Source organism: Lathyrus oleraceus, chromosome 7 (genome assembly GCF_024323335.1).
Source record: "Lathyrus oleraceus cultivar Zhongwan6 chromosome 7, CAAS_Psat_ZW6_1.0, whole genome shotgun sequence".
In the NCBI taxonomy this organism is placed as follows: Eukaryota; Viridiplantae; Streptophyta; class Magnoliopsida; order Fabales; family Fabaceae; genus Lathyrus; species Lathyrus oleraceus.
Genome location: NC_066585.1, coordinates 131,830,792 through 131,902,880, shown reverse-complemented (window position 1 = coordinate 131,902,880; position 72,089 = coordinate 131,830,792). Strand labels below are relative to the sequence as shown.

Here is a 72,089-nt window from a genome sequence, read left to right as displayed (position 1 = left end):
TAGATAGATAGATAGATAGATAGATAGATAGATAGATAGATAGATAGATAGATAGATAGATAGATAGATAGATAGATAGATAGATAGATAGATAGATAGATAGATAGATAGATAGATAGATAGATAGATAGATAGATAGATAGATAGATAGATAGATAGATAGATAGATAGATAGATAGATAGATAGATAGATAGATAGATAGGTAGATAGATAGATAGATAGATAGATAGATAGATAGATAGATAGATAGATAGATAGATAGATAGATAGATAGATAGATAGATAGATAGATAGATAGATAGATAGATAGATAGATAGATAGATAGATAGATAGATAGATAGATAGATAGATAGATAGATAGAGAAAGAGAGTATGCAGGGATTTGTTCAGGTAATTCCTCAATCAACCTCGCTATGGGTACGTCTACCCTCAATTCGAATTCGATTTGAGATATTAATGTAATAAATCTTACTTAGCAAATGTATCAATACACGAGATGAGAAATCAAATCCCACAAACCCTAAGTTTGTTCTTGACTCTAGCACCTCCAAAAACATTGATCAAAGATTGATCAAGTCACCAACAAGGTTGCTTCAATTCACATGTTGTTGTTACTTCCATGCACGGCCTCCTTATCTCAAGGCTTTCACCCGACTGAATTAATCCCAAGCACACACTTGTTGAACCCAAGATTCATCAACATGATCCACTATTTCACGCTATTCACTTGACGACATACCTAGTCTCAAGGCTTTCACTTGATCAGATCCGAATTGTACAATCTTGTCCAAAACCTTCAAACAATAAAGATCTTGAAGGAAAACCCCACCTCGATTTTCTTATTTGAATCCCTCAAAGATCGCAACCCAATATTCTCGGTATAACAAACCTAATTGGACTTTATCAATCCTAATCCAAATGGCACCCAATCAAAAAATTATTATGTGTAGTGTGATTGTGTGTATGCATAGATTGAATTGAAGATTATGAGATGTTTTTAAATCTTGGATTCATGTAGGTTTTACTCACTCTAGAAACCTTACTGGAGAATGATGCATGTATGGAGTATATATAAGCATGGGTGACTTAGGGCAAAAGAAAATGCAAAGGAGGATAGAAAAATATGAAATTTTGAAGAAAAATATCGGATAGGTCGACCTATACATGTTATGTGTCGACATGTTCGATGTATATCTCGATCTGTCCAAGGTCATGTGTCGACCTATGACAGTTATGTGCTCCCTATGTGTCGACTTGAAGACTCGGCACATGAAATAGAGGCCACATGCTTTAATACAATAACATACGTGTCGACCAATAAACTTCATGTGTCGACCTATAGCTCGAAAAAAAATTCTATAGGTCGACCTGTAGTTCTATGTGTCGACCTATAGCCATAAAAAATTTCCATAGGTCGGCCTATAGTTCTATGTGTCGACCTGTACTGCTATTTTTCATAAAATTGATTTTTCATGCATGTTTGATGCATGAGACCTTTCCCACATTGTTTCCAAATACTTTTATGCTTCCTAATGCTAAGATGCACATATAGCTTCATAGGATACTATCCAATATACATTTATGCTAAAGTATTCTAGTTTTGACATCATACAAAACACATCTAACGGAAGTTATACTCACACGTGTATCTTTTCTTTTTCCCTTAACTACTTTATTTTAATAACATCCATTAATATCGATATGGGATAATAATGATTGTATGCCACATAAGTTAGACTTTGCTTATAGATATTTTATGTATAAGCATAGGTCTATGGTGTATCAATCTTATTAAATTATCATGAAGACAATTATGTCATGAATGAACATCTACATGAAGAGTTTTTAAAATTGTTTTACTTAAGGCGACTTTAGTTGTCTTGTGATTGTCGTGCATTATAAGCAATCAAGCACTTAGTAACATCATATATTATTTCACTTGGTTTAATTCATTGAGATGATTCCAGGCTCTTTTGTTTTCTATTTTGCTTTCACACTTCTTAAAATCTCATATTTCATTTATGGGACCTAAAATGTTTTTGAAATTTCCTAAAAGGGAAAGGATATATTCAATCCCCCCCCCCCCATCTATACCTATTTATGTCCATATTCTCACCTAATAGTAAATACTTTCATGTCATAAAAAATGAATATAACAATGGAGAGATGAACCAAACTACAGATAAAAATTAAACTGGGACTAACAACAATAATCATGTCTTATCTCACTAAATGGGGTCGCTTACACAGATCATCTTCTGACATAATGTTATATTTAGGAGTATACTTTTATCTAAATTGTTAATCTCTATATCTTTATTAATAAATAATCTTATAGTTTTCTAGATCTTCCTCTACATCTAGTTGTTTTAATCATCTCCATCTGATCTACTCTCCTTACCACATAATTTAGATGTTTTCTCTCTACATGTTCAAACTGCCTAAGTATATTTTTCACAATCTTTTACATGACATGTGTTATCCCAACACTCTTTCTAATATTTTCATGTCTAGTCTTACCACACATCTTACACAACATCCTCATCTTTTCTACACTTACTTTATTCTCGTGTTGATTCTTAACCGCTTAATAATCTGTCTCGTACAACATCGTAAGTCTTAACGCAGTCCGACAAAACTTTCTCTTCATTGTGATTAGTACCTTTGTGACACATAAAACCCCTGAAGCCCTCATACATTTTAGACACCAGCTTGAATTTGATGGTTTACATAATCTTATATTTCTCCCTCGTTTTGTATTGAAGGCCTAAGATATTTAAATTACATGACTTTTGTATGATATGGTCTCCGACTTTCACCTTTAAGATAGAAACTCTTCTTCTTTTTCTAAACTTTCTTTCAATATACTTCGTCTTATTTGTTCTTAGGTGAAAGCCATGGGTTTTTAAAGCTCATCTTCAAGTCTCCAACATCTCATTTAAATCCTCCTTCGACTCTCCAAGTAGAACAATGTCATCTGCAAAAAAACATGCATCTCGGTGTTAGCTCTTGGATGTGTTCCTTTAGTACATCCAAAATTAAAGTAAAAATGTCGAGGCTTAGCGTTGAACCATGATGCAAACCTATTATAATAGGGAAATTGTTTGTCTCACCATCAGGTGTCTACACTAGTCAATACCCTTTCATACATATCTTGGATAGCTTGAATTATTTAATTCTAACCTCACTACTATAGAAAACCCATTTCACAGCGGTTGGAAAAAGGATACCATCACGGTTGACCAACTGTTGTGAGGCAGGGTGTGGTTGTAAGTATGTTGTTTTCCACCACAAGTGTGTGACCGTTGTGATAAACTAGGTAGCACGCTATATATCACAACAGTTAGAATAAACAACAGTTGTGAAATATGTATAAAGGTCATGGATTGGAAACTCAATGATTATATGGTATCTAATTAATTGGTGTGCTACCTATTACAACAGTTATTATTTGTAGTTGTGGTGAAATACTTTGTTTATTTTATTTTATTTTATTTTCCATATATTAAAAACATGTATTTTTTTGTACCTGTAATTTATTCATATGTTACCTAAATATTTATTACATCAAAGTCAAAAATATTATTTACAAACAAATATGTATATACCATTGTCATATATTACAAACATCAAATTAAGCCAAAATCATATATTTACAAACATCAAAGTCAAAATCATATATTATCACTCTTTCCCTTTTCAAGTAGCGCATTGAAAATAAAAGTCCAACGTTTACGTATGTCGTTTAAGTCATCGGGGGATAAAGGTGTCCTGTCATTATACTTCTACAAAAAAAAAGTGAAGAAAATTCAATATCACATGATTTGAAATATAATAGCGAACTTAAGATAAAAACATGTTATTGTAATATATATATATATATATATATATATATATATATATATATATATATATATATATATATATATATATATATATATATATAATCCCAAGAATCAACAATGTCGGCGGAGACAATGTTTAACATGTTTTCATTACATAATACCCACACTCATATCCCTCTGTTTGTCTCCTCGTCTACAAATTTAAACATTTCATGAATATATAATCACACTGGCATATAACTATATATATAAATGAATTTCACAAGTAATCCACTCACCTTGGACGTACAAAATGTGAGCTTTTTTCTAGAATTATTCATAATAAAGTGTCACTCCACAACCCTGTATATTGAAAATGATTTAAAAAAATTACACGCTAAACTAATTACAAAATCAAATAAAATATTATTAAAAGTCTCATAAACATAAAGTTACCTGGTAATAATTGGTTTCATCTTAGGTTCAAGTGGATGTTGTAAGGAACACAATGTAGTTATCATATCCGTCTGAAGAGATATGATTATCGATTGAAAATGTTTATTGAATAAATAAATGGCATATATAATTAGTATTTGGTTAAACATGGAAACTAACTATATATAATAGAGAAACCACATTTTTAAAATTACTCACTTATAGAGAAATGGTGTTAAGTAACCGTCTTTTTTCCCATCTAACAATGATGTTATGTAATCTTCAATCTTTTTTTTTTGAATTATTTGTAAATTGAATACCAACTAGACCCAAGAATCTATAAATATCCTATTTATTTAATTATATATAAACACAGTGAATGTACCTAAATGGTTAAACAAAATTCAAAAAATAAGTGAGGAATTCAAAAAGTAAGTATCCGATGAATGTACAAAACCATAATGAGATATTCAATTCTATATACTTACATGCACCAAACCTGTAGTAACCCTATGTCCAGCCACCGATTTCCAATGACCATATCATTTATATCTTTAGAATCGATATAGAAACACTTTAACTCTCGATCATGTTCTAGCTCTAGAGAAATTAGGTATTTGTTATCGAAAAGGTGACATAAGATTTTGGTATATGATTATTTAGAAGAAGCCAATAACTTGTTATGGATCTCATTATCGGTAAGGGTGGTTGAACACATTCCTTTTGTACTTGCACCACATACAACAGTTTTTATAGGCAATTGATCATCATTCTCTTCATGTGTACAATGTGGGACGGTTCCACTGAATCTCTGTATTTCAGATTTCAACACAATATATATCATATATTTCAGATATCAGCACATGGAAGAGTATAAAACACATGAATACAAAACAAAATATATATCATATAGTTCAAATATCACAATATTCTCACATACCATAAATAACTATTCTATCTATTTCTTGTGAGTTTCCCGCTTTACTGCTAACGCGTCTTGAAAAATCTTTCTTTTGACTCTCTAACTTCCTCTGAAATTCTTCAATCGTTTCTTTTTGCACCTATCAGGTGTTTTTTCTATATGTACCGAACCACACTCTCAGTTTAATGTCATCTCGAACACCACGGACACACCCACCATTTTCCTTTCTTCCTATTACTTCTACTAATATATCATGTTGTGGTTCTGGAACAAAGAAACCTTCATGGGCCGACATAACCAAAGAATCTTATACAACATGATAAGATATACATTGTTAATTACTAAATCAATTTAAATAACACTTAACACACGCACAACAAATCCAACTTACAATCTTCTCAGTGACTAATCTTGAGGCATATGAAGTGTAGTCTCCATTTGGTCTTTGTCGATACCTCTTCCACTTATCATGTCATGATGGTGGAGATAGGTTGTGATTACAACTCATGGAGTCATCATCTCCTAGTTGTTATATTTTTTCAACAATCCTTTTTTCTCATGTTTCAGGTATCCCCCACGAGATAATCTATGGGGATATTTGTTTGTGCTTTGTTCAGCTGTCTTGCTTCACTTTTAACCTATTTTAAACATAGTAAAAATATTAACTTTCAAGGTTGTATCTATAAAGCATAAGCATAAAATTATCAGATGTAATTAGTACTAACCAGGAACTCCTTAGAACAACGAGACTTGACAAACTTTTTGCAAACCTTCTTGTCAAGAAAATTATATCCACAGAAGCGCGAGATTAGGCTTAGATTTCCTAATGTAGTCACTTGTGAGTCATGACTTAAAGCCTTTCCAACACGTACCAGCATAAGTGATCCACTTTTTTTCAACTTAGGATCATTGGAAAACTCAAACGTCGACTACACAGTTACATCAATAAGTATGTATTAGTAATTATATAAAGTAATATCAAATCGATGAAAATTAAAATTAATACCTTGACATTTGTCCATATGTTATCTTTCACCTTTTATGGTACTTATTTCCAATCATTTATCAATATGTTGACTTTTCTATGTCCAAGGAACACAATATAACTCTTAAAAAGCGAAGTATCAGGACCATCAAGTATCGCATAAACCGCACTAAACTCGATCGAATATTTGACACCCGACTCGTGGACTTTTGCTAATTGTGTCATCATTTTAGCACCTCTTTGTTTTTTTCCGCTAATAGATTGAGAAACATTTGTACAAGTTTCATTTGTATAAGTAGTTTTTTCACTACTAGATGAAGAATAAGTTATCTATCAAGACATGAAACAATCAACAATAATGGCATCATCAAGACAATGGCATTAACAACAACAAATACATAAACAAATCATCAACAACAATGGCATCATCAACACAATGACATTAACAACAAAAAATACATAAACAACAATGGCATCACCAACACAATGGCATCATCAAAATAATGACAGCATCAACAACAAATTCATCATCAACGACAATGTCATCAACAACACAATGGCATCATCAACAACAACGACATCATCAACACAAGGCATCATCAACATAATGGCATATTAACAACAATGACATCATCAATAAAAATGGCATCATCAACACAACGACATTAATAACAACAAATACATAAATAATAATGGCACCATCAATACACTGGCATTATTAAAAAATGACATCATCAACAACAAATACATCATCAACAACAGTGGCATCATCAACAAAATGGAATCAATAACAATGACATATCAACAACAAAAGCATCATCAACAAAAATGGCATCATCACCACAATGGAATCATCAACTACAATGGCATCATCAACATAATAGCATCAACAAAATAAACACAAACACAATGGAAAATGAAGTTTACTAAAGATAAAACCATGCATGGGAAAAACATTTACGTACTGGAAACGTGATGAATAAGTAAAAAAATTGTCAGAATCTTTTCTTCCTCCTCGAAGGTACGCAAGCCTAGAACGACGAAGTTGGTGTTGTCATCCTCCTCGGCGGTATGTGAGCCTATAACAACGAAGTTGGATGAAGTTGTTGCTTGAAAATGGCATTGTTTCGTTATGGTTGAAAATGATGTTGTTTCGTTAGGGTTGAAAATGGTGTTGTTTCGTCAGGGTTGAAAATGACGTTGTTTTGCCAGGGTTGGAAATAAACAAATGCAACTGAAGAGACAAGTTAGCTAGTTGTGTTTCCTTTAAGTGAATAAGTCATTTCATCACGGTTGTTTAAAACAACTGTTGTGATATATGACTAACTTAATATAAATTTATTAAAAAAAAGTGTTAGATTTTAAGCATTTAAAATTTAAAAAAAAATTGAAAAATATATCACAACAGTTAGTTTAAAAAATCATGATGATATATGTTTTACGTTAATATAATTATATAAAAAAACATCGGGTTTTAAGTATTTAAAAATAAAATAAAAATGAAAAATATATCACAACGGTTAGTGTAAACAACCGCAATGATATCACTTTCTTTTTTTATCTAAAAATATATAAAAATAAAAGGCGCAACTAAGATAATGAAAAAATCACGAATTTGTTGGCGCTGAGAATCAAACCCAGGAAATGTATAAGATATCACCACAGTTGTTCTAAACAACCGTAATAATAATTTTACAATTTTTAGTTAAAAAATAAAACAATTTATTGACGCCTGAATTTAGAGATATCACCATGGTGCTTCAAATGGCCGTGGTGACGTTGGCGTTGTTGTATATAATTTTTGTAGTAGTGCCTTTTTTCTTTTTTAGGGTTTTCCATAAAATATCTCAAGGAACTCTATCATACGCCTCTTCTAACTGAATAAAAATTAAGTGCAAGTCTTGTTGGTCAATCTGATCTTATGTCATCACACTTCGTAGTAGATAGATTGCTTCTAAGTGACTTGAGTCTCTTTTTCTAGTCTCCGTTCAATCACTTGTTCAAATAACTTCATGTTATGAATCATAATTTTAATCCCCATATAATTTGCACAATTTTGTATATCCATTTTGTACTTATAGGTTGGAACTAAAGTATTTCTTCTCCATTCATCCAATATTTTATTTGACCTCATAATTTTTTTAAAGATCTTGATGATTCACACAATGCTTATATGTCCAAGAATTTTTCACACTTCAATAGGTATGTTGTTTGGCCTAACTACATTACTGCTACTCATCATTTTCAATGCTTCGTTTACCTCTTGTTTCTGAATCTAATGGTAGTAATTATAATTTCGATCCTTTTCTCTTATGTCGAGCTTGTTAGAATCCAGCGAAATATTATAAACTTCATTAAATAAATTTTAGAAATACGTCTTCTATCTATCCTTTATACTTTTTTTTTATTTTGAACCAAAATTTTACCTCTTTCATCTTTAACACACTTCACTTTATTCAAATCTCTTGTCCTGGTTTATCTCCCCTTATCAAGCCTATATGTAGATTTTTCTCCATCCTTGGTTCTTAAAGACAATAATCTGTCAAAAGCTTGAGTTCTTGCTTCACTCAATTCTTTTTTGGTCTCGTTCTTAGCTTTCTTATATTTTTTCTAAGTTTCAGAATTTTTACACTTAAACCATTCTTTGGAGCAATCCTTTTTTACTCTAAATTTACTCTTAACACTTTTATTCCATCACCACAATTCTTTATCCCTAGGTTCAGGCCATCTTGATTCTCCCAACGTCTCTTTATCCATTTTTCTAATCTCTTAAATCATTTTATTCCACGTATCATTTGCAGTTTCTTGTGGTTGTCCAAACCTTTCCTCCAAGATCTTGTGTTAGAAACTTCTTTGATTTTCACCCTTCAAATGTCATCATTTGATCTATATTGTTACCATGTGACTTCTTCTCTTTGTTCACCTCTTGATTCTTACATCAATAATCAATATTCTATATTGAATATTTAAGCTCTCTCCCGAAATAACTTTACGGTTCAAGCAAATCTTTTTATATGACTTCCTAATACCAAAGCTTATCTAAGAATATGCCACTCACTCTTAATTTTAAAATTGAAAAATTAAAATTATTTTTTAAAAATAGATGATCTAAAAGTGCATGTAATTATATTTTATTCTTATATAACTTTATTTCGTGGGACACAAAAAGTTTGTATAACTACATTTTTCTATAGTCACCCATATTTTTATTTTTGTTCATTATCAATATGTACAAAATAGGTGAAAAGATAATGCCCGCATAGGATTTATATAGAGTGGCATCAAGATCGTCTTTGAGGGTGTACAAAGTGTGTTATAGCACATGGCCATAATTTTCTCAAGATTAAATTATAGGTAAATAGGGTCTCATAAAATATTTGTCGGATTAAATCGTGATTAAGTAAGATTTTATCTGTTTTTTCATGGTTAAATTGTAGCTAACATACACGGGACCTCCAAAAACATGAGACGGCTTTGAGTGCTACCATTTTGTAGGGATGAATTAAGACAAATTCTAATTCTATCATGGTATTACGAGTCTATTGATTCGGTCCATCCACCATTTATATATTGCGCACCAAGCCCAAAAAATGTTGGGCACAAGGGAATGTATTGGAAAAATCAAGTCTCACATATCGATAATTAGGACCGCCCATCGTTGATATTCATGCACCACACCCATTAGTGTTGAGCGTGAGGGGGTGTATTGGAAAAATCTTAAATTCCACATTGGTTAAAGATAATGCCCACAAATAATTTATATAAAGTGACACTCCTCTCTCTACAAATTGATTTTGTATAAATGAGTTAGACAAATTCTAATTCTATATGAAAGAATCTCATTGTAGATGCTTTAAATTATTTAAGTTTTTAATCAGTGAAATGTTAGTTAAAATTAAGACGACGAAACTTGTTTTTTTTTACATTTGAAGAATTTAGAATTAATTGGAAATGTACAAAATTGATTTGGAGTGTATCTTTGATTTTTCAATAATAAAATTTGATTTGGAGTCAATTAATTTTGTAAAATCAATTTTGATTAAAAATTAATTGAAAATAAAATAATTTATATTTAAAAATAATTATGCTAAGAAGAGAAGAGAGGAGACGTAAGACAAACACAAATTTTTGTTTCTTTGAAGATTCAAACATAAACTCAACTTTGTAACTTTTAAATTAAAAAACATTTTTTATTAAAATTTAATGTTCATATATTTCTGTAAATGAAACGAAACACAAATAATTTATAATATTTATTATGGCAAAAAACAAACATCCTGGAAGGCGAAGAAGAGAAGAGAGGAGACGTAAGACAAAAAAAAGTTGGAAGAAATGTAATGAAGCATTAGTGTCGTGGTGGGGCCCATGATGGGAGATAGAATAAATAGAGTTGAATGACGTGGGGTCCACTCCATTGTGATGAATAAAGAGTGTCAGAAAGTTTGCCATTTTAAGGTAAACACTGTCTGCATCAACCATTATAGCACGTGGACCTTTTTCAATTTTAAACAACTCACTACTGCCCTCATAGAATCATTATCACTTCTCTTATACAACTTAATAACTTTTTAAATGTCATTTTTTAATTTTTACAAATATCAAAAAAATTAATAATTTTTTTTATTTTTTAAGTAATTATTCTCCTCTTATCTATACTATTTTTAACTATTTATTTTATTTTTTATTTTTCTTTAATAATTATTTTGAGGTTAATTTGGTTATTTTTCAATTCATGATATTTTGTGGATGACCTTTTCTATAACACAACATTTGATGTGGATGATGGTCTGTGTAAATATGGTAACTGCCTAAATGCCTATTTTGACATTTCTACTTCAAAGCAGTGCGCTTGCAATCAACAAACAACAACTATGTCAAAATTTTAATTATTTTAAACATATAACTGGATATTTCAATTTATTTTTTCTTAAATCAATTTCATTAGCTATATTAAGTTAACAATATTGATAAATTGTGTTTTAAGAACACAAGTTAGAAAATTCAAATATAAATAATATAATATTTTAATTCTTAAAAAATCAAATGTATAATTTAAAAAATATATATATTTAATTCTTTAATATATGTTTTAGGAGAATAAATTAACATTAAATTTATGTGAATATGTTAATATGGTTTATAGGTTATGGTACATTAATGTTTAATAAATAAATTGTTTTCAAACGTGATATTTTAAAGTTGCATTGGTACAAAGAACTCTTTCCATAATTCAAAAAAAAAGTTTATACAGTATATTACTAGTATTAGTATTATAGTGTGTGTATGATATTTTTTTATAAAAAAGTCAAACAAAAATGTATATACATTAAATCATCAAAATAAAAATATTATTAAATATGTCATTATATCAATTAAGTAAGTGATAAGGATAACATACTAAATTCATAGTTTAGTCTAATAAAGTTTAATATAGACTCATTTATTTTTCAAAACTAATTATTCCTTTTTCCCTCACATCAGCAGTCACTTTTCTTTTTACTTATGTTATTGTTTGGGCTTTTATTCTTTTTGGTCTTAGGAATATTGGAAACTTTTATTCCATACACATACCCATCATTTATTTTCATACACTACATTATTTTATTTTATTTTACTATCTCATATAAATAATATTTATTAAAATTTTAAAAATTAAAAAGATTGATTATTGAAACTTTTATACAAGACCTTTTGGTAAATAAAATAAAAATAAAAATTGTTAAAAAATTAACTACCAAAACTCTTTTTCAAAAAATTTTGATATAAAAAAAAGTTAATTTAAAAATCGATTACTGGAACTCTTTTGTAAAGTCTTCCGTTACACAACATAAAAGTTAAAAATATTTAAAAATGAATATCGAAACTCTTTTGTAAAATCTATGCAAAATAAAGTTAAAAAATATAAAATTATCGGATTTTTTTTGCAAAATCTTCCGATATATAAAATAAAAATTAAAAAATATTTTAAAAAACTAATTACCGAAACTCTTTTCTAAAATCTTCCGATATACAAATAAAAATTAAAAAATATTTTAAAAATAACTATCGATTTTTTTTCAAAATCTTCCAATATACAAATTAAAAGTTAAAAAATATTTAAAAATTTATTACCATAACTCTTTTGTAAAGTCTTCCGCTACATAAAATAAAAGTTAATATTAAAAACTAACTAACATAACTTTCTTGTAAAATCTTCAAATATACAAAATAAAAGTAAAAAAATGTTAAAAAATTAATTATCGAAACTCTTTTACAAAATCTTCCATAACACAAAATAAAAGGTAAAAGATGTTTTTTTTAAATGATAAATAGTTAAAAATATATAGGACAAAATTGGTAATTTTTTTATAAAATATAAGAGTATAGGAGCGGTATGAGTTAAAATTTTCTGAACATTATCGTTGTGAAAATTTTACCTTGTACCCCTACGATTAATCCCATACCCCTACAAAAATTTAAAAATTCTCATTTTACCCTTAATTGGTTTTAACCAATTTACCATTTCATTTTTACCATTCAGTTGAAAATTCCAAAAATTACACTTTCACACCCCTCGCACCGGAACACTTGCAAAAAGACTTCCGGTATGTATTTTTCCAAACCGGAAGACTTTTGGGAAGACTTCCGGAACACAAAAAAAAACAAACCGGAACACTTAAGGAAAGAGTTCCGGTTCACATAAAAAAATTTCAAAAAAATTTGCATACCGGAACTCTTTGGAGAAGAGTTCCGGTTTGCTTTTTTTGTGTACCGGAAGTCTTTCTTTAAGTCTTCCGGTACGTGTTTTTTTTTTTTTTTTTTTTTTTTTTTTTTTTACAGAAATGGAAAATCTTCCCAAAATATGTGTAGATACTACTGATGCGTTTATGACGACGGAAAGATTTGGTACACGAGAAGAGGTTATCAGATGGATTAAAGAGGTTGGAATCGACAATAAAGTAACTGTTATTATCAGTCGTTCAGATACTGAAACGGGGAAGAGAGGGAGAAGTAACAAAATAATATTTGGCTGTGATAAAGGTGGGAAACACAAGATTAGTGATAGTGGTACCCAAAGTGCGTCCAAGAAATGTGGATGTCCATTTAAAATCAGGTCGACTCCGGCGAAAGATGGATCTGGTTGGAAGATTGATGTAAAATGTGGGTTACATAATCATGGTTTACCTGATAGATTAGAAGGTCATTCGTTTATTGGTAGGTTGACCACAGATGAGAAGCAACATGTCGCTGATTTGGCAAAGAGACATGTAGCACCTAGAAACATTTTGCTTTCCTTGCAAGACAAGTTTCCTGAGAATGTCACTCGTATTACGCAAGTATACAAGCATAAGAGTGTGATAGAAAAAGAGATAAGAGGTCCAAGGAGTGAGATACAACATCTGTTTAAGCTTATTGAGGATGCAGGATATGTGTATTGGAGTAGAAAAAAGGATGACTCGGAAGTGGTGAGAGAGATATTTTGGGCACATCCTGATTCAGTGAAGTTGTTGAATATATTTCCGATTGTGTTAGTTATGGATAGCACCTACAAGACAAACAAATATAGACAACCTTTGTTTGAAATTGTTGGCATGACATCGACTGAGTTGACTTTTGCTGTTGGATTTGCATATATGGAGTCTGAGCAAACAGAGAATTTTTGCTGGGTATTGGAGAAATTAAAAGAGTTGTTTGTGAAGAAAGACATGTGTCCACAAGTGATTTTGACAGATAGAGATCTTGCTTTGATGAAAGCAATTGAAGTTGTGTTTCCCAACTCGATTAATTTGCTATGTAGATTTCACATTAACAAAAACGTTGGTGCCAAATGCAAACAACATGTGGTGAATGACCTGCAAAAGACGATAGACACATTATGGATGGAAGTTGTCTGGGCTAGTGATGAGGTTGAGTATGGTCAGCGGTTGCATCAACTTGAGCAAGCATGTGTTGATTATAGTGGATTTATTAATTATGTGAAAGACACATGGTTGACTCCACATAGGCATAGATTTGTTGGAGCATGGATTAATCGAGTCCTACATTTGGGTAACACAACGACTAATCGGTACGTCTTATATTTCGATTAATCGAGTCCTACATTTGGATTTATTAATTATGGGAAGCCATGAATAACAACTTGAGGTTACAACTTGGAAACATTAGAGCTTCATTTCAAAAGAGTTTTTACGAAGTTGAGAACGCGCACGTAAGTCCCTTTTATGGTTATTTGCGTGGTTCCGTATCTCGAGCTGCTTTGAGACGTATTGCTGAAGAGTTATTGAGAGTTGATTATGTTGGAACTAACAGGCAAATATGTGGTTGTACTCTTAGAACATCTTATGGGTTACCTTGTGCTTGTGAGTTAGGAAGATACAGAGTAGGTGGTATACCGATACCCATTGATGCTGTTCATGTTCATTGGAGGAAACTAACTATGGAAGTTGAGTTAGAGAAAGGTGAAGATGATGGATCAGAGGTGGATATGACAGCTGCAATGGATGAGTTGTGGAGACGATTTAGGTCATTAGATGTTGTTGGGAAAAGGGCATTAAGGAGTAGGGTATGTGAACTAGCATACCCAACAATGACAACATTGTGTCCACCACCTGAGAAAATAAAAACCAAAGGAGGAGTGAAGAAGAAAGGGAAAAAACCAGCAGATTATGATGTTTATAGGGACCCTTCGTATCATGAGTATGTTGATAAGGCATCTCAATCTTCACAAAGGCAATCTCAACCATCACAGACTTCGAAGAAGATCAAATTATCAAAGAAGCAACCACAATTCATTGTTCAATTTCCTAATCATATTAGGTCATACATTGAAGATGTAGTTAATGTTGAATCAGATGGTAATTGTGGATTTAGAGTCATTGCATCATTGCATGGATATGGTGAGGATGGTTGGTCAATGGTTCGCAGAGAGTTGGGGTTGGAATTAATAGACAAGGATAGGTCAACTTTGTATGACAAGTTATTTTCTAATCGGTTGTCAGCTGTGAGAGAATCTTTGATGATAGAATCGTTTGGTTCACAGCCACCTGAAAAATGGATGAGTCTACCAGATATGGGTTACTTGATAGCCAATTGTTATAATGTTGTACTTGTCTGTTTAGGCAATCCGTGCATCACTTTCTTTCCGATGACAAGTTCACATTCACCAAATGTCTCTATTTATTGCATTGGTTTTGTTAACCAGAATCATTGGGTTCAGGTATGTATTTTTATGTCTAAATATTTTAATTATTCCAGTTAATATTTTATGTTATATGACTTAATCTTTTAATTATTTTACTTTATCAGGTTAACATGAAAGAGGGGTTTCCATTGCCACCGGTCACATTAGATTGGAAGAAATTTCGTTCTCATATAGCAACTACTTGGATGCTAGGATTTGCAGGACGTATGCAACATTGGCAATTACTTACACCTGTATTAGCATGATTATGTAATCAAAACATAAATATGTAATCAAAACATGAAATCTATATTATTATGTCTATTATATTCAAAGCTTAATACATATAATCAATGTGAACGAGAAATATGCAAAGCTTCAAATAAATCAGAAAACTGTGGATCTTCCTCTTCAGCATTAACCTGTCTCAGATAGCGACGAATCAATGTAGATACACGAGCCCAATCAGGATCAGATGGCCCGGCGTCATATACAGGAACGGGTACCTCTCTAGGAGCGTCACGATGGGGAGGGACCAACCGTGGATGGGAAACACGATAATACCACTCCAGATAACCGTCTACTACCTCAGATGGAGTGGTGGCCACGGAAGATGAACCGATCACATCGACAACACTCTGATGGTAACTGATCCAATCAACATCAATATCCGTCGCCATCATACAATCCAGAGGTGGGGATGGAACATACTGTCTATACCCGAACTGACGTAAACATCTATCAGGCAAGTATGGAACAACTGTTTCACCCCACTTCAAACAGCCCCTGTAAAGACATATCTCATCAAATACACGCCATGCTCTATGATCCTCAAATGGTCGCCAGATGACGTCGGTAGGTGTCAGCTCGTCCAAAATAGGTCGTAAATCATCGACCTTCAGGACTCCCTGTCTATATGACCATCTCATCGCTCGGGGAAGACCACAGTTTCCAGCAGGATTCCAATTCTCCCCTCTTTTTCCAACAGTTGGAAAATACTCGTGAATCCAACACTGTTACAAAATAAAAACATAATAAATAAAACAAATTAAGTTACAATATTTTATAAAATGAATCCAACACTTAATTAACAAAATTAAATTATATACCTGTAGGAGAGTAGGATATCCACCTAGCTGTTTGCAACTGTACATGGACGCATCTCCAAGATATCGGTAGAGGGTAACTAGTGCAGCTGCTCCCCAACTATATCCTGAACATCCATCCAAGTCCCTAAACAGGAGGAGGTATCGTGCCTCTACAAGTGTAAAGGTCTTATCAGCAAATATGGTGGAACCCACCAACATCAATAGATATGCTCTAGTCGCATATGCCCAGCTGGAAGCAGCCCTATGATGTACGAATATATCATATAACCACTCCAACTTGTAATACGACCCCCTGCAGCTCCGAACATGTGACTGTGCCTGACTCTGTGACACTCCTAGGTAGTCCACAGCAAGTTCAACAGCTAGCTCTTCAGTCACATCCTGAGGACTCCAAAAGATACCCCTAATGGGCAAGTGAAGTAGACATGCGACATCATCTAAAGTAATGCTCATTTCACCAAACGGCATGTGAAATGAAGATGTCTCTAGATGCCATCTTTCCACAAATGCAGAGACAAGATTTGTGTCTATCTTGTTCAGACTCGTTCTCTGCAGTGAAGCTAAACCGGATCTAGATACCCAACTCTCCATCTGTGGTGGAAGAGCCAATGGAACCCTAGAATTCAACTTCAGTCCATGTCCGGCAACCTTCAACTCTTTCTTTGGTCCTCTTTCCTAAAAACAATTAAAACACATATTAGAAAACAAATTATAAAATATTCAACTATTATTCATTTTCAAATATAGTCCGTTTACTTACCTCACCGAACCATATATGTCGAGCAACATGATGCTCGTACTTCACCAAAAGCGATGTATCGTACGGCCCTCCTGGATATCCAGTCGGCTCAGCTGCAACTGCAGATGAAGATGCACCCCGATCTAACGTGCGGACTGGAATCCGGCCATCTGCACCTCTTCTTCGAACCACTGCAAAAATAATGTAAAAAAAAATAATTAAAAAAAAAAAAAAAAAAAAAAAAAAAATTACGTACCGGAACACTTCAAAGAAGAGTTCCGGTACACATCATCCAAACCGGAAGACTTGAAGAAAGTGTTCTGGTATATAAGTATACAAACCGGAAGACTTTCTAGAAGACTTCCGGTTCAGTGTCCAAAAAAACAACAAACCGGAACACTTAAGAGAAGTGTTCCGGTATACAATTTTCAAACCGGAAGACTTACTCTTAAGTGTTCCGGTATACAATGCAAAAACGCCAAAAAATTTTCTTCTCCGGAAGTCTTCAACGAAAATGGTAAAAAAAATTTGAAACGGAAAATATACCCTATTTATATGAGGGTATTTTGGTCAAAAAAATTTAAATGTAGGGGTATGGGTACAATTGTAGGGGTATAGGGTAAAATTTTCTATCTTTGTATAAGTAAAGTTTTAAAATCCTTCAAATCTCATATGGGTCAAAATTGAAATTAAGCCCGATTCATTTATTTTCTTTTTTTAACAAATAAATTGTGGGTCTCACTTTAAGAGTGAACCCACCTTACTTACGAATCTCTTCGTCACGACTTAAATACGTTGCTCCATCGTGTACATCTTCTTTTTTCAACTAATCATCCATGTCACGTATCTTATATCCAATGATACTACGCCACAATGTGTTTTGACCAAGAATGAAACTTAGGATTTTTATCAAGATAAATTGCACTTTAGCTATCACAAAAAACACAAATTTTTCTTACTCAACACCCGATTCTTATACGAATTTTTTCATCCACAAAAATTCTTTAGATGCTTTAGTTGATGCAATATTCTCAGTTTCAATGTATATAAGCAACACACTCTTGTAACACTAATTTCCAAGACATTAATTCTTCTACAAAAGTTATCATGTAACTAGGTTTTTTAGAATTAATATCACTAGCCATATTTACATTCATGTATCCCTATAACACAAGTTCATTTGTCCTTAAAACATAAGCACGCTCTAGAATTACCTCAGAGATATATGGAATCCACATCACTACATGTCAATGATCTTTACCAGGATTAGAGAGAAAATAATTAACAATACTAACGACATAAACTTTTAATTGTGGATGGATAAGGAACATTGTTCATAATTAAATTTGAAATGACAAGCAAGTTAAGTACTCACAAGTTTTTAATTTTTCATAGTGAACCTCTCCGACACCTTCTCAATATAATTGTGTTGAGACAACCACAATTTATCATTCTTTTGTCCCGAGAAATTTTTATGTCAAGGATTTGTGCAAGACTAAAGTCCTTTATTGCAAAGGACTTCATTAAATATTTCTTTAACCTTTGAATTTTCTTAGACTCATGACCAACAATTAACATGTCATCAACATATAACAAGAGAATAATAAAATTAACATTAGAGAATTTCTTCACAAACACACAATGATCATCAGTAATTTTATCATAATTGTTTCCTTTCATAAAAGAATTAAACTTTTTTTACAATTGTCGTGGAGCTTGCTTGCGACCATACAAACTTCTCTTCAATCTACCAACAAGTTTTTCTTTACCATTGACTTTGAAGCCCTCGGGTTACTCCAAATAGATCTCTTCCTCCAAATAATCATGAAGGAATGCACTTTTCATGTTAAGATGTTTAACCTCTAAATTCAAGCTAATTGTTAATTCAAACACAACTCGAATAAAAGTCATCTTCACCATAGGTGACAAAATTTATTCAAAGTCAATACCCTTTAACTGATTAAAACCTGTAATAACCAATCTTGCTTTCTTTGTTTGGATTTATTCTCTTTAGACTTTATCTTGTATTTTTTTTCTTGAGTATTCTTCTTACCTTAGGAAATTCACCAACTCAAATGTGTGATTCTCATGCAAGGAATTTATCTCTTCTTGCATAGACTTCAACAATTTGTCATTATCAATTGAAATTGTCTCTTGGTAGTACTCTGGATCTCCATTATCAGAGATCATCGCCTACTCATGTGGAGGATATCTCCGACAAACTTGACGTTTTATAGTAGATCTTCTTAATTCAGGTTCAACTGGTTCCTCGGATGGAATATCTTCAACAAGTTCATCATGATAAGATTCGTAATCATTAGTTACGTTCTCAACATCTACTTGTATATCTCCCTTATTGAGAAATTTTCTAATATAAAATTTAGGAACAACATCTATGTGGCTTCTAGCATCAAATTTTGACTTTTCGACTTTATCAAAATTTTCAATAGTTTGGTCTCCAAGAAATATCATATCACAACTTTTGATTATTTTCTTGTCAACAAATCTATAACCAAACTCTTCATTATCATAACCTACAAACACATATTATTTAGATCTTTTATCAAGCTTGAACATCTCATTTGTTGATATATGAACAAAAACCCTTCAGCTAAACACTCTCAAGTAACCATAATAGACATCTTTTCATGTCCATACTTTGTTTGGAACATCACCATCAAGTGAAACATAATAAGAATATTGATCAAATTCACTACATATGTCAATGTTTCCCTCCAAAAGGCTTTTGATAACTTTTCATGGAGAGCATACACCTGATTTTGTCATTAATTGTATGATTCATTCTCTCTACAACTCCATTATGTTGAAGAGTCTTCAAAATAATCTTCTAAAATTTGATTCCTTCCTTTTTCTCTTTCAACACTTACGTGAAAGTGCTTGAAAACATCCAGTACCTAGTCACTATATTTCAAAACAAAAGTTTGCATGTTTCTATAATGTTCGTCAATGAAAGTATATAAAATATTATGAGTCATCTAAAGATTTACCATCCATCATGCAAATAGTAGTTTGAACTAAATCTAGAATATTTGACCTCTTATGAGGAATATTATTCTAAAAAGAAACTCTATTTTGTTTACCAGAAAAACAATTAGTGCAGGTTTTTATAGGAGTGTTTATTACCGAAAGAAAAAATTTATTTATAATAATGTTGAGTCCTTTATCACTCAAGTGACCAAAGCATGTATGCCATAAATCATTAGATGCATCCTCAAATCCATTCACTTCCTCCTTACATAGCTTTACAAATATTCTGTAAAGAGTTGTAGGAGTTTGCTCTTTTGATATCACTAGTGACTTTTTTGCGATCTTACATAAGTCACCACTATCAAAGTAAGTGTGATAATCTTCAATATCCAACACTTAGACTGAAATCAAGTTGAGACGAATATCAAGAACATGTCTCGTATCTTTAGTGAAAGCTTGTATCCAACACCAGTTTTCAACTCAAACATCTCATACACCAACAATTTCACAAACCCCCTTATTTCTCATTATTATCGTTCCAAAAACACCAACAGTATAAGATAAGAATAAATCCCTCGTAAGATTAACATGGTACGAGGTACTTGAATTAATAATCCAAGTTGAATTTTGGCATGTAAGATTTACATAATTATAATCATAGATAATGTAGACATCACCCTTATGTGCAATTGTTGTTGTGTCTTTATCATTTTTCTTCTCTTTGTCTTCATTTCTTTTCCTTAAATATTTTTTTTGAGAAACCTACAATTTATTGTAGAATATAATTACTTTTATAGTTCTTGACTTGCCACTTTTCCACAATTGTAGCATATAATTACTTTTATAGTTCTTAACTTGCTTCTTGATTTTCTGTAATTCTCAGATTTGTCAACTTATGAAAAATTCTAGTTTTGCTTCTCCCTTGTGACTATGTAACTAGAGCTTCAGATTGATTTGAAGTAATAGACAAACCATACTATTTTCTTCTAAGTTCTTCATTGAGCATGATATATTTAACTACTGACCTTACAAGTTTTCATTTGGAGTTGAATTAGTAAGTGTCACAAGAAGAACTTCTCAATTATCTGACAAGGAACTAAGAAATAATAAGGCTTGCAGCTGATCATCCAAATGAATATCAATGGTTGTCAGTTGATTCACAGTATTATGAAACACACTCATATATTTTGTCATTGAGTCATTATCCTTGTATTTCATATTAACCAACTTTTGTATCAAATATGATTTATTTTTGCACATTCTTTCACTCATTCAATTCTTTTAATTTATTTCACATTTTATGTGCATCAGTTTCATATTCAACATGTGGATATATACTAAAGTCCAATCACTTCTGAATGATTATAGAAATTGTCTTTTGATTCATCTTTTTCTATTTGACATTAGACTTATCGATCCGTTTATCTTTTCTCTCACAATAAAATAATACAAATCTTTGATGTATAACCTATTTTATGAGAATATTCAAAAATATATAATTAATAGAGTTGAATTTAATCACATTGAACTCTTAATTTTTTTCTTCTTTTAAAATGAAAAAAAAACAAAAAAAAAAACAAATTTTGAATAGAAATTTATTTAGAAACAACCAAAAAGAATTCTAAACATCATTATTGAGATTGTGAGTTCAAACAATCAAAATATAAATAATAATAATAATAATAATTCATGACCATATCACTAATCACTACTAAGAAAAACTAAAATTCCTTAAAAATATTTAGAGAGTGCAAATGTGAATTCTCTCTAAATAAAAATTAGAGAAAGATTTTATGTTTAGGGTCACTAATTTGCGCAGTTGATTTTAATGTTTCTAGTAGTGGATTGTTCCTTCCTTAATCATGTACTCCTTAAAAGTGAAATTGTGTATGAATCTTCAAATAGAACAAATACAAGCTAATATAATTGAGTGTAAGCTTTCACGCACTTGTCTAACCTTAATATTCTTTATAGTTGTTCAAACTAATAAGAAAAATGTTGTAAGAAGTAGTTTGATTTTTGTTTGTCCATTAACAAGTGTGAAAACAAGAATAAAATTGTTAAGGGTACTTATGTTATTCTTTTATAAAAATTCAACCACCTCACATGGGAAAATCAGAATTCGAAAAGCGACTGCATGTTGTCCCCACTTGACTCAGTTCCATTATTATTATGTTAATGTTAACAGATCACTGCCCCTACAAATTAAAATGATTAAACTTTAGTACTAAACTTGTATTTGGTTTCCATAGTTAGAAGATTTATTTTGGATATAATTCCTGCAGCTCAATACTCACAAATTAGTACTTTGATTTTATAATTATGTTTCTTAATCACGGATGTGAAATGCGAGGGATTCAACCAATTTTGCAACTATTGCACTCTTGAATTTTAATTATCAGTAATTATATAGATTAATCTCTCAATTTGATGAGGACTATAATATACGGTAAACGTTCTCATTTTAAATTGATGCATGTTTAAGGTTGAGTTTGAGGTTCCGACTTCTGATCAAGAAGAATGATCATTTTTCATCTCATCCAACTCATATCATTCAAATACTCTTGATTATCTGCATTCACATAATTAAGAATGCTAACTTTTCAATCAAGATTACATAATTTGATAAAATATATAAACTTTTATTTAATAACTTAAAATTCAAATGCTCGATGTATCGGGTGGTGTTGAGGCCATTTTGCAGAGTGTTAACAGGGTGTTGACCAAGCGACACATAGATGGTTCTTTGACTATGTTCACTATAGATTTCTCGAATGCTTTTAACATAGTAAATCGATCAGCCATATTGCGTGAGGTGGAGAAAAGATGTCCATCTATATCTTTATGGATTGAGTTTCTTTATGCCCAAGCAGCAAGGTTGTACCTTAGGGATGGACATATTATGTCAGCAATTAGAGTGCAACAAGGTGACTCGTTAGGGTCGCTCCTTTTGCCCATGTGTTACACACATTCATTCATCAGGTTAGAGACAATTCTAAACTTTTTATTCATGTCTGATATCTTGATGATGGAACTATTATATGAGATTCATAGGAGGTGACTAAAGTCATTGACATCATTCGGGAGACAGGTCCAGGATTAGGTCTTGAATTGAATATTCGTAAGACTGTGATCTTTAATTTGACTTTCATGTGATGGTAGTAAATTTCATGAGGATTCGTTCTCGTCGGATATTTGAAGGTCAGAATGAAGTAAACTTTTGTGGCATATAGGACCCAAATTTGGGTGTTACAGGATCATATATGGAGAGACAGTGGTGTATAAGGTATGGACCCGGATTTCAACAAAGTTTTGAATGGTCTTAGTGTTGCAATTCTAGATTTTGACCTAGTAGTTTTACTAGCAACAACATTGTCCCTCCTAAAGCACCACATGTTTTGGCGAGTGACCATTTTAGTAAAACTGTTAAGGACGTGGATGTAAAGTTTGATATGGCCACAAGACAGAAAGCAATTTTTGGTTGTTTCCAAGCCACACATGCTCATGACTTTCTCCTTCCTATTCATATGGATGGGTTAGGCCAACATATGTCATTAGTGGAATACCATACTCTCCTGAGATATCCCTTATGATTCCTTTATTTTCTATTGATGAGGTTTGTCATGTTTGTCGTAAGGTGTGTTTGGATACATTTAGAGAACATGTGATTCATTGTACAAACCTTTCAAGCTTCAAATGATGACATGACCTTGTTAGGGATGTCATGTTTGATATATTTTGGCGGGTCGGAGTATCTATAAGAAAGAGACGCTTGTGAATTTTTTTATTGACCCACATGATGGGGAGATCCACACTTAGGTTAGCAAATGTTCTAGTGTACGGGTGGATAAGGAGGAAACATGTTTGTGTGGACTTGACTTGAGTTTCTCCACTGGTGTGAGTGAAGACTGGTGGTTTTACTGTGGTACAGACAGCTCTCAAAGTTGCTTCAAGTAAAGTGGTCAAACATGAGAAAACGTGTTTCAACAATCAACATGTTTTCATACCATTTGTCTTTAACACTTTTGATTTTCTGGCACCAAAAAAAATTGGTATTTTATAGAGAGTTTGAATACTTATGAATAGCAATGTCATATCTTCTAGACCTATAAATATAATTTTTAAGAGGATTATTTTTATCATTCAAAAAAAAAAATAACGACACATGTTTGTCTTTTATTTCTATATAAATTTTATTATATTAAGAAAACAATTATAGGCTAAAACCCTTCGATTTGGGACAAATCAAATCGACCTAAAATCTGTGTGGGGTCTAAGATTTGATAGAAAGAAAAAATGGATCATGGAAATGAAAAAGTGTTTGGAAAAATTTGAATTTAAACTGTTAGTGGGGGCTCATATCATATGATGTCATCTTCAGAAGGCAAGTACTAGAGTTGAGTGAGATGATAAATCATATGAAGTGGGACAATCATTTTGGGAGTAGTTTAAGGTTAAAGTGTTAAACAAATTTGTTCAATTTCAAGGGATGAAATTAACATTAGAAAATACTGAATGACACAAACAATGAATGTTGAATTGTCTATATCAACCAGTATGTGACAAACATAGTGAGCTGGTATAACAAAACTAAAACATGGACAATTTATGTCCCTATAATTTTTACCCCATGCATCCATAATATGACTGAAATGGTTCTAGTTTTCTCATGAGATGGTTGAAAACTATGATGAGGTGGCAACATTATTGTGAAGGCATGATGATGGAGAATGGAGGCTCATTACATGGCACATGCATGCGATAAATGAATGTCACTCTCTGATTCCCCGTAATTGGGAACAAACTAAGGGTTCAAAACCCCATACATAAAGAATTTGGTTTGCAACAAGGAAAAAGAGTCACAATAATGCATCATAAAAGCATCATGGTCCTAACTCTACTGCTACTGCTACAAACATACTGGGCCTATGAATTTATACAACTGGTCACATTTTGACCTTGTGTTGGAATATTCTTTTATTATTATCTTATTTTTATATAACTTGTTTTTTATATTTTTACACGTATTGGAATTTATAGTAGTAGTATTAAGTATTCACGTATTTTATTTTATCTTTATAAATCGTGTTTGACATTTTCACACGTATTTTTTAATTATTGTTGTATGAAAAAAATTACAAAAGATTTTATAAAATTATTCATAGTATAAAAAAGATAAATTTAAAGAATTGATGGAATAGAGTATATTAAGAAAATATATAATAATTCATTAATATTATAAAATAATTTATAATTTAATATAATTATATTCAAAGTGATTTATACTAAAACAAAATGGGAGCAATGTTAAGGAGAGACTCAGCTAAGTGAAAGCTTATGAAGTTTTTATCAATTTTTTCAATACTAAAAATTTGTTTAAATAGTCTTTTAATCATGGTAAGTTGTCGAACTTTTGATTTTTTTTTTCATATCTTTTTTTTAGAAATTAATAACAATCTCGTGCATATACACTGGATACGTTTTTTGATTGGATATAATTTTGGACGCGCATTTGTTTGTAGAATGTCATAAAAATATAAAATTGAAAAAAAAAACTTAATAATAATAATAAATTTAAATTAAAATAGTAATAAATATAAAATACAAAATATTACAAACAATGTTATGAATAATATGATTAAAAATAAAATCTATTGAGATCTGCCTTAGATAAATTAATCTTTTAGTTTTTTTACAAATAAGGCAATTATTTTATAAGAGAGAATAAAAAAATTTAAAATATATACTTAATATTTTTTAATAATCATTTTCACATGTTTAGATAAAAATGACTGATAAATTTTCATTATTCAATATTTGGATCAATAGTTACATTTATTCCATTTCATATAATTTCTACTATACGAGAAAACAAAATTTATTAAAATTGTATTGACTCACTACATATTTGATAAGTAATTTTATTTTTTTCCGTTTCATATAATTTCTACGATATGAGAAAACAAAATTTATTAAAATTTTATTGACTCGCTACATATTTGAATGAGTTATTTTATTTTCTCCGTATTATATTATTTTGTACGGCATAATTGTACACACGTTATTTTATAAAAACATTTGTAGACATATTTTAAAAAATTGTAAAATATGCTTAATTAATTTATAAGTGTCGCATTTTTTTTAATTTGAATTACAAATACAATTTTTTTAAAATATAAAAATATTTCGATAAACCATATCTTTTTTCCCGCATATAAATATTATGTTTTATCAATAATATGTTTTTACCTATATAAAAAAAAATAACATTTTAAAATATAAAAAAATCCTCTTAAAACAAAAATAATTATTGATTAAAATAAAATAGATATTTTATCATACTGATTAGTAAAAAAATTATAATTGTAACATATCAATAAGATTAATAATTATATTAATAATCTATTTATAAATAAACTACTACTTAAACTTTTAAATCATTTTGATCTCCTGCTTCACATATTCTGAAACTACTACTTAAAATTTTAGAGTAAATTATTTTAATCTCTTACTTGTCATATCCAACTTTACGTGCAATCATAAAAACTGATCTTCTGGTATAAAAGATAAATTGATTAGAAATTCTAATTGAGTGATGATATTAATCTGCGAAAAAGATGATTAAGCGAACTGTTTCATTAAACTATAAAAGATTTAGAAAAGATGACTACTGTGGAGCTTAACTAACCTCCTAGATTGCAGAAACTATTTCCTAGATGTTCGTCCAAAACAGATGAGCATGATATTAGGCCCTTTAACACTCATCAAACTTCAAGTTATAGGGATATATTAGATATTTGAAATGACATTTAATGCATATATAAATATGGATGAGATTAATTATTATGCATTGTCAGTGTAAAAAGTTTTACATTATCAATATATCACAATCATCTGTTTGTATTACTTTTTAAATGGTTAAAATAAAAGTCAATTATTTTAAATAAATCAATGATTGTGATTAATTGACAATGTAAAAATTCTTTACACTGTCAGTGTATATCAATTAAATTCAATATGGATATAAAATAATAATTCTGATAAATTTCCTATTTATAAGTTAAAATTAATTTAGTATGTCAATTTCATTTTTTTAAAATCTCATTCAACTTCTTTGTGAATGCCCATAATTTATAATAATATTTTTGCATCTGAAAATCCATACACTTTTATTGAATAAACTCGCATTTTTAAAAGAATATCTACAAAATTTTAATGGCTTTTTTCCGACAATAATTAATATATATATATATATATATATATATATATATATATATATATATATATATATATATATATATATATATATATATATATATATATATATATATATATATATATATATATATATATATATATATATATATATATATATATGAATCCTCAAAACTAAATAAGTAGCAATTCCAAAGTCAGTTAACCTCGAAACTAAATAAGTAGCGATTTCATTATGTCAGAATCTAGTAGACTTTATGAATCAACGGTGCTAGACTTTACTCAAATGTTGTTCTCCTCTTTCATTGGTTCTATCTTTTCTTTAACCTGTGAATATATCTTCCTTTTCCTTTTATTCACCATGATAAACTCATTTTTCAAATATATTATTTGTCACACATGCTTAATCTAAACATTGAAACCTACATTTAAGAGATATGGTGTAAAATTTATATTGAATTTATAATGATAAATGACTTTACCTTCTAACATCGAACCTTTGACCTTTAAAAATAAAAGATAGAATACATATTTGCATTCATTAGAATTTTAACGATTTTCCGTATGTTGCAATCACCTGAGAGAAGTTAACTTATCGACATACATGATAATGGATATCAACGAATTCCCGTCTACTGCAATCATAACATTCTTTCCGTATAAAAGTTTGGATTCAATCTGCAGTGTTGATATCGACGAATCATTTATGTATCAAATTTGACTTTAAAAGTTACCATATATATCAAACTACATGCACACATTTCCAAACATCACCATTGGGAGGAGGTATGTCATAGTTACATCGTCACTCGTGGACTTGCTCTTTCTTGTATTTGTATGTTGTTTCATGTTTATTGAGATCATGTAGTTCTCCATACATGAAAGGACGACAATTATTTATGAATACACCAATAATACAGATATGTATTATTCTTAGCCTTGTATACAAAATTATGAATGTAGAATGATGTGAAAACATCACCAAGAAATATTTGCTACTAATATGAGCCATATTTGTGGCCAAGAGAATTGTGACATGACCATTGTCAGACCCTCAAATTTACCCTACCTCAACATCACCTTCTTAAGCCCTAATTCATGAGCATACATGCCATACATGTCATCTCATATGCATCTATACTTAATGATCCTCAATAATCCACAAACCAAGGCACGGGGCTCATCTGTGAAGCCTCAAGACCCTCTGGTCATGTTAGGGTGTGCCCAAGCCACCTTAATCCTGATTTATACCCTCAAGCATCCAACAAAGTTTGGAGGATCACTCAAGTCATCTCACTCACTCTCCAAACCCAATTTGGATGGTGAGTCCCCTTTGAAGATGCATCAAGATTCATCTGGTCACCCAAGGATCCTAACCATAGGTCTTGACCCTTATTTGGCTTTCATAAGTCATGATTCACCATGGATCTTGACCATGTCATTGAGGACCCCTAAAAATCCAAAGTTTTTTCATGCCTCAAACCTTTGAAACATCTCAATATGACCCTTGCGTCACCAAACCCTAATTTCCCTGACTATGGTTCCTGATGAAACTTGTGGTACAAGAAAACCTAATTTCACCATCCTTTGATCATTGGTCTTGCTTCATTTTGATCATCCAATCACCCCACCACTCATTCAACATCAATTCATGTCAATTATGACCATAATTCATCATTCAAACACTTATCTAATTCATGTTACAAGTACTTGATTTGGTCATGGTTTTTGAACTTTCAAGGCATCTGATTCACCAATGAATTTGACCTAATATCACTCCATAAATTTCCAAGACTCATTTCCCATCATGATATGATCATATGAGCTTAAAACATCCACCATTGTGCTTTGAAAATCAAGAATTCACAAAATCACATTTTTAGGTCATGTTGGTTGGTCACATTTTTGCAAGAATGACCTATGGAAAGTTCCAAAGACCGTAACTTTCTCATTTCACAAGATTTTAAAGATCTTATTCGATCCAAATGTCCTAAATAAGTTCCTCTTCAACTTTGTTTCAAGGTCCAAGACCTAATTCATTGAGCAAAGACCTCAATTTTTGCATTGGCCAAGCTGGTCCAACATGCCTACTATGCCCTAAAACATGACCAAGACCACTACTTTACCACATTGCCATTTACAAACCATAATTCTTTTTGACCTGGTTCTTTTTTCATTTAATCAAGGACATGGCTAGGTACATTTGGCACAAGTTTTGGACAAAATGTATGAGCCAAATTTATTTGGCCTTGGTTCAAAGTTGTTGACTTGCCATAATACACCAACCAGACCACAACCAGTCAGATTTGGCATTTTAATTTACCAAGCTCCCAAACCATTATAATCTAATTCCTTTTGATCTCTAACATGTTACACAACATTGCAAGTCCCAAATGAAAGTCAACTTGGATGCCAAAAACTCACAAATTGCAAAACCTGATCCCATGTACAAATTCTAAAATTTCCCAATTTGGTTAAAAGATAAATCCATAGTAGGTCATCTTTTGCCTTTGTCTGTTCCTAATCAATGTTAAGGACTAAAACCAACTGATCTGGAGTGCAAGCAAGGTCAGATTGTTCCATGTGTCTCCAAGTTCATCCACTTTCATTTTATGAAGAAACCTCACTCATTATTTCACCTATCCATCTTAACACCTTCCATATAAATAGGGGAAGGTTTCCCCTTTATTTTCCAAGCTTCCCTAGCCAAAAACACTTTACTGCAAATTGATTCAAACATCCAAAAATAGAGATACATTTTCTAAGTTCTGAAGTTTTTCAACTTGAACTAAGTACCCAGAATCCATCCTTGAACTTCACTCAAACATTCCCAAGTCCTAACTCATCTTCCCTGCACCTCACCTAAGTTGTGCCAAGTCATCAGAACTCCACCCTGAGATTGATTCCGATCAAGTATTTCCACTCACTCTCATCATCAAAATGAGTTGCCATTCGATTCGAAATTCATCACTGATCATTAACCCCAAACTTTGAGCTTTGATTAACCAATATTCACCATTTAAATTTAAACTAGGTCAAAGTTTTTCATTTGGTTTGTGCATAAATACTCCATATTCAGAGCCAATCAATGGCTCATGAGTGTGGAGGTTGATTCATTATTGTGTTTTCAAGATATTTCCATGCTTAAATCTGGTTAAAAACACTTATTTTTTAGTTTAGATTTTTGAAGTTCCAAGGTTAAAGACCACTCTGAGTCATTACCTCGCGCATATTTTGAATTCAAACATTTTTGTTGTCATGTCCTGATTGGTTGTTTCGCGCGCGCTTGCATTTTTATGTGTTGTTTTATTATTTTATATCATCAACGTGATCCTTTGACACAAGTGAGCGCTTGGCCCAGTGAAATCCATGACCCCAAGGTCAGGGGTTTAACCCCCAACGTGTGCATCTATATTTTTTTTTCTTCACTTTCATTTTATTTATTTTTAGCCCTGTTTTTATTCTAACTTTATTTTATTTTTTTACACCACTTATTTTATTTATTCTGAAAATATTTTCAACATGAACCCTTATTATTTTTGCCTCTAGTATTTATTCATGCCTTGTTTCATGTCATTTGGACATTTTTCCATGGAATTATAAGGTCTTGAATCTTATGGCTAATGAAGTCTATATTTGTCATGATGTTGCATTGTTTAGGGTCGCTTGAACCTTCCAAGTATCAAACCTACTAATGGATGATCAAGTGTTCATCCATGGTACTTTGAAGCATGGATATGTTTCCCTTGCATCAACCAATTTGGGTCATTTGACTTGTAGATGAATTCTTGCTTATACATATACTAACTTGTTTATTTCATCTGATACATGTCATTTATTTTGGTTTATACTAACTCACTAACTCTTATGTTAACTTGTCCATATTGTACACTAACCCTTACTATCTTGTTCATATTATACTTTGATCTTATAACTTGCTTAACCTAGTCACTTAATCAAACATTATCTTTCAACTTTGAGCTTGGTATAGTCATCCTTTTGTCAATTTATTGATAGATGGACTTGGGGTTGCATAACTTTTGTAACACCCCTTTTTCTACCCAACATACTTAACATATAATCAGAGTAAATAAGCACGTATATAAACAAAAGGGCGTCACATCGACGTTTTCAAAAACTAAAAGCTTTCAAAAACCAACATCATTCATCATCAATACACAATACACTTGGTCATTTAAAATAACACATTTCAATTATCATGAATATTCAAGAATATGTGTTCGCAGCGGAAAATAATGAATACTCGTGCATTTCATAAAATGATCCATGTCCCATACCATGATCATCTCTCAATAATCTCCTCAAGATAAAATAAAACCATATCCAGAATATTTGGCACTATGGCATCTCAAACAGCAATTGCAATCAAACATGTTCACAAGTAATAACATAATACGTATCCAAATAAGATATGAGTTCAATACTACTAATTTACCCCGTGTTACATGACCAGAGCATTGACTCACTACCTAGTCTTCAAACTAGAATACGGAAGCTCTCCGGCTAAATCTCGAATGAGCTACCTTCCACTTACTTCAGCAATACTACTCCTGAGTATCTGCGCGATACCCATGTAAAGGTAACATTCAAACAGAAAGGATGAGAATTCAAATCATTATGAAGAAGTATAATAAGGCACAATGATTAATCAACAATTAAAGGAATTCGTCACACTTCATATAACCATGTAAATAATAGTAACCAGCATTTATTTCACATGTTTCAAGCATACATCAAAACTCAAGGAGTATAATATTCAAATCCAATACTACATTCCCAAATATACACACAACTACAACTATCACATAAGCACATATTTTGCCAAATCATGTATCCAAACATCACCAAATTCAATTACTATATCTCATACACACCTCACAATCACATCAATACAAACATTCAATTATCACATAACTCTAATGTGACTCAATGCAAGACATGTGACTCTATGCATGTGGTACCGCAATGTGAACCCAGCGTTTCACCGCTTTCCGATTCAATATCTAGAATTCAAGCCACGCTTCCGATCCGAACAAGATCAAAGCCACTACTACGCTTATTTCCAATTAAGGATCCACGTATGCTACGCCTATTTCCAATTAAGGATCACCGTCTACTACGCCTATTTCCAATTAAGGATCAACGTATGCTACATCTACTACGCCTATTTCCAATTAAGGATCAACGTATGCTACATCTACTACGCCTATTTCCAATTAAGGATCAACGTATGCTACGTCTATTTCCAATTAAGGATCAACGTCTATGTGAACCCACAGTTTCACCGCTTCCACCATGAAGTCGACCATGTCATGAATGAATGTACAAATACCAACAACATATGCAATTAAGATCATCTCTACCATCTTAACATTCCACATATCACCATAATTCAACTCTATGAATTATCCACCAATGGTACATATACACATTCATAACAAATACACCATTCACATAATATGCAATTAAGATCACCTCTACCATCTTAACATTCATAACAAATACACCATTCACGTAATATGCAATTAAGATCATCTTTACCATCTTAACATTCATAACAAATACACCATTCACATAATATGCAATTAAGATCATCTCTACCATCTTAACATTCATAACAAATATATCATTCACAAATAAAATCTCAATTTTTCATTTTTCAACAGTGGTAACCGGTTAACGCTCGGTGAGTAACCGGTTAATACAAAACAGAGCAAGTAACCGGTTAACGCTCGGTGGGTAACCGGTTAACATAAAACAGAATCAATTTCCTGCGCAGATTTTCAAGCAAGTAACCGGTTAACGCTCGGTGGGTAACCGGTTAACATAAAACAGAATGCAGAATTTTCTGCGTTTTTCATCGTTGGAGGACTTTCGGACCTCCGATTTCGATTCCGTAAAAAGCCAAACGTTCAGAAAATTATGACTCATACACTACTCTAAGTATATAACGTTAATTTGCAGTTTAACACAATCAAATCACCACAAATCAAGAATACTCATCAAACCTAACAATTTCAAACAACCATACAAAATTAGGGATTTTAACCTAAACATACATCTACCCATTGACCCGATCATACTAACCCATAATAATAAGGATTCCCCCCTTACCTCTTCAATTTTCTGGAAACCCTAGCTCCTCTCTTGTTCTTCCCCTCTTCTCCTTACTTTTCCTCTTCTATTTCTCTATTGTTGTCAAATGATCAAATGAATCATAATTCTCACTCTCTTCACCTCTTATATACTAGTATTCTATTTAGGCTTAAAGCATGATACCTCTAATTTAGTTAATAGGACCAATAAGACCTAATATTTAAATATCTCTATTTAATTCAAATAAATCAAACCAACTCAATATACACACCAAGTTAATTAATTCCATTATTCATTATACCTCATATCAACTAAATAATTAATTAAAACACCAAATTAATTAATATAATCAATTATTATACTACCTAACAACCAATTAATTAATTAACGCTCTAAATAAATAAAATAAAATATAATAATAATAATAATATAAGAAATAATTACTAAAATTGGATTGTTACAACTTTCATTGTTATAAATCTATTGTAAGTTGATCCTTTGATCACCTTCAGTACTTTGCATCAGTGATAAGTTATCCCCTAATGCATCATATGTTGAATCTATTGACCTAAGGATAGATAATCCTCAAGTGTTGGTCTTGTTCATAGTACTAACTTAACTTTACTAACTTTTATTACCACTAACCATTGTCTCCAAACATGCATGCATATAAATACTTCATACATGCATCTTTGTCTAGTAAGGTTTCTAGTGAGTAAAACCTATATGAAATCAGGATTTCAAAGAATTCTCATCATCTTCAACCTCTCTTCTATGCATACACACAATCAAACTACACATAATCATTTTTTGATTGTGTGTCATCTAGATTAGGGTTGATAACATCCAATTAGGTTGATTGTACCGTTGATATTGGGTTGAGAACTTTGAGGATTTCAAATCAGAAAACCAAGGTGGGGTTTTCCTTCAAGATTGTTAAGGTTTGAAGGTTATGGACAAGATTACGCAATCCAGAACTGACCCAGTGAAGTCTTTGAAAAACGAGAGGTTTTGGGGCAAAGGACTAGCGTTGGACGGTGGATCACATTCGTAAATCTTGGATTTCAACAAGTGTGCGCTTGGAATTAATTTGACTGAGTGAAAGCTCTGAAGAACAAGGGGTTTCGCTCAAATAAGTATCGTGAGACGGTGAATTGAAACGGCATTGTTGGTTAGTTGATCAATCTTTTATCAAGGGTTTTGGAGGTGGTAGAATCAATTTCAAGCCTAGGGTTTGTATGGTTAGATTTCTACATCTCTTATATTCTCATATTTGTAAAGTAATATATAATATAATATCTCAATTCGAATTTGAATTGAGGGTAGACGTACCCATAGCAAGGTCGATTGGAGAACTGCCTAAACAAATCCTTGTATATGATTATTGATTTGGGATATTTGTAACTTGCTTTTGCGTCATAAATTTTTGCCAAATTTTTAACTCGGGATCTATTCACCCCCCCCCCCCCCCCCTCCCCGCGTGCGCGCTAGATCTAGGCATATCGTCTAACAAGGGTTAATGTATAGACAACGGTATTCTATTTTTTTAACACTTCGAATTGGACCACCCAACTGTCGAAAACTTGCGTTGATGGTAGAAACCAATTGTCTGAAATTTCAATGTGGATTCAAACAAGCCCTCATGTGCTTATTTATTTCAAAAAAACACAATACACCACACAGACATGACTAAGAAATATGTGAAATGAGTAGAAAAGAAAATTCATAATTCATCCATCTTGGATAGCTCTATTTATAGAAGATCAGACCCTAAACTAGATGGCGGACCCGTATTAGGAAAAAAAATTAGTGGGAAAATGTTATATTAATAAAGTATTTACTCTTATAAATTTAAATATTAAAAAATAGATTTTTTTAATGAAACACAAAAAAAAAAATATTTTACAATATATATATATATATATATATATATATATATATATATATATATATATATATATATATATATATATATTGTTTTTAATATTAAAAAATTAATTAAATCAATTAAAAATAACTTCCGAAATTGTAATTGTAGAGGAGGGTCGTACGCACTCAAAAACTTTCTCTCTATTTTTTTTTCAAAATAGTTTGTTGACTAAATACAAATTTTGAATACGTAAATCCCAAATTCTTTATGCATAAAACTCAGATCTGAAACTATAAATCTCAAATCTCAAAGTCCAATTTCAAACCCTAAAATCCAAATCAAAATCTGAAATACATAAATAATTACTAAAAGAAAAAGAGAGAATGGAAATATAAAAGATGGTGAAGTCTAAGGTGAGAGCTCAATTAACTTCCTCACCGGTGAAATCTAAAAAAATAACCATAAGATTAAATGAATGCTTCATATCTAATACAATAAAGATGAAGAATATATATGATTGCTCACATGTAATTTTTTTTCTAAATTAGTGGTTAGAACTTTCTTACTTTTCGGAATAATTTTATTCCAGATCAATTAAATTATTTTCGTTTCATTTTCTCACGTTCTCCCTCTCTTCAGGACATAAACTTTCTTTTCCATTTTTTTATCAATCAAAAACCCCAATCCAACTTTGTTTTTTCTCAACCAAAACCCCAATTTCAACCGGCTCACTTTTACAAGTTGTCGTCATTACGTTGTTATTCATATAGTCAATTCTCTATTTATATAGTCAATTGTCGCCGCTGATATATAGCTACTTAATTTGTTGACTCTTTTGATACTTTGCTCTCATCTTTGTTTAGAGAAGGTACATTTAATCTTATAACTAGTTAATTTTCATTGCTAGTGCCGGTATCAAATCTTATAACTAGTTAATTTTCATTGCTAGTGCCGGTATCAATTCTTGTTCATTTGTCACGTGTGATTTTTGAGTTTCATTTTTATTTATGGGTTTTTGAGAAATGAAAAATATTTTCAATTCCTCGAGAATCCATAAATAGAAATAAACTCAAAAAGCACATGACATTTGAAAATTAATTAGTTATAGTATTAAATGTACCTTCTCTAAACAAAACTGTGAGCGAAACGGACTATATGAATAACAACATAACGACGATTTGTAAAGATGAGCCAGTTGGAATTGGGATTTTGATCGAGAAAAAACACAGTTGGAATCGGGATTTGGGTTGAGAAAAACACAGTTGAAATTGAGGTTTTTGATTAATGAAAAAATGAAAAAGAAAGTTCATGTCAAGAGAGGGAGAACATGAGAAAGTGAAAGGAAAATAATTAATTAATTTGGAATAAAGTTCTTAGAAAAAGTAGGAAAATTCTAACCACTACTTTAGAAAAAAAAAATACATATTAAAAATCATATATGTTGCTTCTTTTTATTGTATTAAATCTGAAGCATCTGTTTAATTTATCGTGTTCGTTCGTGTTCTTTCTTAAATAAATTATTTAAATTTCTAAACTTGATAAACATAATATTAATAAGTTTTAATTTATTTAATAAATACATAATAATGAAATTACTTAAATAATATGAAAATGATTCTTTAACATTTATTATGCCATGTATTTAAAAAAAATACACATCACCATTGTCTTATGAAAAATAAACAAGAAAATTTTAAAAATAAATAGGAGAATGATCATGTGAATTGGGTAAAATAGAAGACCAAAAATATAATTTAGTTTATATTATTTAACAATAAAATTTTACTTGTAAATTTTTTAATTTACTATCCTTTAAGGCACAAATTAGTAAGACAATTTGTGGCTAGATTATTAATAAGCCATTGAAATAAGTTAAATGTATTATTATTATTATTATTATTATTATTATTATTATTATTATTATTATTATTATTATTATTATTATTATTATTATTATTATGATATCATATTTTATTCAGTTCTTTATTGTATTTTATATTATATTATGTTCGTGAAATATACTCTATAGTTATTTTTAACTTGTTTACTATTCAACCCGATTTTTTCAATTAGGTTTAATTTTTGAATTAATCTTGTTTGTGTGTCTCATGTGTTTCCTTACAATAAGGTGTGTGAGTAATGCCTTGTATATTTTATGTGTTGTCAAAACAAAGTTGAAAATTTTAATTTTCAAATTAACCCTATGACAGTATTTTACACTCGTAGACAATAAGTTATAAGAAATTTGACATTTTTAATAAAACTTACACAATAAACCATGCGGATTGATAATTCAATAATAAGAACACATATCCAAACAAAAATATTGGTAAAATATACATCAGTGTTCATAAAATACAACGAACCATAATACAAAATATTAATATCAAAATACAAAGTAAAAGACAAATTATTGTGTATATATGACGCTGATGTTCCTCTTTTGCCCTATGTATTGAAATTAATGTTGTTCCTATGAAAAGATGGTATGTATAGTGGCCTTCTGAGGATTGCCTTCCTCAAACTCACCCTTAGTTATGGTCTCTCTCCCAATAGCCACAATATTGTGACATATCGGCGACACGTCAATGACATAATATGCCCTTACTTGTTTCTTTTCTAGTATCTTCTAATGGGATAGCCTTGAGGGATTTATTTTTGCATCTGGTGTCATATAAGAAGGTGACACTCTATAAAACCATTGTATGAATTCGTATACCATACTTCTTAGACGAGAAGTTGGCACACAATGTACATCCTTTAGAACCAATTGATCATAGTACTCCGCAAATATCCCATCAACGTCTCTGCGGAGGACTGTGACAGAAGCATCACCGATGGGACTCTAGGAATACTCTACATATACATGCACTTTTTCGTGAGACTCGCTTAGGTAGATGGAGGTACATAAGTTGAGACATATGTGTCAGCCATATCCAAGTGTCGTGTCTCGCAATGATCGTCGTGCGGCATAAAGAAAATATCACCAAGCACGACGCAATCAATAGCAACTCGAAACGGCTTGGTCGTCTGATTCCCTCTGAGCATGATGAAATTTCTCCAACTACGGGTCGCAGGGGTCTAGCTTTCTGCCTGTGAACAGAAGTATGTGTCGGGTCACTCTACAAATTCTTTCTTGATTGTCAGACATTTTTCATATAATCAAACAAGAAAAGTCATGTCATAATCAAAGAAAGTATTAGCAAACAGAATCAAAAAATAAAAAACAGTTAAATTTATTTTATTAGTTGGACTAAATCCAAATTTCAAAATCCGGACTAGATGAAACCAACAAATACGAAGTAGAAACAGAGCATGCACAAATCCTAAACTCAAATGTTCAAAATTTCAAAACAAGACAGTTAAGTGCAAACAAATATGATATATCTATCACATTTAACTATAATGTTAATGTATCATACCTATACATTATTTAGGTAATATATGCATGTCAAATCAGAAAAAAGAAGTAAGGAAATGAGTAACTTGCCAAATTTTTGCTATGTTTAATCTTGAATTGCCGGTAGTGGAGTGGAGTAAAACTTTAGAGATGTGCTAAATTTCAATGCAATGGGATATACATTCTAAGAAAACTTGAAAAATGCTAGAACAAGAGTATGCACACGAGCTTTGTTTGCTTTGATTTGCTAAAATGAAAAATAGGAAGGGATAGGAAAAGGTATGGGCGAAAATAATTAAACAGAAGTGTTCGGATTCCAATCTTTGTAAAAAATTTGGACAATGAAATTCAAAAAAAAAATCAAATGTGTTTGTGCGGTTCTTAGATTGAGAATAGGTATAATTTGTTGAGGCGCGTCCAGAATTCAATCTCTATAATTTACTAATTTAGAGTTTAAAATCGGAATTTTTTAATAATACATCCAGATTTTAAAATCCAAATTGTAGGGATATTTTAGAATTTCGTTCAAATTCGGAATTCTAGAAATATTTTTAGAATTTCATCAAACTAAGTTACAAGTTACAAGGGGTATCAAAGAATCCCCCTACTAATTATTCTCTGTCTCATAAAAAATATCTCATTTGTATTTTTTTATCTCAAAATAAATATTCTTTTAGAATACCAATACAACATTAATTATTATTTTTCATTGTTATATTCTTATTTATTAACTTGCACTCTATTCAACAACTCCACTAACTATAATAAATAAGGTTATTTTAATAAATGATACAAATTTTATCTTTAAAATCAACTCATCTAATAATTTTCTTAAAAACCAGAACTCAAATAAGAGACTTATGAGACGAGGGGGAGTACTATTGTTGCTAGATAAAGAAAGTTGTTAGGTCTAGAAGAGTAATCAATTCAGGTTGTTAAGAGTAGCATTGTAAATATTTTTATTTCTGTTCAAATTAAGGACCAATACACACGTTGTGTTTTGAAAAAATCTGCAACACTTCATATTAAAGAGATGAACTATTCCATCACCAGCTCTTACCTTTTTTAAGCAAGCTTTTAGAATGAAAATCCTGTATCCTATCATGGTTTCACATTCGAGGCCTAGTGCGAGCTAAATCCAACAATGATTCAAGTCTCATCAGTCTATTTCTACATATTATAAGCGCTTGAATCCAAAAGATAGATAACTGGGTCGCCAATTTTTCAAACAAAATAACAGAACATAATAATTTCCCTATTCTAACATTAGATATTTTGCTATTATTCAGTTTTAGACCAATACTCCAATTAGACTTTTCAGGAATATCATATTCACATTGTACACAGCAACTTCTTGAATAAACTAACATGGGGAATGAATTCTTTCAATGCTAAAACTTTACAAGTAGGAAATGTGTCATCCCTTGATAAACATTCAAGAGGTAAAAAACCTATCAAAACTTATTGACATTTATGATCCGCGATTAACACAAATATCAAGATCCATTCCCTATAATCAGATTACATGCAGGCCAATCTCTACAGAGATGTGAACAATATAGAAATGCAGTATTATCGTGCCAGATTCCCAACTGAAAACTTGTAGGATAATATATAACTAGAATGCCTAATTCCACCTTAGAATCGCTTTGGAAGCTGGTTAAAGATATCACCGTGTCTGCATCTGTAGATCAATTGCTACTGGAACCAACAACACCCAGATGGTGTAAAAGAAAGATTTAGCAATTAAAATGTCATTTCAAGGAAACAGAAGGCATGGAAAAGAATCTGGGGAAAATAAAACAGAAGGAAATGAAGCTAACCTGTGAATGACTGCCCCTGCATCACTCTCCTATAATAAAATAGTTTAAGTCGAAGAGTCCTTCTGTATTAAAAAATAATATTAATAATGATCATTATCATATCAGGCAGAAAGCATATTAAAGGGTTAATCAGGTCAACAGAGCCAAAAAAAGTTTTAAATATTTCACAATAATTACATTGTGATGAAAATCAATTACTATGAATTTCTTGCAGGGATGCAGTAAGCTGTATAACAGCTACAAACTTTAGTAGTAAATATTCATATTATAGAATTATTGGGGATAACAATTTCCATTTATTCCACCGCTTTATCCTTTTTAACCATGTGATCATATTGTTGCAAGACGTTCAATAGATCCTGTTCTGGGTTTAGTGTTAGAAGGGCAAAACACAGGAAAATGTGTCCAAGGCTCTACATGCCCATTTATTACATTCATAGATCTTCGTTATGATATTGCCTGCCTTCAACTAATACCAGAAAAATAGATGAGGGACTTCACCGGAATCTATCTAGGATATACCCTTAATATCCATATTAGTATGAGGCTTGCTTAAACAAAGTCACATTTCACTGCCATCATGAATAATTGATGCATTTTTTCACAAACTCATAGACATAGTAAGCAGTTTTGTAAATCACAACATATTTAGCAAAGCCGGCATATATAAGTGTCCCTGGCCTACTAGTTTTCAATTCTGATAGCATGATCACATCTGTAATTCACAAGTATTAATTTGAATACAAGTCTTTAGTATACCTTTGGCTGCAATATCTTTTGACTGTCATTGAAATATTGATTTGGATGGTTAATCCCAGCATCACATGGCACGCCATGAAGAGCTTCAAATGTTAAGGTACATGCTAACTGCACATACAGTACCCATAATATCAGATATTAAATTCAAATGTTAACTGATAATTGAAGTTCAGCAGGTTATGCTGAGACTTACCTGATAATGTCTATTTCGCACTTTGTTCATGACATCTTCCATTGCTCGACTGTTCACCCCCATTCGGCTGAGAGCAGCTCTTAGATTCTCTTCACTATTAAATTCAAACAGCATCAAATAAATACCATGCCATGACTAGGTAAAAAAGTAACATCGGGTAATGAAGCTGAATAACAGAGCAAGCATCTCAATGTTATTAAAAATTAGAATAAGTTTAAACTCCTTAAACACTATTTGGGTGGAGCTTATTCCCTAATGGTTCTGAATGTAGGGAACCCCCAAAATCATACAATTTGAGCAAATCAAGAATAAAAGGCACAGCCAAAACTAGAGTAAGCTGTAACACAGAATTGGTAGCATAAGGAGAGATGTGAAACTGCATTGTCCTTAACTGTATGTTTGGATTGGTGGTATGGGATGGAATGGAATAGAGTGCTAACTAATGAGATTCCATTGTATGGATTTGTAAATAATGGATGGAATTAAATGGACATGATGGAATTCATTCCATCCATATCTCTATTTTTTTTGTTCCATCTAATTTGGGGTGTATGTGATGGAATGAGACATTTTTAATAAAATAACCAAACAATGGAGTGGTATCTATATTTCATTCCGCTCCGCTCCATCATGTTTCATTCCACTATGCTCCGTTATGTTCCATCAATCCAAATATAAAATAATCCACTATGAGGAGTATCCTATTGTTAAAGAGGAAAAAAGAGGGAGAGGAAATATAAAATTGAAAATATGTTCCATTTTGATATGATATAAGAAAACATATAGTAGTGGTATTAGACCGGGTCAATAAAATAAGAAAAGAAGTGACACGGGAGGGAGGGAAAGAGATTAGTGAAGACATCCAGAACTATTGTTAGAAAGTTTTTTTTTTGGAGTTAGGGCTTGTCAGATTTACTGTTTATTAATTTTTAAAATTTGAGAATAATAAAATTTGTTTGGTTACCTAATTTTACAAATTGTTTTTGAAAACTATCTTCCATTTATAAGTTTTGAAAACTAAAAAACTAAATAAATTTTTAATGTTTTTAGTTTTTAGTTTTGAAAACTGCGAAGAGAAAACTATAAAAAAAAAAGAGTGATACAATTTTTATTAATGACAAATTTATAATATTGTACAACTTTATAAATACAAATGTGTCTATCAAACAAGGTTTTTTAATTTTTTCATCTCTAAAACAGTTTCTAAGAATAAGATTAACAAAGGTGTTTTATTTTTTATTTTTTATTTTTTTTGAATTGATTAATAAAATATATTTTGAAAAACTAAACAAAACTCTTTCAAACATAACTCTCTGAATTAGGAGCTTAAATTGAGAAGTTCATAGAACTCCGGTTTATGCATTCTTTTTTTCTTTTTTCTGTTTTCCGCCATTGCAAGAGCTTGAGACTCGCCAGGTCAATTAAAATTTAGTTCACCTCCTTAAATTTAGTTCACATACTGTACATCCTGTTAGACTATATTAGGAGCTCTACTTAGTTACTAATTTGTTAGTGGCACTTATGTTTTATTAACGTGTTTAGGCTTAAGAATAAATAGGGGAAGATAGATGGAAGTGGCTTATCTTGGCATTTGACTGGAAAGGAGCCATTTTGGCATTAGGAAGGTGAAGAGTGAAGACACTCGAAATTCTGGATATTGTTTTGGCAACATATTTAATTTAATAACCGGAGAGAATTTTAAATTGCTCTTGAATCTTTTCAATGCGACACCAAAAGTCAACAAATTATTCATCAAATAAAACAAAAAATGGAGAAAATTATATCTATTCACATAACAGTTTTGAAAGCTAAACTATCCAATTGACTGCTTAAAGAAGTGCTAAGAGTGACCTGAAGTGTCGATAGGGGCAACCATGATGATCTCCAGCACCGGGAGTTGATGAGATAATTTTATAACAAGAATAGGGAGTATAATCCTGTAACATGCATCAGAATATTAGTTTTTGAAACTTATCATATGCGTGCATAGAAACACACTGCAAATAACTGAGTATTTTCAAATCTGAATTTGAATTGTAAAATAAAATGGCAAAACCAGTCATCTGCAAAAGGAATATATTTGTGGCATGCCAAAAAACAGTTAAGTTGAATACTTACAGTTCTCTTCCCTTCCTTTCCATAATTATGGCGAATGGTATATGCATATTCTTTCTCAAACTTCTCCAAACCAACCTACAATCAGATCTTACAATTAATTCATCATTAATGTAATTGGACAAAAATAGAACAGTATATACAAATATTAATACCAACTCAAAGACTATATACCAAGATGTCTAGTGAGATATGGAATAGATTGAATAGATAGATAGGAATATTAGGAATGTTGAAAACTATTATGAAATAGTGCACATAAATTATTAAACGAGGAACTGTTGTGATTCTCATTGTAACTCAACATTCACAATACCGAAAATACGCACAAGCTCACATGTTTAACTTTAAAGCATGAATGAATAGATTTCAGTTTCTAATAGAGATTGTGTACAAAAAACAAGAGATCATGTACAACAATCATACACACCTTCTTAGAGAACTCAGCTCTCCAAAATGCAAGTGCATCATCCAGGTTCAAACCAACACCCTACTCATTACAGAGGAAAGAACAAAAGATTAGAACACTGAAGACAGAGGGAGGAAAATAATGAACAGTCATTAAGAATAAGTCTAATTGATTCTCTCTGATCAGTTAATCAAGCATACTCAGATTGAAAAAAATAACTATTATTATTATTATAATTATAATAAAAATTCAGAATTAAGAAGGATCAAAATGTTGTACTCTGGCGGTGCTACAGATACGTGCCATAAACTAGCAGAATTCGCAGATCTGCTAGAACCCAGCAGTCATAGCATACCACCATAAACTATTTTTCTTTAATTTGGAGATCTGCACCACAATGCCGAAATGAAACTGCAAATGTCTATACTGTGGGCCTCTCTCTTACTCAATTGAGCAGGGAGAAAATCGATCTTATTTAAAGAAAAAAGTTTTACAAAAGATAAGTATAACTAGTGATAAGATAAAGATAAACCAAGAAATATATAGATAAAGCTAAGTTTGCTAACTAAATTTATATTTATAATCAATTATGCAGCTAAGATTCTGCAACTACAGAAACCAGCAAAATGTGGAAGACCTTGACATGAATTCTCCGACTCAGGGTTTCATGAACAAAAGCAATTATTTCAATGCAACGACAAAAGAGAGAAAACTTGAAAATCTCAATTAAACCAACAAGATAAGCTGCATCATGCACACTCATGTGTAAAAACATGTGAAATGTCAAGCTACATATAAAGGTATTTTCAATATGCTCAGACCAACCTTGAGAAAGAGGCCTAGTTGCATCCTCCCACCGTGCTTTAAATGATGGTCCTCTTTCAGCTGATTAAGCGTGGCATAAATTAGAAGTTAATACAGATGAGACAAAAAAACAACAATATGAAGACTTGTTAAAAAAGATAGATGAGTAAAAAAAATTAAATAAACTGATGGTTAAGAAACACAATATATGGATCATAGCTTATGACCGATTTCTAACCTTGTCAAACTGGTGACGCATGCACAAAGGAAATGAGGTCTTGGCAAGTTGATCAATGTCCTTTAAAGATATCTCAGCATATTCCTTAGGCTACAGAGGTTCTCAATCAAAATGACATTACATTACCATTCCAACATCACATAAACTAATAGTAGTGAAAAATGCACGAAGATACCACATGAATTACCTGAGAAAAATCAGGACCTAGATAACTTGAGCACAAGGCTTCCACAATCTACACAAAACCTAATCAAGTTCAATTAAAAAGAAAGGATATACTCATATACAAAGAGCGCAACCACACTTACCGGAGTCAGCCTATGTTTCTCCTGTTCTCTGATTGATGATGTCCATTTTCTGCAACAATATATAGAAACCCTAAGAATCATAAATTCCAAAATTGCATCTGAAGAAAGAAAATTCTCCTAGAATACATAATACTCCTTATTGAGATCCTAATGACCAACAAAACCTGTTTGTAAGGATGAGTGTCTTTGACAGCTGACTACGGAATAGAGTGGCTACAAGTGAAACAACCTGGGAGGGGATCAGAATTGAAACATAACAAGGATTTACTACAACCAATACACTGATATATAAAACAACGAACTGAAAGCAATCACGCTAGCCAACCTGATTCATTGCAACATAAGCATATCCTTGACTTAACAACACTCTACGCCCAGCTACAAGTTCTGGAACATCTTCAAATGGTACCTGTATGGGAATGAGAGAGGATATCCAAATTTCATAAAAACTAAGGAGGAAGTGATAGAATTAGGTAAAGAGAGAGAATGAAAAGAAACTCTCCTTGTATTATTTGATGAACAGTAATACAAGAGGCTACAATATATATCCATGTAATCCAAAACAGAAAGGTGTGAGGCGCATAACAAGCTAACAGCACACCACTAACAAAGCTGACAGCTCAGCAAAACAGAATAGAAAAATAAAATGAAGGGCATATTAGTAAACTACTCTATTAGTCCCCCTTAGAAGCTGATGGCAGACTGGTCAAAGTAGCCTTATCATACACACGCAACTTGGAACGAAGAGGAACAAACTTGGCAGCAGAGAGGGGCTTAGTGAGAATGTCAGCCCATTGATCTTGAGCTGGTACATGAACAACAGTCAGACTTTTGCTGAGTACTTTCTCTCGCAGAAAGAAAATATCAAGCTCCATATGCTTAGTCCTGTTGTGAAGAATAGGATTGTGAGCCAAAGTAACAGTGCTCAAGTTATCACACAAGATCTTGGGAACTTGAGAGGAATAATGGAGTTCCTTAAGCAAGGACTGAATCCAAATGAGTTCAGCAGCTAGCTGAGCCATACTGCGATATTCCGCCTCAGCACTGGACCTTGCAACAACCTGTTGCTTTTTGGACCACCAGGAAACAACATTAGGCCCAAGATATATGCAGGCCCCTGAAGTAGATCTCCGGTCATCAGGGTCTGATGCCCAGTCTGCATCACAGAACCCTAGCAACTGCATTGGTTGCTGAATAGGAGCAGGCTGAAGGAGAAGACCATGGTGCAGAGTACCACTTAGGTACCTTAAGATTCTTTTAACAGCCTTCCAATGATCCTCTAAAGGATTGGACAAAAACTGACAGACTTTGTTGACTGAAAAAGAGATCTCTGGCCTAGTTAAGGTAGCATATTGAAGGGCACCAACCACAGACCGAAACTGAGTAGGGTCATCAACCGCAGCAGACCCAACCTTGGACAATTTGCTGCTAGAGATCATGGGAGTAGGCATGCCATTGGCATTCAACATATTAAGCCTTGAAAGCAAATCTGTGATGTACTTAGTCTGAGATAAGAGAAGAGAACCATTAGGGAGATGAGTCACTTGAATCCCTAGAAAATAATCAAGGTGTCCCAGCTGTTTGAGAGAGAAAGAATTATTGAGATGCTTGATCAAGGAAGCTATAAAAGGAGCAGAACTACCCGTGATGATTATATCATCTACATAGACCAGAATTAGAATCTGAAGTTTACCTTGATCCAACAAAAACAAGCTAGGATCACATCTACTAGCCTTAAACCCGAGTTGAACCAAGGCACACTTTAGCTTATCAAACCAGGCCCTAGGAGCCTGTTTTAAACCATAAATAGCCTTATTTAACTTGCAAACAAGAGTGCTGTCAGCAACTTCAAAGCCAGGGGGCTGTTGCATAAAGACTTCTTCTTCAAGAGTGCCATTGAGGAAGGCATTGTTAACATCAATCTGCTGCAATGGCCACCTGTTTGTAACAGCAACAGAAAGAACAATTCTCACAGTGACAGGTTTAATGACAGGAGAGAAAGTCTCTTGAAAATCATTACCAGCCTTTTGATGGAACCCTTTAGCCACTAATCTGGCTTTATACCTGTTTATGGAACCATCAGGATTCTCCTTAGTCCTGAACACCCACTTACATCCAATAGGCTTCCTTCCAGCAGGAGCTTTCACCAAAGTCCAGGTCTGATTTCTCAGCAGTGCCTGATGTTCTTCCTTCATGGCCTGAAACCAGTTAGGAGCAGCCAAGGCTTGTTCAACAGATGTAGGTTCAAGGTGGGCTATTAATAGAGTAGGGTGAAGTCTAGGAAGGGTGATTCCTCTTTTGGCTCTAGTTTGCATAGGGTGAATGTTTTGAGGGTGAATGGAAGGTAAAGCTGTGGCAGCAGGGTGGGAAATAGGACTAGGGCCAGGGGAGGGACCAACTGAAGGAGAGGAATATGAAGAGGAGGGAGAAAGAGTGCTAGCTTCAGCTGGATCAGAGAGAATGAGGGCAGGAGAGGAAGAAGGAGAAGAGGTAATGGGAATGGCAGTGAGAGGTTGAGGGATAGGTTGCTGACCGGAAGAATAAGAGTAGTTAGAGGGAGCAGCAGAGGAAGAGGAAGAAGAGATTGGAGAAATATTAGGAATAGTGGGACTGCTAAGTTGAGGAAAAGCAGAATTTGAGGACGAAGAAGGCATAGAAGACAGATTAGAAGTAGAGGGAGTAGAGGGAACAGGAGGAAAACTGAGAGAGGGAGAGGAAGAGGATGGAGTGTTAGGAAGAGAGACAGATTTTGAAGAAAAAACCAAGGTGGAATAAGGAAAATTTGCTTCATTAAAAACAACATCCTTGGAAATAAAAATGCGACCATCTGAAGCAAGGCATTTATAGCCTTTGTGAGAGGTAGAGTATCCAAGGAAAATGCACAGTTGAGATCGAAAATCAAGTTTATGAGAATTATAGGGACGAAGGAAAGGATAACAAGCACAGCCAAAGACTTTAAGGGTAGTATAGTCAGGGTTTTTGTGAAGTAATTTAAAATAAGGTGAGACATTGTCAAGTATAGGTGTAGGAAGTCTGTTAATGAGATATGCAGCTGTGACAAATGCATGATCCCAGAATTTTAAGGGAAGGGTGGACTGAGCAAGGAGTGTGAGGCCAGTCTCAACAATGTGCCTGTGCTTACATTCAACAAGGCCATTTTGGTGATGTATATGGGGACAAGTGAATCTGTGAACAATCCCTAAATCTGTGAGATATTTGGTAAGAGGCCTAAACTCACCTCCCCCATCAGTTTGGACACATTTAATGGGACAATTGAACTGAAGTTCAACCATTTTCTTAAACTGAAGAAACTGAACCATGGTGTCAGACTTAAGTTTGAGAGGAAAAACCCAAACAAATCTAGAGAAGGCATCAATACAGGTTAGGAAATAGGTATAACCACTGGAAGATTGCATAGGGGCAGGACCCCAGAGATCACATACAACCAGCTCAAAAGGATGAGAGTAAACTGTGGTAGATAAAGAAGAAGGAAGTCTATGAGACTTGCCAATGCAGCAAGCATGACATAACTCAGCAGGGGGTTTAGATGGAAAGGACTGATTACACAGTTTGAAGATTTCAGTGAGGGCATGATGATTGGGGTGTCCCAGCCTAGTATGCCAAAGCACATATTTATTGGATGCAATAGAATTTGCAGCATTAAAGTGAGAGGAAGGTAAAACAGTACTGACAGAGTTTAGAGAAGGATTGAAAAAGGTACTTGTAACATTATAATTGCAAGATTCATTACAAGAAGACAAAGGATTTATAGGATGATTTGCAACAGATTCAGTACACTGAGATATAGAATCTATAACATCTGTCCTATAGGAACCATTACAATTGTATGCTGCAGGATAACTATGACTAGAACTATAAGAGGAAGAAGACTTGGACAACGGAGGAGCAGTTGGATTGGAGAATTTATAGAGGCCATCAGCACCAACAAGACCACTGAGTAAGACTTCAGAAGTAGCCTGAGATTTGACAACACAAAACTTAGGATGAAATTCAAAAAATACAGAATTATCTTGAGCAAATTTGCTCACACTCATAAGGTTTTTGGTGATGTGAGGGACATGTAAGAGATTGTTAAGAGTGAGAGATAGATGAGGTTTGTGAGGTAAGGGAAAAGACATAGAACCTACAGAGTTGATGGACAAACCTTGGCCGTTACCTATGAAAACTTGTTCAGTTCCAGGCACGGAGGCAGAGTCAGACACATTAGAGGCATCAGGAGTAACATGATGAGAAGCTCCTGAGTCAGGATACCACCACTGGTTTGCACTGCTAGCTTCAGTACCTACATAAAAGGCTTGTGGTGCAGAAGATCTGGGAGGTGCAGCTCTGGGAGAAGCATAAGCAAGCGGCACAGGATAAACAGCACGAGGAGCCACGTGAAAAGGATTGAAGGGAGCTCGATGATGTGGATAACTAGCACCACTGGAATTGGCATAACGATAGTAGCATACAGAAGCATCATGACCAGGTTTGTGACAAATCTGACACGGTGATTTCCCAAAACGACCTCCTCCACGACCAAAACGACCACCACCGCGACCAGAACGACCACCACGTGCACCATAGGAATGATTTTCAGCATTAGCGGTGACGTGACTCGTTCCTTGAGGAAACGCCTCGGAGACGACTTGATCAGAAGCGCCTGGAGTAGGAGAAGGTGTTGCTTGAGTGAGATTGACCGTCGCCGTCGCAGGTTCTGTAATCGCAGCTTTGCGATGCTTCTCCAATCGCGACTCATGAGCAAGCAAGGAAGACTCCAACTCTTCCAAGGAGCTAACGTCATCTTTGCTGTTGACGGCGGCGACAATAGAATCATAATCCTCAGGTAACGAATCGAGAACAATCTCAATTAGGTTACGAAGAGGAACGGGATCACCAATGGAGGTTAGCGACTCACTGATGTCACGAGAACGCGTCATAAGCTCAGTAATCGTTAGTGAACCCTTCGTAAGACGCCGGAGTTCTGAACGAAGTTGACGAGCCTTGGTGGAGAGAAGAACATCAAAGTAGCGATGAACTTCTGTCCACACCTGCCACGCATGCTTGCAGTCAACGAGCTTAGGAAGGAGAGCATCGGAGATAGTAGAGAGAAGCCAGGTGCAGATGAGAGCATCCTGCTGTTCCCACTCAAGAAACGCACTGTGAGATGCAGGATCTGAGGGAGACGGTGACGGAATCACCGGAACAGTGACAAAGCGTTGAAGACGATGACCACGGACGACGCCATCAATCTGCTGCTTCCACTGTTTGAAGTTCTTGTCGTCAAGCTTAACAGAAATTAGGTGAGAAAGTTTCACCTGAGAGGAAGGGAATAAAGATTCCATGGATCGGAAAAAAAATTTAAGCTCTGTATACCATGATAGAATTAGGTAAAGAGAGAGAATGAAAAGAAACTCTCATTGTATTATTTGATGAACAGTAATACAAGAGGCTACAATATATATCCATGTAATCCAAAACAGAAAGGTGTGAGGCGCATAACAAGCTAACAGCACACCACTAACAAAGCTGACAGCTCAGCAAAACAGAATAGAAAAATAAAATGAAGGGCATATTAGTAAACTACTCTATTAAGAAGATTGCAAGATTAAGATGACAGTGAGAATCTATAATTTCCACTCCATGTATTTTTTTTAAAAGGCTCCTCCTACAAGATTATTCAATCTTACATTTATTGTCATGATGGATGCATCAAATGGAAGTTGTATTATCGCTTTCAGAAAAAGATGTTGAAAAAGAGAGATGAAAGTGTATTGAAAGAAGATATTCTCTCAAACACCCCTCTCAATTAAACGAACTTTTTAAAAACAAAAACAGCCCCAAGGATTAACAGATACCATTCATGTCTGACTCCATGATAACTAACTGATTGTCAGACTTATATAGGTAGTTGCATTTTATCCCCCCCCCCTCTCCCCTATAATCACATGTCTTCACTAACAAGTGGAAAAGTCAGCAATTTGTTTCTATAGGTTGTTTCTTTCATTCAAAACTGGGTTAGCAGCAATAAGCATTGCAACCTCATTGTCCTAATAAAAACACAGCTGGAGGTTTTAAGAGAAGATCTCTCTGTCTCTGTCTCTCTAACGCACAAAAAACTATGGAAATCACAAAAAAATCCAAGGATTAGTAACCAGTTACTAGTTCTTATAACCGCTTTTTATGATAGACCCGAACCTCTCTAAGGTATCTGGTTTCTTTTTTTAGTGAGGGGGTTGTTTTGAGTCGGGACCCTTTCAGCACAATCCAAAAAGTTTAATGAACAAGAGTGCCTATCTTGCAAAGCATAAGAAACATTCACTGATTTAGTATTTCTAGTAGAACTGGGGTCATGTTTAAACCAGGCCGTGAATCCATTCGTTTGTACAAAAAGCAAACAGTAGAAGGAAAAGATAACACACAAACCTTGTAAAAGATTGCATCGCCTGCCAAAAAAATAAAAAGCAAAGCAAAAGAGAGACACATCAGATATAAATTAGGGAAAAGCAGGAAATGACTCATAAACTTTAAGAAAGTGGATTCATAGCTTTGGAAATAGTAAATCCTTGTCCCACATTAGAATAGCAGCACAAACATATTACTTGTGAAATCCCCAATATATCTTTTACAGAAATTAAATCATGCAACTTCCACCTCAGTACTGGATTTACATACTAAAGGAATCCAACAGAAAGAAGTGCCTTAGCCCTTAGGCAGCAGCAACCACTGGTTATTTATATATTCCTGTCCATTCAACCTCTAACAGGGGACATGGAAATCATATGCTGAAAAGAAGACAAGATCTCTGCCAAAACTGTAAATGATCATTCGTTAAAGAAAACATAGTGTTCCTACCTGTGGGTAAAGGCTGACCCATGGAACGTGCAACTTGTCCCAATTTCTCTTTAATGCTCTGGAAATCAAAATATTCATATTTTAAGGTACTCAGATGTACTTGTTGCTCTAAACTAAATGTTTCTATAATTCACCTCATAGAAACATTAATAATAACACCAATAAAACAAATGGCATGTCATTACCTCAAATTCCATAATGTTAACAGCCTTGCAAGTTATGTCAAATTCATCCATGATTGCCCTCTGTGCACTCATAGGCAAAACACATGATAAATTAGTATGTTGCTTGAAGTGCAAAATACATTTAGTAAAGTCAGATTCTACCTGAGCTTCGGCAGTTAGAAAACGAAAACGGTAGCGAAAAAGTGCACATTCCATAGAGAGAAACCATTTCCTCAAGTCCTCCCTGGTCATACAGGTAGAAATTCAAGTTATTTAGTATATATTGAATAACTTAGAGATGTTGTATGGATTTCTTTATGAATATACTATTCTTTCTCAATCTGCTTGAGATTGATCCTTGCATTCGTCTGGAAAATTGTCATATAGGTTCAACATGGAAGTTTGAAATATGTAGATGAGTAATGAACCACTTCCTCTGTATAAAGAGTGTTAATATTTAATAATTTCTCAATTCATTACCAATGGTTTCAGTTTTTTGCAATCTCCCATTTATATTGATCAAAATGTGATTTGTCAAACAACATTGATTAAGCTTAGGTTCACAGAAAAGTGAATACCTATTTAAAATTGCATGGAACAACAGAAAATAAAAAACATGTTAAAGAGAAAGAGAGAGCTCTTACGTTCTGCAATACACTAAGCGTAACACAAAATGAGATATAATATCCTTGTTCAAAACCTCAGAAGCATGCTGATGTCTCATGTTCACTTTCCACAGTTCACTTACCTATGCAAATATGGTTTACATGAAAATATTACAAAAGAGAAAAAGTAATAAATTAATAGACTACTGTATTCTTATTGGCAAATCCAGGATTTTACCAATTTTTCCATTTCATCTGGTTTCTTTCCCCGTGACAACCCATCAGAAATTCCCTTCAGAACTGCAATAAGCAATAATATACATCAACGGTCAAAATATGCATCATAACACCTCAAACACATACACTATTTAAGTAATAAACATATGCAACGACAAATCATTAGCAGATTTCAGATCTTCACTCAAAAGATTACACTCAAATCACCACAAACCTAATAACCAGATGTTGCTATTTTATCTTCGCTTCTTTTCTAAAAACGAAGGAAAAACGAAGATGTATAAAGTATGAGATAGTGTAAAACCAGAGTAAACTATCCAAACCCTAGGCACGAGCGAGCATTGGATGTGGTTGCGCATAGAACAGATCTATGAAAATTGAAGAAACATAACTAGATTAAACCGCGGAACTGAAGATAAAGAAAAAGTACTACCTCGGAGGCGATCGATGGCGAAAGACTCGAAATCTTCGAGTCTGACTTCGAGTGGCGGAGCAGAGCGATAGAGGGGAATAGTTGGAGCAGATGCGGCGTCGTTACTGGAAAACAGGTTCCTGTGACTATGAGGTCGGACAATTTCCATCGCTTTTTCTCTTCTCTTGCGGCGCCGATGCTAAAGCAGTACGGTGCAATCTCAATCGGTGATGCTGTTTGAGTTGCTTTTCCAGTTTCTGAACCCTCGCGCCAAAATATTGGGCTTGGGGAACAAAATGGCGGGAAAAGGATCATATTCTCTCATAATTTTCTTCCAAAAAGTATATTTTGATATAAAGTTTTCGAACTACAATTACGCAATTGAAAATAAAACTAAATCAATAGAATAATACTTTATGATTCGAAATTAAAATAATAAATAAATGATAGAATTAGTAGTAGTAGTATAATTTGTTTTGTATTATTCATTTTGAAATATGTGAAAGTCACATCCTTCACTCTATTGTGAATATTTAAATAATAATAAAAAAAGTATTTATTAATTTTCATTATATTTGTTGGCAGATCTAATTTAACCATGGCAATAGGGTTAAATTTGAATGCTACTTAAATACATGTTACATTGTTTGAATATCCTTGCATCACCCACAAAAATTTATTTTAAGATGAAATAGTTTATTTCTTCAAACTCATAACTTATTTCGAACTTTAACATAATTAACATACATTATAAATAATAGATTGAAATTACTACATACTAAAATATTAATATATTGACCAAACAATTAAAGTTTAAATTATCAACGAGGCGGGTTCATATACATGTTCTTAGTGGGTAATAATGTCTTTATTACGTCTCATCTTCATCTTTTAAAATCGGAGAAAATTCAAATTCAAATTTAAACTCAATCAAAATGGATTTTTCAGTCAAACATGGAGACAGGTTTGGGTGGGAATGGGTTTTGTTGTCTAATCTACCCATGTTATTGTCAATGGGTTCAATTCCTCACCCAATTGGTATATATCAATTGCGTAAACTAATAAATTTTGTTCAAACCGACATAAAAAAACAAGTTTGGTCGGGTTATTTGATCAATATGGTTTTCAATAACATATAAAATTTTCAAAAATAGTATATGTTTCGTTTGAGAACCAGAAATGAATGCAGTTAGAAAACTAATGATCCTGAACGGTGACCTTTACGGTGGTGCGGGATGGACCTGAATGGTTAACATTCTAACGCCTAAGTCAGTTCAAGATTCAATATGAGTATAGTGAAAAGTGGATATCAGATATTGTACCTTGCTCTTAGTGTGTGAATTAATTTTATACATTGGGCCAAGTGGAGTGGATTTAAGACATATTAAACCTTAATCATTTAGGCCTTTGGCCGATTCAAAATAGTTGCCCCCAAGACTATGTCGGACACTGAAGGAACCGGTGGAAACTTTAAGTATCATTGATCGGCCTCCATGACATGGTCGATGTGGAATAGAACTGAAACATTTGGGATTAGTTCTGAAAAAGTAGTGTGGAACAATCACATTTAATGAGGTTCCAACAATGATACACTTCGTCGCCCTTTTATGACGCGTGCAGTGACGTGATCAATTAGGGTATGATGCAACTTATATAGTATTTGAGTGCACTCGAGTTGGTGTGTATCCATGAGTGGAAATCTAGTTGTTGATCTTGTGATTTCTTTCCATATTTGGTCTGATTCTTTCAGTTGTCGTTGCTTATAAATAGTGAATTGAGTATTTGGAAGTTTTTCAAACCTAATTCAATCTTACAAATACTTTCCAAAATACATTTTCCCCTCTTCTTCCCTTAGAGTATCAGTAGAAGCGATTTTTTAGTGTTTTACTTAAAGATCTCGCTTTTCTTTGTCTTTTTCTACTTCATCGCCCTCACATATATCATTATAACGCAAGCTTTTATCTTCCAATATTTCCTATTTTCTACTTAGGATGAGCGATAATACAGTCGATCTAGTGAGTGATTCTAAAGTTGAAACTTCATTTGTCTCTGTAGTAGGGACTGAAGGTGAGAAAAACAAGAAAGGGGGGGTTTGAATTGTTTTGAAAAATAAGCGCTTTTCAAAATGAAAACCACACAAGGATTTTATACTGGTTCGCTTATAACACAAAGCTACTCCAGTCCACCCGGCCAAGGTGATTTCGCCTTCAACAAGGACTTAATCCACTAATCTTGAAAGATTACAAACAACGTCTAAGATACAAAATCTCTTAGCCCTCTCAAGTATACAGACTACACAGAGTCACTTGAGGAAATCAACAAACAATAGAAGAAGGATTTATGTAAACTAGAGTGCTTCTAAGAAAGCAAGTATTACAAAATTAAGAACAAGAGTTTTTCACGTAATAAGCAAAAGCTTCGTGAAAAAGAGAGAGCAAGAGTGTTTTTCTTGTTGATGTTTCAGTATGATTTTTCCTCGTATATGTATGTTACTGAAAATTGATTTTCAATCCTTTATATAGATCAGTTGAAGTGGTAGTTGAAACTGGTGGATATTGAGATGAAGTTACGCCATCACATAATTAGCTAATGCAGGATGACTTTTTCTTCTTGAAATGACTACTTACCACAAGTAGTATTTTCTTTATTGAGATTGGAGATTAACGTCTCTTTCTCAATTAGGAAATCCATTTGAAAATCTTTACTTGTCTTCAACGTTACTCTTTCATGATTAGCAAATCCATAATCAGAGTATTTGTGTTTCTGGAGAACCTTGGAATCTTGCTTCTGATGTTGATCTAAATAGATTCTTTAGAAAGCGTCGTTCAGAGTCAGAGGTTCTAGGACTTACTTCCTGTTAAGATGCTTCTGATACTTGTTGTTTAGTTCAGAGTTTGACTTTCTTGAACTTGTTTCTTCTTCAGAGCTTCTGATCATTTGATAATATACTTCTGATCTGGTACTCTATCTGATGATGTCATCAGAGTCCTGCACACTTAGAAACTTTTCGTTAGGGTGCCATTTTTGGTTTCATCCTTTGTTATCATCAAAATCAAGGAATCTGTTGTATCACAATTTTTGTTCTTACAATCTCCCCCTTTTTGATGATGACAAAACAACTATAATTAGCAGATGAAACATGAATAAAAAAAGATCAGATAGACAGAAGCTCCCCCTGAGATAGTACTAGGGAGTTCAGAGGTTCTGAAGTTCTTACCAGAGTTTCTTAAGTAAAGAAGTTTCTGAGATTTTCTGCAATTTCTTAAGTCCAAGTTAGATAATTTTGTTATATATAAAAAAATGTTGCAGAATGCTTGATGGTTTTAGACAATATTTTCATCAGAGCTAATAATTACTTTCTCCCCCTTTTTGTCAGAATCAAAAAGACATAGTAAAAATAAGTAAAGAGAAAAAAAGATAAAGAGAAAAACTTAAAATTCATAGATAGAAGCACAAAGGCAACAAACAAAACATCAGGTTCAAAAGAACAAGAAAAACATCAGAGTCAAAAGAAGACAGAAGCAAAAACAATAGGCAAGCAAAATAAATCCTAAGTGCCTAAGGGTTCGGAGGCGGAGGCATTCTCTGAAGCAGCATAGCAAGCATGTTCTGGATGTTTTCGTTGACAGAATCTTGCTTGTCCATTCTGGCCCGGAGTTCATTCTGATCTTGCTTGAGTTCTTTCAGAGTCTGAAGAACCGTAGGAATCACAGAAGATGACTCCCCCAGAGTCAGGGCTTGCTGAGCTTCAGCTTCAGCAGCATCTTGAGCTTCTGCATCTGCCAGAGCCTTTGCTTCAGCTTCCTTTTGCCTTAGGAGTTCAGCTTCCTTAGCAAGTCTTTCTTCTTCTAGCCTTTTTGCTTCTTCTTCAGCTTCCTTGGCCAACCTCTCTTCTTCCAGCCTTCTGGCTTCAGCCTCTCTGGCAAGTCTCTCTTGGAGTCTTGCCTCAGCATTTCTGATGTAGTCATTTCTGACTTGTTCAGTTATGCTCTTCAGCCTAAAGGACTCAGATGTCATCCAGCCAATGACTCTGTTCCAGTGTGTCCTTACAGATTCAGGATCATCACTGATTTCAGAGTTAGTGACCAGAGAATCAACCTTTCGAGCTGAAGCCTCTGCAATTATAAAGATGGCTTCCTTAAGGGTAGGTTTAGAAAGCTCAGGTTCAGGTTCTGGTTCAGAGGTGTGAGGTGGAGAGTTTGGAGGGCTGAGATTTAAAGTGAGAGGTTCTGGTTCAATTTCTGGTTTAGGTTGAGGTTCAGAAGATTGGGATGAAGCGTAAAGAGGGTTTAAGTCTAAGGGTTCAGATTCTGCTTCAGGTGCAGCGGGAATTTTTGGTGGGGTGATATCAGAGGTGTGGGGATCAGATGGTTGAATTTCAGAAGGTTGAGTTTCAGAGGGGATGGTGGTTGTTTGTTGGAGTGGTGAAGTTATTTCAGGTTCTGTGGTTTGTGTTTGTTGTGAAGCAAGTCTATGAGCGTAAAGTGTGGTTATGGTTGGGGATCCAGGATCAGAAAATTCAGGGTCAGATGAGAGGGAAACATATGGGGGTGATTCTGGTGCTGAGGATGATGAAGATGAGGTGCTTTGGTGAGTTTGTGCAGGTATAGAGGGAGGAATGAAAGTTCTGGCTATGTTTAGAACTGGTGTAGGTTAGGAGGTTTTGGTGATTGAGGGTGAAATGTCAGATGTGGTATAAATGGTTTGTGAAGAGAGAGGGTTAGAGGAAGCCATCATAAATTCAGAGGTAGCAGGAGGAACAAACTTACCAGTAGAAAATTGCAGAGGAGCTGAAGATCCGCTTCCAGAAGCTCCTTCAAGTCTGGCTTTCTTTGCTGGAGGTGCTATCTTTCTCTCAGAAATACCTCTCTTGTATCTGACTAAATCTTCTTCAGAGTCCAGACAGTCATCGAGGCTGAAATCAGAGACATCAATACCTTCTTCCAGCAGACGATGAAGGTAGAGGGCAACAGCATCTCTGGGTTCATTTTTGAAGAATCTGGCCAGGCCATGAGGCATCTTCCTCTGATCTTTCAAGCTATCCCAGGATGTTTCCAGAGTTGGCTTGACTTGTATTTTCTTGATAATCCCCATACTCTTGAGGTTTCTGGCATTCAGAGGCTTCCCCACATCAATTGTCAGATCATCCATCAACTTGGTCTTTTCCAGCTCATCTACCAGTCCATGCTCAATGAAGACGTCAGAGAGAAATCTTCCCAGAGGAATGTAGAATCTGGGCTTCATGTTATTCCTGGTTTCTCTCACTGAATCTCTCAGATATCTGAAGAGGAGAGCAGGGAGGTTGATCTTTACACCTTTCTGGATGCAGTACAGAATGCATTTCTGGTCTGCATTAATGTAATCAGAAGAGTTGGAGGCTGGACGATGGTGGATAGTTCCCAGAATAATCTTCAGCCACACTCTGAGGTTCTGGTGTAGCTCCTTGTTCTTAGATGGGTTTCCTTCAACATTTGGTTTGAAGATTGTTGGGTTGATGACTTCAGTGATGCGCTTAGACCTAGGAGGAATGTTGTAAATCCTTTTTCCTCCACTTTGCTCCATATTCAACAAGGAAGCAATAGACGCTTCTGTGATAACTATCTTCACTCCCAGAACAAATGAGACGATGAAGTTGTCATCTGCATCTGCATGTCTCCAGAACTCCTTGACCAGAAGTGGGTAAATTGGACCATACAACCTTTGGAAATAGTTCTCCCACCCTTGTTGACGCAGTTCTCCAGTTAGATCAACGCCATTTCTTCTTAGGTTGTCGAAATCAACCAACGATTCGCACAACACATCCAAGCCTTCAAAGGGGGTTGAAAGGTTAATGTGGCGTTCACGGTCAAGAACGTGAGGTTCTTTGTAAACAGGGGTTATGGTGACACCAGTAACCGTTGGTGTTTGAGTGTTTGAGGTTTGGGGATTAGAACTTAATTCCATCTGTTGAGAGAAGTTAAAAACTTCTTGTTGTTGAGCATCCATGAAGAAGAAGATGAAGATTGATGAAGAACTTGCAGAGAATGCTTTGAGAGAGGGTTTAGGGTTTTAGAGTGAGTGAGAGTGATAAGTGTGAAAAGTGAGAGAAAGTGTTTATATACTCTAAGTAAACACATGCAAAACGACACACATCCCAGCGTTAGCACAAAAATCAAAATAGCACGTTTGGGGGGAAAAATGATTACAGCTAATAAATGAATGTCTAATCCCAACAGTACGCACACTGCTCTAGGAGATTTCAAACGTTCTGACCTTTGATTTCTTTTGACAGCTGTCTAGAAGTTCTAGGGTTAGACGTTTAGAGCTCCACGTGTTGATGCATCTGATCTTCAGGAATACCAAAGGATTGGTTTCTGAAGATTTCTAACTCAGATATCTTCTTAACTTGGTAGAAGTATCAGAGTCAGAGGCAGAAGTACATTTGTTTACATCAGAGTCACATTTTACATTTTCAGAGTCATATTTCACTCAGGGCAATTTTTAATGTTCAGATGTTCTAAGATAAAAAGAAATCTATCTTCAGCTAGAGGCTTAGTAAAGATATCTGCCCATTGATGTTCTGTATCAATGAACTTCAATGTTACTATCCCTTTCTGAACATAGTCTCTGATAAAATGATGTTTTATTTCTATGTGTTTGGCTCTGGAATGTAGAATGGGATTCTTACTTAAACAAATAGCAGCAGTATTATCACAAAGGATAGGAATGTTACTCTCAAAGATTTGTAGATCTTCTAGCTGATGCTTCATCCAGAGCATCTGAGTTGTGCACAGTGATGCTGAGATGTATTCTGCTTCTACAGTTGATAGAGCAATAGTTGACTGTCTTTTGCTAGCCCAGGAGATTAGATTGTTTCCCAGAAGCTGGCAATTTCCAGATGTGCTTTTTCGTTCTATTCTATCTCCTGCATAATCTGCATCACAATAACCCAAGAGTCTATACTCTGATGTTTTCTCATACATCAGGCCCAGGTTAGGAGTTCCTTTCAGATACTTAAGAATTCTTTTAACTGCTGTTAAATGAGATTCTCTAGGATCTGATTGGAATCTGGAACAAAGACAGACACTAAAGAGAATATCAGGACGAGTAGCAGTCAGATAGAGGAGAGAGCCTATCATACCTCGATAGAGCTTCTGACAAACCTTGTTGCTTACCTCTTCCTTCTCCAGAATGCAAGTTGGGTGCATGGGAGTTTTTGCAGAGTTGCATTCAGTCATGTCAAACTTCTTCAGAACGTCTTTAATGTACTTACTTTGATGGACATACGTGACTTCTGGAGTTTGATTAATTTGAATTCCCAGAAAGAACTTTAATTCTTGCATTAAACTCATTTCAAATTCTGCCTGCATTAACTTAGAAAATTCTTGGCAAACAGAGATATTAGCAGAACCAAAAATAATATCATCAACATACATCTGGCATATCATGAGATCATTATTAAGGTTTTTACAGAAGAGTGTAGAATCAACTTTCCCTCTGATAAAATTTTGTTCCAGAAGAAAATTGCTTAATCGTTCATACCAAGCTCTGGGAGCTTGTTTAAGTCCATATAAGGATTTCTTAAGTTTGAAAACATGTTCTGGAAAGTTTGAATTTTCAAAGCCTGGAGGTTGATTGACATACACTTCTTCTGAAATATAACCATTAAGAAATGCACTCTTGACATCCATTTGGTATAATTTGATAGAATGATTAATAGCAAAAGATACAAGAAGACGAATAGATTCTAACCTCGCGACTGGAGCAAAAGTTTCATTATAATCAATACCTTCTTGTTGACTATAACCTTGAGCTACCAGTCGTGCTTTGTTTCTGACAACTTCTCCTTTCTCGTTCAGCTTGTTTCTGAAAACCCATCTGGTTCCAATGACATGAGTGCCTCTTGGTTTAGGAACGAGATCCCAGACATCATTCTTTGAGAATTGATCTAATTCTTCTTGCATAGCTGCCACCCAATCGTTATCTTGAAGAGCTTCATCACAGGACGTAGGCTCAATCAGAGACACTAGTCCCAGAGGAATATCTTCAGAAGTTCTGAAGGTAAATCTGGTTCTAACAGGTTCATCTTTGTTTCCCAAAATCAAATCTTCAGATACGTTAATACGACTTTTAACTTTCCTTGGAATTTCTGGAGATTTAATTTCTTCAGAGTCTTGAGTGACAGTTGCTTCTGGAGTTTTCTCAGATTCTACAAGAGTGATTTCCAAATCTGCAAACTTTTCAACTAGCTTTGACTTTTCCGGGTCAAGCTTATCATCAAATCTGACATGAATTGATTCCTCCACAATTTTGGTTTCTGTGTTGTATACTCTATAGCCTTTAGAGCGTTCTGAGTATCCTAACATAATACCTTTCTGACAAGCTTCACACAGAGCATCTGAAGAAAACTTCAGTTTAGGCAGGCCTCTGACTAACTCGAGTTTAGTTAGCTGAGAAAGTTTCCTCATGCTAATGTGGCCCAAGCGTCTATGCCATACCCATTGCTCTTCGTGAACTGACATTAGACATTTAACATTTTGATCTTTTAAATCAGAAAGATTTATTTTGTAAATGTTGTTTTTCCTCTTGCCAATAGTTCCGGAGCCTCTGATCCTTCCTTTCTGATCTCCTCCGAAGCCTACAAATCCAGCGTCTTTAAGTTCCAGACTTTGGAACATAGACTTTCTTCCCGTCATGTGTCGCGAGCATCCAGAGTCCAGGTACCATGACTGGTGTCTGAACTTTGCTGCATAGGATATCTGCAACATAGATAATCTTATCTTTCGGTACCCAGAATCTCTTGGGTCCTTTTAGATTAGTTTTCCCAGAGTTTCTTACAACTTTGGGTCTTCTAGCATTTTTAAATTTGTGTTCTTGTGTGTGTGTGTAGTGATATGAAAAAGGAGATTTAATTTTATCACTTGCAGAAGTTTTATCTTCATTAGGATCATACCCAATTCCCCTTTTATTGTTCTGACTTACTCCATAAATCATGGATGCCATAATACTCCTATCTATCCCATTCTTCAGAAATTCTTGAAAGGCTTCTTCATACTTATAAATAATTTTATTTGAAGTTTGTGGTGCTTGAGATAACGTTTCTTCTAATTCTGAGCTTTTTGTTTTTGCTTCATCTCTTTCTAACATTAAAGATTTGATTGTATCTTCTTGTGATAGAATTGTTATCTCAAGTTCACTACACTCTTCAAATTTTGCTTTAAGACAACCTTTAATATTTTTAAACTTTTGTTTTAATTTCTGATAAGATGTAAGAGTTTCTGACAAACATGATTCTAAGTCAGATCGAGAAAGTTCAGAAAATACCTCTTCAGATTCTTCGTCTGAGCTGCTGGATGTGGTAGCCATAAGTGCTACATTGGCTTGTTCATCAGAGTCAGATTCTGATGATCCAGATTCACTATCATCCCAGGTAGCCATCAGTCCTTTCTTTGTCCTGAAGGTGTTTTTCTTGAAGCTTTCTTTTCTGGGGTTGTCCTTCTTCAACTTGGGGCATTCATTTCTGTAATGACCTGTTTCTTTACATTCATAACAGGTAATATCTTTGTTAGCTTTACCTTTTGAAGTTGACTCTGATCGATCCCCTCTGGGTCTTGGTCTTCTGAAGTTGTTGTTCCTCTTTTTCCAGAGTTGCTTGACTCTTCTGGTTAGTAGGGACAACTCTTCTTCATCATCAGAGTCTTCTGGTTCAGAATCGTCAGTATCTTCAGCTTCTGCCTGGAGAACTTTGGTTCTGTCAGGCTTCCGTCTTTCAGATCTGGACTTAAGCGCTACGGACTTGTTCCTTTTCTGAGGCTCATCCTCCTCTAGTTCTATCTCATGGCTTCTGAGAGAACTAACAAGTTCTTCAAGGCTGATATTGTTCAGATCCTTTGACAGCTTTAGAGCAGTAACCATAGGTCTCCATTTCTTTGGCAGACTTCTGACTATCTTCTTAACATGATCTGCAGTCGTGTATCCTTTGTCTAACACTTTAAGACCTGCAATAAGAGTTTGAAATCTAGAAAACATAGCCTCTATAGCTTCGTCGTCTTCCATTTTGAAGGCTTCATATTTCTGGATAAGTGCCAGAGCCTTCGTCTCCTTGACTTGGGAGTTTCCTTCATGGGTCATCTTCAGAGAGTCAAGTATATCTTTGGCAGTCTCTCTGTTGGTGATCTTTTCATATTCATTGTATGATATAGCATTTAGAAGTATTGTTCTGGCCTTGTGGTGATTTTTGAAAATACGTTTCTGATCTTCTGACATCTTACTTCTGGGAACTTCAGCTCCATTTAAGACTGGAGGTTTGTATCCATCTGTGACAATGTCCCATAGGTCAGCATCATAACCCAGAAAGAAACTTTCGATTATGTCTTTCCAGTAATCAAATTTCTCTCCATCAAAAACAGGAGGCTTGGCATTGTAAGAATCTCTTTCATTTGAGTGGGCCATTGTTTTTCTCGAACTGGATCTCTCTACACGGTTAAGTGTTTGATTAGAAAATCAATAACAGAGCCGGAGCTCTGATACCAATTGAAGGTGAGAAAAACAAGAAAGGGGGGGGGGGTTTGAATTGTTTTGAAAAATAAGCGCTTTTCAAAATGAAAACCACACAAGGATTTTATACTGGTTCGCTTATAACACAAAGCTACTCCAGTCCACCCGACCAAGGTGATTTCGCCTTCAACAAGGACTTAATCCACTAATCTTGAAAGATTACAAACAACGTCTAAGATACAAAATCTCTTAGCCCTCTCAAGTATACAGACTACACAGAGTCACTTGAGGAAATCAACAAACAATAGAAGAAGGATTTATGTAAACTAGAGTGCTTCTAAGAAAGCAAGTATTACAAAATTAAGAACAATAGTTTTTCACGTAATAAGCAAAAGCTTCGTGAAAAAGAGAGAGCAAGAGTGTTTTTCTTGTTGATGTTTCAGTATGATTTTTCCTCGTATATGTATGTTACTGAAAATTGATTTTCAATCCTTTATATAGATCAGTTGAAGTGGTAGTTGAAACTGGTGGATATTGAGATGAAGTTACGCCATCACATAATTAGCTAATGCAGGATGACTTTTTCTTCTTGAAATGACTACTTACCACAAGTAGTATTTTCTTTATTGAGATTGGAGATTAACGTCTCTTTCTCAATTAGGAAATCCATTTGAAAATCTTTACTTGTCTTCAACGTTACTCTTTCATGATTAGCAAATCCATAATCAGAGTATTTGTGTTTCTGGAGAACCTTGGAATCTTGCTTCTGATGTTGATCTAAATAGATTCTTTAGAAAGCGTCGTTCAGAGTCAGAGGTTCTAGGACTTACTTCCTGTTAAGATGCTTCTGATACTTGTTGTTTAGTTCAGAGTTTGACTTTCTTGAACTTGTTTCTTCTTCAGAGCTTCTGATCATTTGATAATATACTTCTGATCTGGTACTCTATCTGATGATGTCATCAGAGTCCTGCACACTTAGAAACTTTTCGTTAGGGTGCCATTTTTGGTTTCATCCTTTGTTATCATCAAAATCAAGGAATCTGTTGTATCACAATTTTTGTTCTTACAGGGACCTCCCTTAGTTCTCATTTATATCCTCTTATTAGTGATCACCTAGAACCAAAAATCATACCCATATCAGAAGATTCAAACTTATAAATGGTGTATATGGAATCCTTTGAGGAAGAAACTCCATCATTTGGTTCATTATATGCCATTATAGCAAATATTGGTTGAGGAATAAATTGCGTTGAGGTCCATATGGCCCTCGCGTCTTATTCGTGAAGGAGGTGCAAGTTAATCAGTAGATGAGTGAACGTGTGGAGAGTTATGTTCAACTTCGTATGAGGAGCCATAACTGTGAGCCTAGTGACGCTGAAGAGAAGGCTCATTTAGATCTTTAAGCCCAATCAAATGCGGTTGAGTACGATTGGGTGGATTAAAAAATAATTGGTACTTCATCGACTATGAGCACTTAAGTTGCTATAAATGTGATTGGCATTGAGGTCTTGATCCTTTAGAGTGGTTGGCCTTTCCAATATTAAGGGAAAAGAGAATATGTAGTTCTTTTGATGACTGTGTGGTCCAGTTCTATGAGTGTTTGTGTATAAGGATAGGATTTTGACTGTCATTTTCTGAATTTGAGGCAGTCGTCTTGAAATATTTAAAAGTTGCTCATTCACAACTTCATCTGGGGTCATGAGCATACATAAGGTAGTATAAATCACTCATAGAAGTTGCTAGGAGTGTCTCATTGTCATGCCTCATGCACCGACAACCACTCATTCACCCTCGGGTGTTACATGTAACCACCCTTCGCCCTCTCCGGCCTCGGGGGCTACATCATGAGCCTCAGGGGCTACATCATGAGCATACATAAGGGTGTACCAACTGTGTGCCTAACACAAATCCTGGAAGCTCCCTCTTACCTTATTTTTTTTATCTTTTCCATTTGAGGCGTACTTCTCCGAATAACTTTAGCAATCATGGGCTTATTTACTTCCATTCGATCAATCTTTGGTTCAACCCCTTTACTCTAGACTGGGGCGACTTCCAGGGGCATGTTTTACTAGTAAAGTCTCTCATTATTGTGGCTCATCTTATTTTCTACTATATCCCTACTGATTCTCCTCACTTATGTCGGATTTTGTATCCAAAGTACTAGTCCAAGATCCAATTTAACCAGGATGCCACTCCTATTGTACTAAGTCGGGTTCTTTTTCTTCAAACAAGGTGATAATGAATGAGGAGGTGAAATTTTGGTTACTAAGTCTTGGCTATGAGGAAGGGTTTGACCCTAGTGAGGTGCACCTACCGAGGAGATTTTTTTTTTGTAAGGGTGGAGTCTTAGTGTGTTTTTTACATGTGTGAAACATGGACAAGGTAAGCAAGTTAAAGTTGTTCCACAATCTTACAAATGCCTAAGGTATTCAAACTGTGGTGAATATTGGGACTTCTTCCTCTGCCCCCACTTCTCTGGTGACTCTCATTTCTGTTACGGCCCATTCTCCTACTTTAGCTATAAAGGTTTCTTCTGCTCTTGAGGTGGATCGACTTGTGGTCGTTGTGACCACTTTAAAACTAGAAGAATCAACCTCGCTCCAGTTTCGAAGAAGAGGGTATGGGATGAGGAACAACAATCCCCCTGAACTGAGGGTTCTCCAAAATGGATTCATGTTATTAAAGGTGATGCTTTCAGGGAGGTCACTCCCTTCATGCAGGTGTGAGATGTCTTTTCTTCTCAACTTGATCGTATTATTGGGGAGGAGACCACTATTGTTTCTACGTCAGATTTATCCTTCGTTCATAATATCCCTAAATGGGATAAGTTGGAACTGGTTTTTAAACTTGCCCACAACATGTTCAAAATTGTTTCTATCTTTTTCTCTTGTCTTTGTTGGACGAGAAGATGTCTTGGCCCTGGGTAATCCCTTTAAGGAAAGGGATATTGGGAAAGGGAATGTAGATACCATGGAACTAAGGTGTGTTACTGATCGGAAAAATAGCAAGTGTACTATTTTCACCGATGTAGTAATAGGGAGTTTATTTCCCAGTATCGATCTCGAGGATTGCGTAGGAATTACTTATTTCAATTCGATTCTATTCAAACAAAAAGATAATGGTTGGTTTGTTTTGGAATTGCGAATAGTGACACGAAGATAGTAAAAATAACTGATTAAGATAAAAGATGCTAGGGTAAGTGGTTGAGTTAGCCCGTTATGAATTTATCCCGATTTCCTTAATGCCTATGATACATTCAATCACCTAACCTCAGAATGTTCTTACTTAAGTCCTTAAGTGAGAAACTATTAAACTACCAATTCTTACTCAAATGTCCATTCAATTAATCATTGGTTTTAATCATACAATATATCAAGGTTTACGGTAATTTATGAAAGTTACTAGTCCTAGATGATGCATTCATAAACCCAATTGTGTGGAAACCCTACCAATCACAGTCCTGTTATTGGAAGTCATAGATTAATTTGTATTTGTCCGATACAAAAGCATAATAACATCACACAATTAAATTGAAAGACATAACATAGTAATCAAGGAATCATTGGTTCACATTCATAACATACGATAACATCAGGACCACCCCCTAGCATCAGGGGGTTTAGCCTCTCATAGTACTTAAAGAATTCATAAAGTAAAGATTAGACATTACAAAGAATTAGGAGAATTTGATCTTCAATGGTGGCTACCGTTGAATCTCGCCGTCTTCGAATCCGTTGTATTTGCTATCTTCTCCACGGTAATGCTTTCGTTCGTCTGTCAAAAGGTTCCTTTTTCTTTCTCTTCCAAGCCTTCTTATAGTTTCAGATGCCTCCTCTCCAAGCAAAAGGTCCATACTGCCCTTAATGAGAAGAATCGGTTCACAATGCAAAATTAGGTTTTCCAGGCTGCGTGCAATCAACACGGCCGTGTGTGTACACACGGGCGCCCGTGTTTTTTCTCCTGCATTAATTAATTTCAGCATTTGTTACAGTAGCAACAACACGGGCCGTGTCCCTACACACGGGTACCCGTGTAGATGCACTATTTTAATCAACACGGCCGTGTGTGTACACACGGGTGCCCGTGTTGATCCCTGTTTTCTGCTTCATCTTTTTCTCTGCTTGACCAACAACACGGCCGTGTGGTGGCACACGGGTGGCCGTGTTGACCTGCTGTTCTGTCATATTTTCGTCCTTCAGAGTGTCCCGAACTTCACCATTCTTGCTTTTTAAACCTGGAACAATGACACTACCCAAACGAAGCATAAACAAGGTCTTTTTGACTTAAACTCGTAATCGAATGTAATGTAATACCAAACCAACAAAACTTGATACTTGACTCAAATGCAACTAAAAACAAACATAAATCTTACCAGAGTGATGAAAATACGTCGGATTAACGGCGGGAATTCAATGGAAATGGTGACCGATCACATGGCAATCCCCGGCAACGGCGCCAAAAACTTGATCGGAAAAATAGCAAGTGTACTATTTTCACCGATGTAGTAATAGGGAGTTTATTTCCCAGTATCGATCTCGAGGATTGCGTAGGAATTACTTATTTCAATTCGATTCTATTCAAACAAAAAGATAATGGTTGGTTTGTTTTGGAATTGCGAATAGTGACACGAAGATAGTAAAAATAACTGATTAAGATAAAAGATGCTAGGGTAAGTGGTTGAGTTAGCCCGTTATGAATTTATCCCGATTTCCTTAATGCCTATGATACATTCAATCACCTAACCTCAGAATGTTCTTACTTAAGTCCTTAAGTGAGAAACTATTAAACTACCAATTCTTACTCAAATGTCCATTCAATTAATCATTGGTTTTAATCATACAATATATCAAGGTTTACGGTAATTTATGAAAGTTACTAGTCCTAGATGATGCATTCATAAACCCAATTGTGTGGAAACCCTACCAATCACAGTCCTGTTATTGGAAGTCATAGATTAATTTGTATTTGTCCGATACAAAAGCATAATAACATCACACAATTAAATTGAAAGACATAACATAGTAATCAAGGAATCATTGGTTCACATTCATAACATACGATAACATCAGGACCACCCCCTAGCATCAGGGGGTTTAGCCTCTCATAGTACTTAAAGAATTCATAAAGTAAAGATTAGACATTACAAAGAATTAGGAGAATTTGATCTTCAATGGTGGCTACCGTTGAATCTCGCCGTCTTCGAATCCGTTGTATTTGCTATCTTCTCCACGGTAATGCTTTCGTTCGTCTGTCAAAAGGTTCCTTTTTCTTTCTCTTCCAAGCCTTCTTATAGTTTCAGATGCCTCCTCTCCAAGCAAAAGGTCCATACTGCCCTTAATGAGAAGAATCGGTTCACAATGCAAAATTAGGTTTTCCAGGCTGCGTGCAATCAACACGGCCGTGTGTGTACACACGGGCGCCCGTGTTTTTTCTCCTGCATTAATTAATTTCAGCATTTGTTACAGTAGCAACAACACGGGCCGTGTCCCTACACACGGGTACCCGTGTAGATGCACTATTTTAATCAACACGGCCGTGTGTGTACACACGGGTGCCCGTGTTGATCCCTGTTTTCTGCTTCATCTTTTTCTCTGCTTGACCAACAACACGGCCGTGTGGTGGCACACGGGTGGCCGTGTTGACCTGCTGTTCTGTCATATTTTCGTCCTTCAGAGTGTCCCGAACTTCACCATTCTTGCTTTTTAAACCTGGAACAATGACACTACCCAAACGAAGCATAAACAAGGTCTTTTTGACTTAAACTCGTAATCGAATGTAATGTAATACCAAACCAACAAAACTTGATACTTGACTCAAATGCAACTAAAAACAAACATAAATCTTACCAGAGTGATGAAAATACGTCGGATTAACGGCGGGAATTCAATGGAAATGGTGACCGATCAGTTACTTTCTAAAAGAAGCTTGTTATGCTGCAATATGAGGTTAAAGCCACCAACTATTTGCAAGAGGCGGTGTAAATACATGGTTATCCTTCTATTTTTGTCCCTCGTATCACCAAGCTGGAGGGTTCCCTAAAGAATACAAATAAGAGATATCATGTTTCTTCTAATTTTGTCAAGGAGAAGACTCACTGGGTGTAGGAGCGTTGAAAGTCCCTTCTTTAGGAAACAAAGGCTTATGTAGAGGCCTTGAAAGCTCTCCATGACAAGGTGGTAGGTTTGAACAGTGGGTTTCGTGACTCTCTTTGGTGCACTTTGCAGGATGTGTTCGGAGTCCGTGAGTGAGATGTGGATCATGTAAGGAGATGTTGCCCCAGTGCTGTAATTTCTACTAAAGCATTAGACATGTTCAAGTTTATTCCCGGTGTGACTCAAGGAGGTGATCCTAGTACCTCGGCTTCTGATGCGTTGGCTTGATTTTCTTTTGCTTTGTATTATTTAATTTCCTACAATTCTTCTCAGGATTTTTGTGGCTTGGTTGTAACAACATTGGATGTTTAATGGAAATATTATACCTCAATGATATGGGTGTTATTCACTTTAGAGCTTTATGCTCGTCTTTGCTTTATCATAATCGTTGCTTGCAAATTGTTGTAACTCCAATGCTCGTTCTTTTACCCTGTGAAGTTTTTCTATTTAGGTCAGACCATCGGTGTTCATTATCTATAGTGGGATATTTGTATTGGGTGTGGTAGCCATAATTGCTTGTTTTACGAAAGAAATAATGCATTTGATTGTAATGAAGTGGTATATGTGCCTCTATAATTTTTCTGCTCCATAATCTGAGACTTAGTGCATCAAATAATATTAGCTACCATTTTTTTTGTTATACTAGCTTGTTGTATTTAGCGGTGTTGTTTGTAGTGTATTGATTTGCTCGCGTATGGCGATTTGTAGAGTAGCTTATTTATATATTACCCTAAAATAGTAGCAATGAGGTAGTTCATCAGTGGGTATTTGTTGGAATCAATTGTTGTCTCGGGGTTATTAACCCAAGTGATACGAAGATGGAGCAATTGAATTAGCTCGCTCCTTTTGGGATTACTGAACTTTGCCTAATGAGGTTCTAAATGCAGGTCATGGATGCTTTGGTACCCTTAATGGATTCCCTGATGCTTATTATGCGTTCGATGTTAACTATGAACTTGTTGTATCTTGAAGATGTCGCCTTAGTAGTGCCTCCATAAAAGGGAAAAGTGAGGATGGCGCTAGGGCGAAAGGTGAGTTGCGAACCTCTAGAATGACCTATACAAAAATTGCTTTCAGACCCCGACATAACCTTGGATCTGGATATATGATAATTCCTTTTGCTATTTTACAGAGTTTTAGAGGAAATCGGAGATCTGAATCGGACGAATCATGATAGAAACGACGATTGATTGGACCGACAACATTATATCTTTATGTTTGCCTCTAAACGCCATTGATTTTGAGATTTCAGAAGGTTTCACGTGATGAAATTGGAAGGTGGTTGCAGATTCGCAAAATGTGTGGATGTTGATTTGTTATTTATTAGGTGACATAAGGAGGTTACGAGTTGGTAAGTCGGAGATTTGGTTCTAGAATCGTGAGAATTCAGATCTATAACTTATATGTTTGCACGACGAGATTGGAGAGTGACATCATTATTCCGTTTGGGAATCATAAATGGATGCAGTTAGAAATCTGATGATCTTAAACGGTGGCTCTGATCTCCTTTATAGTGGCACAAGGTGGACCTACATGGTTTGCACTCCAACACTCAAGTCAATTCAAGATTCAAGACGAGTACAGTGAAAAGTGTGAAAATTATAGATTGTACCTTGCTCTTAGCGTGTGAACTGATTTTATACCTTGGGCAAAGAGGAGTAAATTTTAGATGGGTTGGACCTTGGTCATTTGAGCCTTTGTCCGGTCTAAAACAATATAAAATTAATAAGTTATGTGTATACTACTTTAAAGAGAATACTGTTTCTTGTCGTT

General features: G+C 34.2%; 2 protein-coding genes across 3 annotated transcripts; both read right to left on the bottom strand.

Moving 5' to 3' along the window:
- Positions 1-15,616: 15,616 nt before the first annotated feature.
- LOC127107454 (protein MAIN-LIKE 1) lies at positions 15,617-17,288 on the bottom strand. The gene is made up of 3 exons (XM_051044741.1): positions 17,198-17,288; positions 16,438-17,112; positions 15,617-16,341 (listed from the first exon to the last, which is right to left on the bottom strand). The coding sequence occupies exons 2-3, from the start codon at positions 17,026-17,028 to the stop codon at positions 15,679-15,681; spliced, it is 1,254 nt and encodes a 417-aa protein (XP_050900698.1). The 5' UTR covers positions 17,029-17,112; positions 17,198-17,288; the 3' UTR covers positions 15,617-15,678.
- A 22,829-nt stretch (positions 17,289-40,117) lies between these two features.
- LOC127108131 (probable DNA primase large subunit) lies at positions 40,118-54,009 on the bottom strand. 2 transcript variants are annotated; one of them, XM_051045551.1, is made up of 20 exons: positions 53,710-54,009; positions 53,278-53,339; positions 53,079-53,182; positions 52,597-52,678; positions 52,456-52,515; positions 52,271-52,328; positions 51,842-51,861; positions 45,741-45,824; positions 45,580-45,644; positions 45,416-45,464; positions 45,295-45,342; positions 45,108-45,197; positions 44,891-44,950; positions 44,087-44,146; positions 43,660-43,734; positions 43,393-43,478; positions 41,542-41,635; positions 41,349-41,456; positions 40,590-40,651; positions 40,118-40,467 (listed from the first exon to the last, which is right to left on the bottom strand). In XM_051045551.1, exons 1-19 carry the CDS (start codon positions 53,855-53,857, stop codon positions 40,634-40,636), a joined length of 1,371 nt encoding a protein of 456 aa, XP_050901508.1. In that variant the 5' UTR covers positions 53,858-54,009; the 3' UTR covers positions 40,118-40,467; positions 40,590-40,633. The 2 variants fall into 2 exon arrangements, with proteins under 2 accessions (XP_050901508.1, XP_050901509.1); XM_051045552.1 differs by having other exon boundaries at positions 40,118-40,464.
- Positions 54,010-72,089: the final 18,080 nt, after the last annotated feature.

Bases quoted from the DNA above. Each gene is read 5' to 3' on its own strand.
- LOC127107454 (XM_051044741.1), bottom strand. From the start codon at position 17,028: ATGGAGAGTTGGGTATCTAGATCCGGTTTAGCTTCACTGCAGAGAACG. The intron at 16,342-16,437 runs GTATATAATTTA...ATTTTGTAACAG, and splicing joins GATATCCTACTCTCCTACAG to TGTTGGATTCACGAGTATTT.
- LOC127108131 (XM_051045551.1), bottom strand. From the start codon at position 53,857: ATGGAAATTGTCCGACCTCATAGTCACAGGAACCTGTTTTCCAGTAAC. The intron at 52,329-52,455 runs GTAATGACATGC...TTTGATTTCCAG, and splicing joins TTAACATTATGGAATTTGAG to AGCATTAAAGAGAAATTGGG. The intron at 41,636-43,392 runs GTCACTCTTAGC...TGAATTTAATAG, and splicing joins TGCCCCTATCGACACTTCAG to TGAAGAGAATCTAAGAGCTG.